Consider the following 70,070-nt stretch of genomic DNA (forward strand, 5'->3'; position numbering starts at 1 on the left):
TAAGGTGATTATTGATTGCACTAATCAAACTCAAAGGGGATAAAGCCCCTGATCTGAATGGATTACATCCATGTATTTTAAAAGATTCGCAGGGAGGGACATTACTGCTCAAATTTAATAATTCATTAAAAAGGTTCAGTTCTAAAAGACTGGCAGCTCAGTAATGTAATTCCTATAATTAAAATGGTGGCCAGAACATGCCCAGGAAATTATGAAACAATTAGCTGCACATTGGTAAATAATCGAATCCTGAGTAAAGGAGGGAACTTTTAAAATCTGGAAAAGATAAACATAACAATGAATAGTCAATATGGATTTCAAATGGGAAAATCTTGTCTGACCAAAGTTATGTGTCTTGCTGCTTGTGCGTGTGCTGCTTATCATTAGGTCTAAGCAACCTTCCTCCCCAATGTGGTTCCTGAGAATTCCATTGATTTGAATGGTACGATTTGAGTCAGAGAGTTTTTCCAGGAGTGAAAGAGGCGCTTTGACCCATCGGGTCTCCACCAGCCATCAAGCACCTATTTACTCTAATCCCATTTTCCAGCACTTAGTCCGTAGCCTTCCATGCAATGGCATTTCAAATGCTCATCTAAATACTTCTTAAATGTTGTGAAGTTTACATTCTCTACCACACTTTCAGACAGTGAGTTCCAGATTCCCACCACCCTCTGGGTGAAGAAGTTTTTCTTCGCATCTCCTATAAACCTCCTGCCATTACCTGAAATCTATGCACCTGCTTATTGACCCCTCCGGTAAGGGGAAAGTTCCCTTCTATGCCCACTGGTTATTGACCCTTCCACTCAGAGGAAAGATTCCTTCCTATTCATCCCATCTATTCACCACTAATTCACTCAATAATTTTATATACCTCAATCAGGTCCCCCTCAGCCTTCTCTGCTCCAAGGAAAACAATCCCAGCCGATCCAGTCTCTCTTGCTTGCTGAAATACTCCAGCCCAGGCCATCCTGGTGAATCTACTCTGCATCCTCTCAATTGCAATCACTTCCTTCCAGAACTGCACACACTACTCCAGCTGTGGTTTAACCAGCATTTTTTACAGCCCCATCATAACCTCCCTGCTCTTATAGTCTATGCCTCAGTTAATAAAGGCAAGTATTCCATATTGCTTTTTAATCCCCCTATCTACCTGTCCTCCTGTCTTCAAGGACCGATGGATATGCCCACCAAGGTCCCTCTGATCCTCTAGGGTCCGACCATTAATTGTTTATTCTCTTGCCTTGTTTGCAGATTCTTTACCCAGCGCGAAACTGCAGGCTGACGGTGTGCTGTGTAAAACCTGACATTCCACAGGCCCCACTTTCCTGGAACAACATGAAGAATCTGTTTAAATCCACAAATACAAAGCTCCAGTTTTCTCCTGGAGTTGAGACAAATCAACTTTCAAAATGATGCAGACTTTCAGCCAATGAGGGAGATCCGGGCTGAGCCCCGCCCCTCATTCACTCCGATTGGTTGGGGGACCAGCTGCTCCCGCTCTGTTCTCCAGTCCCGCCCCCTACTCCAAATGGCCCGGAGCTGCCGTCAATCACTCCCAGGGCATGGTGGGCTGGAGCATGCGCAGTGCCTGGAGTAGCTCCGGTTGAGACGGTTGTGCGGAAATTCTCAGTCCGATCTGCTACCGCCGGGTAAGTCATGAGGGAGGGATTGAGGCGGCGGATGTGTCCGGCGGCTTCATAAAAACTCCGTTCAGGCTCCAAGCCCCGAATACGAAGCTCGGATACAGCAGCTGAACCGGCGAAAGCTGCTCGGGATTTTCCCCAACACAGGCCTGGGTGGACGAAGTGTGGGGCAGTGCGCATGCGCACGGATCGAGCGCCCCTGCGTTGCCCCGCCTCCCATTCATTCTGGTTGGTTGGAGGACCAGCCGCTCTCTTTCGGTCCCTCAGCCACGCCTCCTCTCCCTATTGGTCCGAACCTGCCGTCAATCAGTCCCCGGGCATTGTGAGCTGGAGCAAACCCTTCACCATCATTGTCAGCTCCCTGGTTTGCAGCTGCGGGGCTTCTCCCTCCCGGGAACAGGCCCAGGTTAACGGGCACCATCCTGCTTCAGACACTGGAGGATGGGGGAGGGGGAAAAGAAATAAGAGCTTCCACTTTTTACTCAAATCAATGAGGACTCATCTCTGGCAAGGAAGGAAACCCTGGCAGGTGGGCGGGGAGGGTTCACAAACACCCGCTGGAGGCCCCAAGCCCCCAATAGGACCCATTGATTTTATTGTCAGTCTGCAGACAGGAGCTGGAGAACTGAACCCAGGCAGAGGAGAGGGAGGGAGAAACAGAGTGGAGGAAAGAAATGGTGCTGATGGTGAGATGGGTTTGGATTTCAGCCCAGGGAGGAGGGAGACTGTGTGGGATGGGGATTTACAGCTTTGGGGGAACAAGAGAGGAAAAAATGTTCCAGAGAAACTAGAATTGCCTGTTGTACACTATTGTAAACTCCTTTTACAGGGGGTTAGAATTGGAGAAGTTACACATCATAAACTTGTAGCGCACAAAGACTCCGTGAGACAAATAGAGTGAAGTCGATGAGGCTTTATTAAGCGTGTCTGTTCCCCCGCAGCTCAATAGTAGAATGGCCTGCGGGGGAGGACTCCGGCTTCTTATACTCCGCCTTCAGGACGGAGCTAGAGGTCAACGGCCAACCAGGACCCGGGATCTGTCAGCCAATGACATTAGGGCTTCCAGTCCCACATGACCCCTAATACATACTATCACAAAACTCAATCCTTGTCAAAAATGAACCCGGCGGGGTGATGCTTCGTATGGTGGTAAGGGTTTACAGGGCTGGTCCTGGGAGGAAAAAACAGTCACATGGCAATACAGTATTGTACAATTTTGTCCTGTTTCAACTATTTACAGAAGGTATCGGGAGAAAAGCAAAATGTTCTTGTGAAAAGTCCATACATTGATTTAGATCGACGCCACGAGTCGGTCGGGCGGTCTGGTCGTCCGTGTCGATCGCCGCGGCCCCGGTGGTGGTGGTGGTGGTGCTTGTACCGGTGTTGTCGTCTCCGGGATCCTTACGGTTTCCGCTTGGGCTTTATTCTTGGTCGGGCCTGAGGGGAGGGGAACCGATCCTCCTGGGAAGTGGGCGGTCGCGGGGTGCGGCGGTGGCAGGAAGGGGGGGGGGTTGGGTGAATGGTGTCGGGGGGGGGTGTGTGTTGCCGGCAGGCGCCAGATCCCGCAGGGAGACCGTGTCCTGTCGGCCGTCGGGGTACTCCACGTAAGCGTACTGCGGGTTCGCGTGGAGGAGGTGAACCCTTTCGACCAACGGGTCCGCCTTATGTGCCCGCACATGCTTTCGGAGCAAGATGGGTCCTGGGGCCGCCAGCCAGGTCGGCAGCGACGTTCCAGAGGAGGACCTCCTAGGGAAGACAAGGAGACGCTCATGAGGCGTTTGATTAGTGCTCGTACATAATAGCGACCGGATGGAGTGGAGAGCGTCCGGGAGGACCTCCTGCCACCGTGAAACTGGGAGGTCCCTGGACCGTAGGGCCAGTAGGACGGTCTTCCAGACCGTGCCGTTCTCCCTCTCTACTTGCCCGTTCCCCCGGGGTTGTAGCTGGTCGTCCTGCTCGAGGCTATGCCCTTGCTGAGCAGGAACTGGCGCAGCTCGTCACTCATGAAAGAGGACCCCCTGTCGCTGTGGACGTATGCGGGGCAACCGAACAGTGTGAAGATGGTGTTCAGGGCTTTAATGACTGTGGCCGCGGTCATGTCAGAGCAGGGAATGGCGAATGGGAAGCGGGAGTATTCGTCCACCACATTAAGAAAGTATGTGTTGCGGTCGGTGGAGGGGAGGGGCCCTTTGAAATCGAGACTAAGGCGTTCAAAGGGGCGGGAAGCCTTAATCAGGTGCGCACCATCCGGACTGAAAAATTGCGGTTTGCATTCCGCGCAAATGTGGCAGTCCCTTGTGACTGTACGGACATCCTCTAAAGAGTATGGGAGGTTGCGGGACTTGATAAAGTGGAAAAACCGAGTGACCCCCGGGTGGCAGAGGTCCTCATGGAGGGTTTGGATGCGGTTAATTTGTGCGTTGGCACATGTGCCGCAGGATAGGGCATCGGACGGCTCGTTCAGCTTTCCGGGACGATACAAAATCTCGTAGTTGAAGGTGGAGAGCTCGATCCTCCACCTTAAGATCTTGTCGTTTTTGATTTTGCCCCGCAGTGCATTATCGAACATGAAGGCTACCGACCGTTGGTCAGTGAGGAGAGTGAATCTCCTGCCGGCCAGGTAATGCCTCCAATGTCGCACAGCTTCCACTATGGCTTGGGCTTCCTTTTCCACTGAGGAGTGGCGGATTTCTGAGGCGTGGAGGGTCCGGGAGAAAAAGGCCACGGGTCTGCCCGCTTGGTTAAGGGTGGCTGCTAGAGCTACGTCTGAGGCGTCGCTCTCGACCTGGAAGGGGAGGGACTCGTCGATGGCGCGCATCGTGGCCTTTGCGATATCCGCTTTGATGCGGCTGAAGGCCTGGCAAGCCTCTGTCGACAGAGGGAAGGTAGTGGTCTGTATTAGGGGGCGGGCCTTGTCTGCGTACTGGGGGACCCACTGGGCGTAGTATGAAAAAAACTCCAGGGCTTTGGAGCAGTGCGGGAGGGGAAATTCCATGAGGGCGCGCATACGTTCGGGGTCGGGGCCTATTATCCCATTGCGCACTACGTAGCCCAGAATGGCTAGCCGATTGGTGCTAAAAACGCACTTGTCCTCGTTGTACGTGAGGTTCAAGGCTTTGGCAGTCTGGAGGAATTTTTGGAGGTTGGCGTCGTGGTCCTGCTGGTCGTGGCCGCAGATGGTTACATTGTCGAGATACGGGAACGTGGCCCGCAACCCATGTTGATCAACCATTCGGTCCATCTCCCGTTGGAAGACCGAGACCCCGTTTGTGACGCCAAATGGGACCCTTAGGAAATGGTATAATTGCCCGTCTGCCTCGAAGGCTGTGTACTTGCGGTCACTTGGGCGGATGGGGTGCTGATGGTAGGCGGACTTGAGGTCCACGGTGGAGAAGACTTTATATTGGGCAATCCGATTGACCATGTCGGATATGCGGGGGCGAGGGTACGCGTCTAGTTGTGTGTACCTGTTGATGGTCTGGCTATAGTCTATGACCATCCTTTGTTTCTCCCCTGTCTTCACTACTACCACCTGCGCTCTCCAGGGACTATTGCTGGCCTGGATTATGCCCTCCTTTAGTAGCCGCTGGACTTCGGACCGAATGAAGGTCCGGTCCTGGGCGCTGTACCGTCTGCTCCTAGTGGCGACGGGTTTGCAATCCGGGGTGAGGTTCGCAAACAAGGACGGGGGTTGCACCTTGAGGGTTGCGAGGCCGCAGATAGTGAGTGGGGGTATTGGGCCGCCGAATTTGAACGTAAGGCTCTGTAGATTGCATTGGAAATCTAATCCCAGTAAGGTGGGGGCGCAGAGTTGGGGAAGGACGTTTAGTTTGTAGTTTTTGAACTCCCTCCCCTGCACCGTTAGGGTAACTATGCAGAATCCTTGGATCTGTACGGAGTGGGATCCTGCAGCTAGGGAAATCTTTTGTGCGCTGGTATAGGTGGTCAAGGAACAGCGTCTTACCGTGTCGGGGTGGATAAAGCTCTCCGTGCTCCCGGAGTCGACTAGGCATGGTGTCTCGTGGCCGTTTATTAGCACCGTTGTCGTCGTCGTCTGGAGTGTCCGGGGCCGAGCTTGATCGAGCGTAATTGAAGCGAGACGTGGTTGTAGTAGTGGAGTGGGGTCCGTTGTTGCCGTCCAAGATGGCGTCGGGGATGAACAAAATGGCCGCCCCCATACATCGCAGATGGCAGCGGGGGTGGACAAAATGGCCGCCCCCATACATCGCAGATGGCGGCGGGGGTGGACAAAATGGCCACCCCCACGCGTCGTAGAGGTTTGGGGTGGTCCAAGATGGCGGCGCCCTTCCTCCCCTCGTGGTGGCCGGGACCCAAAATGGCGGCGTCTGCAGGTCGCACATGGGGCGCTGGGGGGGTTGGGGAGCGTTAGGACCGCACGGGGCTCCCTCATCTCCGGGGACAGCGGTGGTCGGGACCCAAGTTGGTAGCGCCGGCGGGTCAGACGTGGGGCGCGGGGGGGGGTGTTAGGGGGGCGTTAGAGACGGCCAGAACTCCCTCTTCTCCGTGGGGAGTGGTGGTCGGGACCCAAAGTGGTAGCGCCGGCGGGTCATACATGGGGTGCGCGGGGGGGGGGGGGGGTTGGGGATCGTAAGCGGCGTGCAGGGCTCCCTGTTCTCCCGGGACCGCGGTGGTCGGGACCCAGAGCGGCTGCGCCTGCGGGTGGGGAGCGTAAACGGCTTGCAGGGCTCCCTGTTCTCCCGGGACAGCGGCGACCTCACGGGACCGGCACACAACCGCGAAATGGCCCTTTTTCCCGCAGCTCTTGCAGATCGCTGCGCGGGCCGGGCAGCGCTGCCGGGGGTGTTTCGCCTGGCCGCAGAAATAGCAGCGGGCGCCCCCGGTGCGACTTGGCGTTTGGACCGCGCAAGCCTGTGGGGTGTCCGGGGGGGGTGGGGGGTGGGTTTGTCGCGACGGGTACGTACGGAGCCCAATGGGCTGCCGCACGGTCGGGGCCGTAGGCGCGGGTATTACGCGCGGCCACGTCTAGGGAGGCTGCTAGGGCCCGGGCCTCTGAGAGTCCTAGCGACTCTCTTTCTAGAAGTCTTTGGCGGATTTGGGAGGAATTCATACCTGCCACAAAAGCATCGCGCATTAACATGTCCGTGTGTTCATTTGCGTTCACCGAAGGGCAGCTGCAGGTTCGTCCCAAAATCAGCAGCGCGGCGTAGAATTCGTCCACCGATTCTCCGGGACCTTGCCGTCTCGTCGCGAGCTGGTAGCGAGCGTAGATTTGGTTAACTGGGCCGACATAGAGACTTTTCAGTGCTGCAAACGCCGTCTGGAAATCCTCCGAGTCTTCGATGAGGGAGAAGATCTCCGTGCTCACCCTCGAGTGCAGGACCTGTAGTTTTTGGTCTTCTGTGACCCGGCCGGTGGCCGTTCTGAGGTAGGCCTCGAAACAAGTCTGCCAGTGCTTGAAGGCTGCTGCCGCGTTCACTGCGTGGGGGCTGATCCTCAGGCATTCCGGAATGATCCTGAGCTCCATAGTCCTTTTTTTTTTAGGCACGCTTAATAAATTGTAGCGCACAAAGACTCCGTGAGACGAATAGAGTGAAGTGGATGAGGCTTTATTAAGCATGTCTGTTCCCCCGCAGCTTGATAGTAGAATGGCCTGCGGGGGAGGACTCCGGCTTCTTATACTCCGCCTTCAGGGCGGAGCTAGAGCTCAACGGCCAACCAGGACCCGGGATCCGTCAGCCAATGACATTATGGCTTCCAGTCCCACATGACCCCTAATACATACTACCACAAAACTCAATCCAACAGAAAGGTTGATTTCTATCCTGCATTGACAGTGATGACTTTTGTAACATGAGATTACAGCTCTCAGGAAAGATTAAATGGAGAGGGGCCTTTTTTCTATTGAAAACAACCAATTAAGCGGTGGCCTGATAGAAATCTTTAAAATTATCAGTTCTTTAAAATTATCAGTACTTTTGAGAGGGGTCCAAAATCAGTGACCATTAATAAACAACAAGTCATAATTACAAGATAGTTACGAATAAATCCAAGGGGGCAATTTGGACAAATTTTTTATCACATGTTCAGAATGTGCAACTCATTACCATGGGAAGGAGTTGAGGAAACTGCTGAGATGTTTTCAAAAGGAAACGGGACAAGCACATGAGAGAAAATGGAATCGAAAATCAGCTGAAAGGCTGAGATTTGATAGGTGTGACAGTCGGAGATGTATAAGACCATAAGACATAGGAGTGGCAGTAAGGGCATTCGGCCCATCGAGTCCACTCCATCATTCAATCATGGCTGATTTCAACTCCATTTACCCGCTCTCTCTCCATAGCCCTTAATTCCTCGAGAAATCAAGAATTTATCAACTTCTGTCTTAAAGACACTAACGTCCCGGCCTCCACCGCCCTCTGTGGCAATGAATTCCACAGACCCACCACTCTCTGGCTGAAGAAATTTCTCCTCATCTCTGTTCTAAAGTGACTCCCTTTTATTCTAAGGCTGTGCCCCCGGGTCCTAGTCTCCCCTGCTAATGGAAACAACTTCTCTACATCCACCCTATCTAAGCCATTCATTATCTTGTAAGTGTCTATTAGATCTCCCCTCAATCTCTTAAACTCCAATGAATATAATCCCAGGATCCTCAGACGTTCATCGTATGTTAGGCCTACCATTCCTGGGATCATCCGTGTGAATCTCCGCTGAACCCGCTCCAGTGCCAGTATGTCCTTCCTGAGGTGTGGGGCCCGAGTAAGGACAGCAGCAGAATCTGTGACAGAATGGCCTGTTTGTGTCTTATATATTCACAGTAATTCAATGTAATCTCCTTTTACAGAATATTTGCAGATGTAAACATCATGTCGAGATCTGACAGTCACTTGATTCATCAGGACCGGCCTTTCAACGTGGAAGGAGAAATGTTTGTCTGTTTTGTCTTTTGGGAAAAAATTCAAAAATCACTGTGATTGGAAAAGCACCGAGACACAGACATCAAAGTAATTTTCCACAGTTAGCTGGAACTGAGCTTTAACCAATCACACAGCATGAAATTAAATTGCAGCATTTACATCAGGGAGACACCGTACTCAGGCTTCAACTGATGATCCAAGTTGGAGAGACAGAAGGACATTCGCACCAAAGGAATCAAGAAGCAGCAATTGGACATTCAGCCCCGTGAGCCTGTTCCACCATTTAATAACTTCACGGCTGATCTGACAGTGACTGCAAATCTGCATCCCACCTACACCTGGTAACCTGTCAATAACCATGGAGAAACCGTGGAAATGCGGGGACTGTGGGATGGGATGCTATTCTCCGTCTGAAATGCAAACTCATCGACGTATTCACACTGGGGAAAGGCCGTTCATCTGCTCTGTGTGTGGGAAGGGATTCACTCTGTCATCCCACCTCCTGACACACCAACTTGTTCATACTGATGAGAGACCGTTTAAATGTGCTGACTGTGAGAAGAGCTTTAAAAGCAGAAATTATTTACTGACACACCAACGCACTCACACTGGGGAGAGGCCGTTCACCTGCTCCGTGTGTGGGAAGGGATTCATTTGTGCATCTCACCTCCAGACACACCAACTTGTTCATACTGATCAGAGACCGTTTAAATGTGCTGACTGTGAGAAGAGCTTTAGAAGCAGAAATAATTTACTGACACATCAACGCACTCACACTGGGGAGAGGCCATTCACCTGTCTGGAATGTGGGAAGGGATTTAATGATTTGTCAAACCTCCGGACTCACCATCAGGTTCACTCTGACCAGAGACCGTTTAAATGTGCTGACTGTGAGAAGAGCTATAAAAGCAGAAATAATTTACTGATACATCAACGCACTCACACTGGGGAGAGGCCATTCACCTGCTCCGTGTGTGGGAAGAGATTCACATGTTCATCCGACCTTGTGATACACCAATTTGTTCACACTGATCAGAGACCTTTTAAATGTGCTGACTGTGAGAAGAGTTTTAAAAGTAAAAAGCATTTAATGTCACATCAACGGACTCACACTGGGGAGAGGCCGTTCACCTGCTCCGTGTGTGTGAGGAGATTCACATGTTCATCCGACCTTCTGAAACACCAGCGAGTTCACACTGGGGAGAGACCGTACACTTGCCCCATGTGTGAGAAGAAATTCACTCGGTCATCCGACCTGACTTCACACCAACTTGTTCACACTGATCAGAAACCTTTTAAATGTTCTGAATGTGAAAAGAGATTTAAAAGAAAAACAAGTCTGCGGAAACACCAGCGAGTTCACACTGAAACAGAATCATAGAATTTACAGTGCAGAAGGAGGGCATTTGGCCCATCGAGTGCACCGGCCCTTGCAAAGAGCACCTTACTTAAGCCAAGTTACCTCCAACCTAACCCATAACCCCACCTAACCTTTTTGGATACTAAGGTCAATTTATCATGGCCAATTCATCTAACCTGCACATCTTTGAACTGTGGGGGGAAACCGGAGCACCTGGAGGAAACCCACGAAGCCACTGGGACAACGCGCAGACACCGCACAGACAGTGACCCAAGCCGGGAATCAAACCCGGGACCCTGGAGCTGTGAAGCAAATGTGCTAACTGTTAAATCCCAAATTTCTTTACCCGTCAGTCTGGCCTCAATAAAAGTCGAGATGGATTTGCAGGTACAGCATTAGTTATTTTATTTAGCTTGCAAGCTTGATTCATTTCACAGAGGCATAAGACACACACATCTAGTCTCCTACACCCCGGAAAGCGAATGAACAAAGAGACAAAGGGATCTCTGCAAATCAATTCAAATGGTATCAAGTTTCACATACACGATTCCCATAGGTCATCCTATACCACTCCTGACCTAGTCAGACATTCTGATTGGCTCACTTCCAATCCCTTCCTCTGGCCCCTATTACCCAGCATCCTTTTCTCCCCCTATGGTGGACACACCTCCTCCTTGCTTTGCCATGCGGTCTGAAATCCTTTGTCTTAGTGAACTCACCAGAATGAGACTGGCCTGTCTCTACATTACAGTAACTAATATCCCTAAAGTAACTATTTTATATCACATTCGTCATAACCACTGTGCTACTGTGTCACCCAAACGTGGGAGCGGTACTTGGGAGAGGCTGTTCAACCGCTCCGTGTGTGGGAGGAGATTCACTCAGTCAAACAACCTGAACAGACATCAGCAAGTTCACAGGCAACAGCAGGGTTTAGATTCAGCTGTTGTTGCTACTGTTAGTCACATCCAGGACTGAATGATGCCTGGATGTCTGTTTTCAGTGGGGCTCCACAGTTTCCAGTATATATCAATGATTTAGACTTAAATGTATGCACCAGGATTACACAAAAGGTGCAGATATGTTTTAGACAATGAGGGAGAAAGCCATGGACTGGGTCAGGTGGACAGAAAAATGGTGAATGGAAATTTAGATACGGAGAGGTTCGAAACACACGACAGTTAATTCCCGATAAAAATAAGGTCACTGATTGGTGGGGAAGCTACAAATAATCCTTTTTAAAAAAAATAATAAATTCAGAGTACCCAGTTATTCTTATTTTTTTCCCAATTAAGGGGCAATTTAGCGTGGCCAATCCACCTAACCTGCCCATCTTTAGGTGGTGGGGGTGAAACCCATGCAGACACGTGGAGAATGTGCAAACTCCACACGGACAGTGACCAAGGGCCAGGATTCAAACCCGGCTCCTCAGCGCTGTAGTCCCACTGCTCCACGTGCTGTCCTAGCTACAAATAATTCAAATAACTTTATTGAACAGTTCTCAAATGGAAAGGCACTTGCCCACATTAAAACTAAGGATCTGCAATTGACCTTTGATCAAGCAAGTCATATTTAGGGCAAGATTATAAACAGACTGCATTCATTTAAAGTGATTATAAAAAGAAGCAATGCTGAGCAAAGCTAGGAGAGTGGGCAAAGAAGTGGCAGATGGAATACAATGTGGAAAAGTGTGAGGTTATGGACTTTCGAAGCAGGCATAAACTATTTTCTAAATGGGGAAATGCTGAGGAAATCACAAGCACAAAGGGAATTGGAAGTCCTTGTTCAAGATTCTCTTCAGGTTAACGTGCAGGTTCAGTCGGCAGTTAGGAAGGCAAATGCAATGTATTCATGTCAAGAGGGCGAGAATACAAGTCCAGGGATGTAATTCTGAGGCTGTATAAGGATCTGATCAGACCCCATTTGGAATATTATGAGCAGTTTTGGGCCCCGTATCTAAGAAGGACGTGTTGGCCTTGGAAAAGGTCCAGAGGAGGTTTACAAGAATGATCCCTGGAATGAAGAATTTGTATGAGGAACGGTTGAGGACTCTGGGTCTGTACTTGTTGGAGTTTAGAAGGATATGGGGGAATCTTATTAAAACTTATGGGATACTGCAAGGCCTGGGTAGAGTGGACATGGAGAAGATGTTTCCACTAGTTGGAAAAAGTAGAAGCAGTGGACACAATCTCACACTAAAGGGCGATCCTTTAAAACAGAGTAAGAAGTCTTACAACACCAGGTTAAAGTCCAGCAGGTTTGTTTCGACTCACTAGCTTTAAGGGCACAGTTCCTTCCTCAGATGATGATGAGGAATTAAAACAGATGAGGAGGAATTTCTTCAGCCAGAGGGTGGTGAATCTGTGGAACTCTTTGCCACAGAATGCCGTGGAGGCCAAATCACTGAGAGTCTTTAAGATGGAGATAGATAGATTCTTGATTAATAAGCGGATCAGCGGTTATGGGGAGAAGGCAGGAGAATGGAGATGAGAAAAATATCAGCCATGATTGAATGGCGGAGCCGATCCGATGGGCCTAATTCTGTTCCTATGTCATATGATGTGAAGAAAAACATTCTGTGCTGCGTGTGGGATCATGAATGCACTGCTCGAAAATGTGGTGGAGGCAGATTCAATTGATGCCTTGAAAAGAGAATTGGACAACTATCTGTTACTATCAGATCAGCCATGACCTTATTAAATGGTGGAGCAGACTGGGCTGAATAGCCAACTCCAGCTCCTTGCTCATCTATTCGTATCTTTTGAGGAGAAAAATATCTACAGAGTTCAGGGCCAATGACAGGGGATTGTGACTGTTGCAGAAAGTTGGCACAGGTACAATTTGTTGAGTGCCTTTGTTTTGTGCTGTCACCTTTCTATGCCTCTGTGTTATGAGGGAAATGCAGAGCACCAATGCAGGAGAGGCAGATTACTCCCTCGATATGGATTGGACTTGTTTATTGTCACGTGTACCGAGGTACAGTGAAAAGTATTATTCTGCGAGCAGCTCAAACAGATCATTTTGTAAATGAAAAGAAAGTAAACTAAAAAGAAAATACATAATATGGCAACACAAGGTGCACAATGTAAATATATAGACAAAGGCATTGAGTGAAGCATACAGGAGTGTAGTATTAATCAGGTCAGTCCAGAAAAGGGTCATTTAGGAGTCTGGTAATAGCGGGGAAGAAGCTGTTTTCAATCTGTTTGTGCGTGTTCTCAGACTTTTGTATCTCCTGCCCGATCGAAGAAGTTGGAAGAGTGAATAAGCCGGGTGAGAGGGGTCTTTAATTATGCTGCCCGCTTTCCCCAGGCAGCGGGAGGTGTGGATAGAGCCAGTGGATGGGAGGCAGGTTTGTGTGATGGACTGGGCTGTGTTCACTACTCTCTGACGTTTCTTGCGATCTTGTGCCGAGCAGTTGCCATACCAGGCTGTGATGCAGCCAGATAGGATGCTTTCTATGGTGCATCTGTAAAAGTTGGTAAGAGTCAGTGTGGACATGCCAAATTTCCTTAGTTTCCTGAAGAAGTATAGGCGCTGTTGTGCTTTCTTGGTGGTAGCGTCGATGTGCGAGGACCAGGACAGATTTTTGGTGATGGAAACCCTGTGCCCCAGTGCAGGAGAGGCTGGTTGTTGGGCAGTGTGAGCTGAACATACATGGCTGGATAAAGATTAAGGCAGATGTCAAGACCCTTGGAGTGAAAACAAGTCTGGAGGGAGTGGGTCAAAAAACCTGGGGATTTGCATTTTGTATGAATCGTGAGTGACCCAGTCACAATTATGAACAGTAAACTAAATCTATCACTGGTTTGATGAGATGAGTCGATGGGCCGAGTGGCCTCCTTCTGCAATGTAAATTCTAAATTCTTTGATTTAACGTGTCCCAGGTGTTGTAAATACTGTACATACTGTAGATCAGTCTGCTTGCTGCCCATGTCTAAGTGATATCAGAATAATGTGCTTCTGTATTAAATAAAGTATCCAAAACTCTCATTGTGCTTCATGCCCAGCATCTTCCCTAACTGTGGATCTTCTGTTTTGCTAACTGGGAAATAGAATCTTCCTGTTTACTAATTGCTCTATGGCGGCTGTGTTACCCAGAATCCCCCACGCTGCAGAAAGTTCCCGATCAGTGAGTGTACGAGGCCAGTGCGCAGGTGCAGTGTGGGTGTGTGCTCTGAGCATGCTCAGTGTCAGTCATGGTGAGAGAGTGAGGAGGAGCTGGGTTGAACACAACAGTGAGCTGTATCCCTGTGAGAAGGGCATCTCCCAGTCTCTGTTTGACTCTCCTACAGCTTCCTATCATGGTTGAGTTGGACAAGGAACTCTCGTCATTTGAGCTGGAAAAGGCCATTGATTGCTGACCAAACAGCAAGGTGCCCAGCAAGGATGGAATTCCAGCTGAACTGCCCACACACGGAAAGTCCCATCGACTGTCACACCTTCCTGCCCTCCCCTTTTGGGCTGTGAGACTGGTCCACGGAACATGTGTGATGCAATAAAAACTGCAGTGACAGAGGAGACAGCATCAACTACAGGGACATCTCACTCCTTCGAGTCAGGGGAAGACCTTCACTTGGGTGATGTTTAAAAGATTCATCTACTTGCAGACTGAGTTTATCCAGAAGCACAGTGCGGTTTCTGTGCTGACAGATCTACAGTGAACATGATCTTCTCCACACACCAGCTACAAGGGAAGAAAACAATTGGGATTTGACCTAAAGCATTTGTGCTGAGAAAGTGAAATGTTCTAATTACTGAGTGAAAGTAAACCTTTCAGTGCGAATCACAATTTACTGGTACAAATGGAAAAGGCACTAAAATGTTTCAATCTCTGAATATAAACTTCAGCCTTGAAGTTATGTTTCGGAGCTCACAAGCTGTGGAAAGTTTGTGACTGTTTCCTCTTCCCTTTTGTAAACAAGCAGAGAAGTTAACCCTTTCCCCTGACAGCACGGCAATGATTTGAAATAACGACTTTGCCTTTTAAAGATTTGGGTTCATCCCATTTGTTGGGGTCATATTTCCGGCTGCGGGAATCATCGCGGGCGGGATGAAAATTTGCTGGAACATTTTTTAAATAATAATCTTTAGTCACAAGTAGGCTTACATTAACACAGCAATGAAGTTACTGTGAAAATCCCCTAGTCGCCACATTCCAGCGCCTGTCCGGGTACACAGAGGGAGAATTCAGAATGTCCAAATTACCGAACAGCACGTTTTTCGGGACTTGTGGGAGGAAACCGGAGCACCCGGAGGAAACACATACAGACACGGTGAGAACATGCAGACTCCGCACAGACAATGACGCAAGCCGGGAATCGAACTTGGACCCTGGTACTGTGAAGCAACAGTGCTAACCACTGTGCTACCGGGCCGCCCCTTTACAGGTCCTTTACCTTGGGCGGGACTTTCCGGTCTGGGCTTAGGGAGTTTGGTAAGGTGGAGGAGTGCGACCGGAAAATCCCACCTGTTATCTTTCAAAATAAAATTCTTGGGAATGGGAAATGAGGGAGTTATCTCCGAGCTGATTGGAAATACCTGGACCTGTGTCTCTGTATGTCCTACTTGGAATAAAAGAGAAAAGTCACACCATCAAACGGGAATTGGAATAACTCAGCCTGGGTATAGTTCAATAGAACAGATCAATCTATCAGGGGGAGATGATGGGCTGGGGTAAAGTCACTGGGCTAGTCGGCCAGGACAATGCTCTGGGGACATGGGTTCAAACCCCATCATAGTCACTGGAGGAATTTAAATTCAGTTAATGGAAGCTGGTCTGAGTTACCATCTGGTTCAGTAATGATTCTGGTGTCCTTACCTGGTCTGGCCGAACCCTCAGTGAGGTGCTGGACTCTGAAATGGTCTTCAGGCAATTAGGAATGGCCACATCTCATGAAAAAAATACTTTAAAAAATAATCTGACATCCAGGTACATTCCAGTACATGGAAATAGTCAATCTCTGGTGATGTTTGTACCTTTCCCTCTGCACTTTTTAAACTACAATCTTCTACACTTCCTGGGTCGGTATCCCTCTATTCCCATCCTATTCATGTATTTGTCAAGATGCCCCTTAAATGTTACTATCGTCCATGCTTCCACCACCTCCTCCGACAGTGAGTTCAAGGCACCCACTACCCTCTGTGTAAAAAACTTGCCTCGAACATCAACTCTAATCCTTACCCCTTGCACCTTAAACCTATGCCCCTTAGAAATTGACCCCTCTACCCTGGGGAAAAGCCTCTGACTATCCACTCTGTCTATGCCCCTCATAATTTTGTAGATCTCTATCAGGTCGCCTCTCAACCCCCGTCATTCCAGTGAGAACAAACCGAGTTTATTCAACCACTCCTCATAGTTAATGCCCTCCATACCAGGCAACATTCTGGTAAATCTCTTCTGCACCCTCTCTAAAGCCTCCACATCCTTCTGGTAGTGTGGCGACCAGAATTGAACACTATACTCCAAGTGTGACCTAACTAAGGTTCTATACAGCTGCAACATGACTTGCTAATTCTTATACTCAATGCCCCGGCCTTCTTGACTACCTTCTCCACCTGTGTTGCCCCTTTCAGTGACCTGTGGACCTGTACACCTAGATCTCTTTGACTTTCAATACTCTTGAGGGTTCTACCATTCACTGTATATTCCCTACCTGCATTAGACCTTCCAAAATACATTGCCTCATATTTGTCTGGATTAAACTCCATCTGCCATCTCTCCGCCCAAGTCTCCAAACAATCTAAATCCTGCTGTAGCCTCTGACAGTCCTCATCGCTATCCGCAATTCCACCAACCTTTGTGTCGTCTGCAAACTTACTAATCAGACCAGTTACATTTTCCTCCAAATCATTTATATATACTACAAACAGCAAAGGTCCCAGCATTGATCCCTGCGGAACACCACTAGTCACACCCCTCAAATTAGAAAAGCATCCTTCCATTGCTACTCTCTGCCTTCTATGACCTAGCCAGTTCTGTATCCACCTTGCCAGCTCACCCCTGATCCCGTGTGACTTCACCTTCTGTACGAGTCTACCACGAGGGACCTTGTCAAAGGCCTTACTGAAGTCCATATAGACAACATCCACTGCCCTACCTGCAGGGTAGGTCATCTTTGTGACCTCTTCGAAAAACTCAACAAGTTAGTGAGACACGACATCCCCTTCACAAAACCATGCTGCCTCTCACTAATATGTCCATTTGCTTCCAAATGGGAGTAGATCCTGCCTCGAAGAATTCTCTCCAGTAATTTCCCTACCACTGACGTAAGGCTCACCGGCCTGTAGTTCCCTGGATTATCCTTGCTACCCTTCTTAAACAGAGGAACATCATTGGCTATTCTCCAGACCTCCGGGATATCACCTGAAGACAGTGAGGATCCAAAGATCTCTGTCAAGGCCTCAGCAATTTCCTCTCTAGCCTCCTTCAGTATTCTGGTGTAGATCCCATCAGGCCCTGGGGACTTATCTGCCGTAATATTTTTCAAGACACCCAACACATCATCTTTTTGGATCTCAATGTGACTCAGGCTATCTACACACCCTTCTCCAGACTCAACATCCACCAATTCCTTCTCTTTGGTGAATACTGATGCAAAGTATTCATTTAGTACCTCGCCCATTTCCTCTGGCTCCACACATAGACTCCCTTGCCAATCCTTCAGTGGGCCAACCCTTTCCCTGGCTACCCTGCTGTTTATGTACGTGGAAAAAGCCTTGGGATTTTCCTTAACCCTATTTTCCAATGACTTTTCGTGACCCCTTCTAGCCCTCCTGACTCCTTGCTTAAGTGCTGAGTGAATCGCTTCCCACACACAGAGCAGTTGAACGGCCTCTCTCCAGTGTGACTGTGCTGGTGAATCAGCAGATCCATTTTGCCTTTGAAGCTCTTCTCACAGGCGGAACATTTAAAAGGTCTTGTGTCAGAGTGAACACGTTGGTGTGAAGTGAGGTGGGTAGACTGAGTGAATCCCTTCCCACACACAAGGTAGGTGAATGGTCTCTCCCAAGTGTGACCACGCTAGAAATAGCCCTTTAGTTCCAAAGGTGAAGTGGGGTTACGGGGAGAGAGAAGGGAAAGTGTGCCTGGGTGGGGTGTTCTTTTGTAGGGTTGGTGCAAACTCAATGGGCCGAATGGCCTCCTTCTGCACTGGAGGGATTCTATGATGCTGCAGACTTGTTGAGTTAATCTGGCATTTTCAGTTTTAATTCTAAATTACACACATTTTTAATTCATTAATTATATTTATTGAACCACTATACCATCAACTCCCAGGAGCAGTGTGTTGATGTTTCAGTTATTCTGGCCTTGGGTGACTGTGGAGTTTGCACATTCTCCCCGTGTCTGTGTGGGTCCCCTCCAGGTGTTGCAGTTTTCTCCCACAGTCCAAAGATGTGCAGGTTCGGTGGATTGGCCACACTAAATTGCCCCTTCGTGTCCAAAGGTTAGGCGGGGTTACGGGGATAGGGTGGAGGCATGGGCTTAGGTAGGGGGCCGGTTCCGAAGGCCGGTGCAAACTCGATGGGTCGAATGGCCTCCTTATGCACTGTAAATTCTATGATTCTGTAGGATTTTCTCTTTCAATCTGATCCGCTGGGTGTGTCTGGTGGCATTTTCCTGACGGTAGCACAATGGGTCGCACAGTTGCTTCACAGTGTCAGGGTTCCGAGTTCAATTCCCACTTGGGTCACTGTCTGTGCGGAGTCTGCACGTTCTCTCAGTGTCTGCATGGGTTACCTCCAGCTGCTCCGGTTTCCTCCCACAAGTCCCAAAAGACGTGCTTGTTAGGTGAATTGGACATTCTGAATTCTCCCTCTGTGTACCCGAACAGGCACCGGAGTGTGGTAACTAGGGGCTTTTCACAGTAACTTCATTGCAGTGTTAATGCAAGCCTACTTGTGACAATAATAAACATTATATGTTTGTGTATTTTAGGCAACAGGTGGAACCTCCTTGGTTCTCCCTGTTGTCCCCTCAGATATTCCATCTGTTTTTGGTTAATGTGTCTGAAGTCTGAGTTCTTCCAGTCCGTCTCCAATTCTCCTTCCTGTCTCGGGTATATTGGTCTAGGTAGCTTGGTGTTGCGATTTGTGTTGTTTAGTTGTCTGTCTGTCTGTCTCCAGCAGGTATTGTTGTCTCTCGATAATGACTGTGCTGCTACCCTTGCTTCTAGTCTTCTGAACATATCGGTGTTGGATCCAAGCTCCCGGATTGTCTGTCTTTCTCTCCGGGTAAGATTCTGTTTGTCTCTTGTATTTCACTGTGACAGGGCAGAGACCTGATTGAAGGGATTCAAACATGGGAGTTCTGGGAAAGATGGGCAAGGATTTGGGCGTGACAACATGTTCAAAGTGTTTGGAGAGGAGAGGGAAGTTGAAGATGGGGCAGTAATTTATAAGTATGGCAGGTCAAGGGTTTGTTTTATTGAGGAGGGGTTGATGATGACAGATTTGAAAGACAGAGGGACAGTACCAGAAGAGAGAGAAATGTTGACAATATCCATGGACACAGGGTAGTTGGCTGATCAGTAGCTCAGTGGGAATAAGGTCGATGGAGCGGGAGCTGGGTCGCATGGACAAGATGAGCTCTGAGAGGGCATGAGGGGAGATGGGAGAGAAACTAGAGAAAGATGTGGGTTCAGGGCTCGGGAAAGGATTAAATTTAGAGACAGTTTGGTCCGGTGGGCTCGTGGGAGGGAGGGAAGCAGCAGAGGCAGCTGATCGGATTTACTCAATCTCAGTCACAAAGATGCTCCACAAGCGCCTCACACTTCTTGTTGGAGGTGAGGATGGAAGAGACAGGGAAGAGCGAGAGTACTTCAAAAGAATCTAACTTTTGTCAGAGAGGTATTTAACACAAATCAACTTTATTTGACTTTTAGCCCCTGTAAATGGGCTGGAGTTTGTTATCAGCAGAAAGAGACCCAAATGAACATGGTTCAGTCCTGAATGTGAGGAACAGCAAAATCCAATCACTGTGGTTCCTTATGGCCACGTTGGTGTCTCAGCAGGTTGGATGACTGAGTGAATCCCTTCCCACACTGAGAGCAGGTGAATGGCCTCTCCCCAGTGTGAATTCGCTGGTGACTCAGCAGGGCAGATGACTGAGTGAATCCCTTCCCACACTTGGAGCAGGTGAATGGCCTCTCCCCAGTGTGAATTCGCTGGTGACTCAGCAGGGCAGATGACTGAGTGAATCCCTTCCCACACTTGGAGCAGGTGAATGGTCTCTCCCCAGTGTGAATTCGCTGATGTTCAGTGAGCTGAGTTGATCGCCTGAACCCAGTCCCGCAGTGAGAGCACCTAAACGGTCTCTCGTCAGTGTGAACATGTTGATGGCGCATCAATTCCCCAGAACCTTTATAGAACTTCCCGCAGTCTGAACATTGGAACGGTCTCTCATCAGTGTGAACTCGCTGGTGTGTCTGCAGGGCGGATGAGTGACTGAATCCCTTCCCACACTGAGAGCACGTGAATGGTCTCTCTCCAGCGTGAATACGTTGATGTTTCTGCAGGGTGGATGAATCACTGAATCCCTTCCCACACATGGAGCAGCTGAATGGCCTCTTCCCAGTGTGAACTCGCTGGTGTCTCCGCAGGTTGGCTGAAAAAGTAAATCCCTTCCCACACTTGGAGCAGGTGAATGGCCTCTCCCCAGTGTGAATACGTTGGTGTTTCCGCAGGGCGGATGACTCAGTGAATCCCTTCCCACACTTGGAGCAGGCGAATGGTCTCTCCCCACTGTGACTGCGTCGATGAGTTTCCAACTTGGATGGGGAAGTGAATCCTTTCCCACAGTCTGTACATTTCCACGGTTTCTTGTCAGTGTGACTGCATTTGTGGCTTGTGAGGCCTGATGATCGAGCAAATCCTCGTCCACACACACAACACGTGTACGGTTTCTCCCCACTGTGGACGATGCTTTTTCCTTCCATGTTCAAAGTACGATGATATTCAGGATATGATAAATTGAGGACTCTGTCAGATCCTGATGTGATGCTTGGTTTGAGTTTCCGGACCTTGAAGCCTCCCCTTCGAACACGCTGTGAAACTGATTGAAAACAATAAATAGGGAGTGAGAGAGAACCCACAAAAACACAAAGGCAGGTTGTAAAATTGAGCTGAATGAATCTGGTCATTTGTGGGGCCGGCACTGGGAAAAAGTGACCATGAAAACTGCTGGATTGTTGTAAAAACACAACTGGCCTCTTTGGGAGGAGCGAGAAAGAGGTGAAGAGGGATTTTGTATATCTACAAGACATATTAAGAGAGTAGATCTGAGCTTCATCAAGAGTAATATTAATACTGAAACTATGCTTCTGGTGGCACAGTGATTAGCACTGCTGCCACACAGCACCAGGGACGTGGGTTCAATTCCGGCCTTGGTGACTGTCTGTGTGGAGTTTGCACTTTCTCCCTGTGTCTGCGTGGGTTTCCACCCGGTGCTCAGGTTTCCTCCAACAGTCCAAAGAAGAGAAGGTAGGTGGATTGGCCTTGATAAATTGCCCCTCAGTGTCCAGGGATGTGCAGATAAGGTGGGGCTATGGGGTTACAGGGACAGTGCAGGGGTGTGGGCCTAGGCAGGGTGCCCTTTCAGAGGATAGGTGCAGAGTCGATGGGCTGAATGGCCCCCTTCTGCACTGTAGGAATTTTATGGTTCTAATTATATATTATGAATCTTTATAAAGCTCTTGTCACCACTCTTCATTGGATTGGATTTGTTTATTGTAACGTGTACCAAGGTGAAAAGTATTTTTCTGCGAGCAACTCTACAGATCATTAAGTACAGGAAAAGAAAAGAAAATACATAACAGGCAACTCAAGGTATACAATGTAACTACATCGACACCGGCATCGGGTGAAGCACACGGGGGTGTAGCGTTAATCAGGTCAGTTCATAAGAGGGTCGTTTAGGAGTCTGGTAACGGCGGGGAAGAAGCTGTTTTCGACAATGTTCAAGCGTGTTCATCTTCAGGAAGAATGTGAAGGTTAGAACATAGAACATAGAACAATACAGCGCAGTACAGGCCCTTCAGCCCACGATGTTGCACCGAAACAAAAGCGATCTAACCTACACTATGCCATTATCATCCATATGTTTATCCAATAAACTTTTAAATGCCCTCAATGTTGGCGAGTTCACTACTGTAGCAGGTAGGGCATTCCACGGCCTCACTACTCTTTGCGTAAAGAACCTACCTCTGACCTCTGTCCTATATCTATTACCCCTCAGTTTAAAGTTATGTCCCCTCGTGCCAGCCATATCCATCCGCGGGAGAAGGCTCTCACTGTCCACCCTATCCAACCCCCTGATCATTTTGTATGCCTCTATTAAGTCTCCTCTTAACCTTCTTCTTTCCAACGAAAACAACCTCAAGTCCGTCAGCCTTTCCTCATAAGATTTTCCCTCCATACCAGGCAACATCCTGGTAAATCTCCTCTGCACCCGCTCCAAAGCCTCCACGTCCTTCCTATAATGCGGTGACCAGAACTGTACGCAATACTCCAAATGCGGCCGGACCAGAGTTCTGTACAGCTGCAACATGACCTCCCGACTCCGGAACTCAATCCCTCTACCAATAAAGGCCAACACTCCATAGGCCTTCTTCACAACCCTATCAACCTGGGTGGCAACTTTCAGGGATCTATGTACATGGACACCTAGATCCCTCTGCTCAGCCACACTTTCAAGAACTTTACCATTAGCCAAATATTCCGCATTCCTGTTATTCCTTCCAAAGTGAATCACCTCACACTTCTCTACATTAAACTCCATTTGCCACCTCTCAGCCCAGCTCTGCAGCTTATCTATATCCCTCTGTAACCTGCTACATCCTTCCACACTATCGACAACACCACCGACTTTAGTATCATCTGCAAATTTACTCACCCACCCTTCTGTGCCTTCCTCTAGGTCATTGATAAAAATGACAAACAGCAACGGCCCCAGAACAGATCCTTGTGGTACTCCACTTGTGACTGTACTCCATTCTGAACATTTCCCATCAACCACCACCCTCTGTCTTCTTTCAGCTAGCCAATTTCTGATCCACATCTCTAAATCACCCTTAATCCCCAGCCTCCGTATTTTTTGCAATAGCCTACCGTGGGGAACCTTATCAAACGCTTTGCTGAAATCCATATACACCACATCAACTGCTCTACCCTCGTCTACCTGTTCAGTCACCTTCTCAAAGAACTCAATAAGGTTTGTGAGGCATGACCTACCCTTCACAAAGCCATGCTGACTATCCCTGATCATATCATTCCTATCTAGATGATTATAAATCTTGTCCCTTATAATCCCCTCCAAGACTTTACCCACTACAGACGTGAGGCTCACCGGTCTATAGTTGCCGGGGTTGTCTCTGCTCCCCTTTTTGAACAAAGGGACCACATTTGCTGTCCTCCAGTCCTCTGGCACTATTCCTGTAGCCAATGATGACATAAAAATCAAAGCCAAAGGTCCAGCAATCTCTTCCCTGGCCTCCCATAGAATCCTAGGATAAATCCCATCAGGTCCCGGGGACTTATCTATTTTCAGCCTGTCCAGAATTGCCAACACCTCTTCCCTACGTACCTCAATGCCATCTATTCTATTAGCCTGGGGCTCAGCATTCTCCTCCACAACATTATCTTTTTCCTGAGTGAATACTGACGAAAAATATTCATTTAGTATCTCGCCTATCTCTTCAGACTCCACACACAATTTCCCATCCCTGTCCTTGACTGGTCCTACTCTTTCCCTAGTCATTCGCTTATTCCTGACATACCTATAGAAAGCTTTTGGGTTTTCCTTGATCCTTCCTGCCAAATACTTCTCATGTCCCCTCCTTGCTCGTCTTAGCTCTCTCTTTAGATCCTTCCTCGCTACCTTGTAACTATCCATCGCCCCAACCGAAACTTCACACTTCATCTTCACATAGGCCTCCTTCTTCCTCTTAACAAGAGATTCCACTTCCCTGGTAAACCATGGTTCCCTCACTCGACGCCTTCCTCCCTGTCTGACCGGTACATACTTATCAAGAACACGCAGTAGCTGATCCTTGAACAAGCCCCACTTATCCAGTGTGCCCAACACTTGCAGCCTACTTCTCCACCTTATCCCCCCCAAGTCACGTCTAATGGCATCATAATTGCCCTTCCCCCAGCTATAACTCTTGCCCTGCGGTGTATACTTATCCCTTTCCATCATTAACGTAAACGTCACCGAATTGTGGTCACTGTCCCCAAAGTGCTCTCCTACCTCCAAATCCAACACCTGGCCTGGTTCATTACCCAAAACCAAATCCAACGTGGCCTCGCCTCTTGTTGGCCTGTCAACATATTGTTTCAGGAAACCCTCCTGCACACACTGTACAAAAAACGACCCATCTATTGTACTCGAACTATATCTTTTCCAGTCAATATTTGGAAAGTTAAAGTCTCCCATAATAACTACCCTGTTACTTTCGCTCATATCCAGAATCATCTTCGCCATCCTTTCCTCTACATCCCTAGAACTATTAGGAGGCCTATAAAAAACTCCCAACAGGGTGACCTCTCCTTTCCTGTTTCTAACTTCAGCCAATACTACCTCGGAAGAAGAGTCCCCATCTAGCATCCTCTCCGCCACCGTAATACTGCTCTTGACTAGCAGCGCCACACCTCCCCCTCTTTTGCCTCCTTCTCTGAGCTTACTAAAACACCTAAACCCCGGAACCTGCAACATCCATTCCTGTCCCTGCTCTATCCATGTCTCCGAAATGGCCACAACATCGAAGTCCCAGGTACCAACCCACGCTGCCAGTTCCCCTACCTTGTTTCGTATACTCCTGGCATTGAAGTAGACACACTTCAAACCACCTACCTGAACGCTGGCCCCCTCCTGCGACGTCAAATCTGTGCTCCTGACCTCTATACTCTCATTCTCCCTTACCCTAAAACTACAATCCAGGTTCCCATGCCCCTGCTGCATTAGTTTAAACCCCCCCAAAGAGCACTAACAAATCTCCCCCCCAGGATATTTGTGCCCCTCAGGTTCAGATGTAGACCATCCTGTCTGTAGAGGTCCCACCTTCCCCAGAAAGAGCCCCAGTTATCCAAAAATCTGAAACCCTCCCAGGTTCTTGAGAAGGTGCAGAGGAGATTCACCAGAATGGTTCCAATAAAGGAGGTTGAGGGGAGATTTGATTCAGGTCCACAAGATTATGCCAGGTTTCCATCAGGTGGACTAAGAAACTCTGTTTCTAGTCACTGATCGTACAAGCAGTCGGGACACAGATTTAAAGTTTTAGGTAAAGCCTGGATTGAACAATATAAGATCCTGAGGGGTCTTGACAGGGTGGATGTGGAGAGTAGAGGATGTAGAATCTGGAACAAGGGGGTCACTGTTGCAAAATAAGGGGTCACCTATTTCAGATGGGGATAAGGATTTTTTTTTCTCTTGAGGGTTGCAAGACAGGGATTGGCACAGTGGTTAGCACTGCTGCCTCACAGCACCAGGGACTCAGATTCAATACCGACCCTGGGTGACTGTGTGGAGTTTGCACGTTCTCCCCATGTCTGTGTGGGTTTCCTCTGGGTGCTCCAGTTTCCTCACACAGTTCAAAGATGTGCAAGCTCGGTGGATCGGCCATGCTAAATTGCCCCTTCGTCTCCAAGGATGTGCACGTTGGGTGGGGTTATGAGGATGGAGTGGGTGGGATGGGGGGTGGCCTGGGTGGAGTGCTCTTTCAGAGGGTTGGTGCAGACCTGATGGGCCGAATGGGCTCCTTCTGCACTGTAGGGATTCTATGACTTTGGAACTTCCGTCCTTCAAATGCAGTGGAAGTAGTGTCCTTGAATATTTTTTGAAAAATAAATTGAAGTGCCCAATTCATTTTTTCCAATTATTGGGCAATTTGGCGTGACCAATCCACCCAACCTGCACATCTTTGGGTTGTGGGGGTGAAACCCATTCAAACACGGGGAGAATGTGCAAACTCCACACAGACAGAGACCCAGAGCCTTGATCGAACCTTGGACCTCGGCGCCGTGAGGCAGCAGTGCTAACCACTACACCACCGTGCTGCTCGGTCTTTGAATATTTTTAAGGCAGAGATGGATAGATTCTTGATAAGCAAGAGGGTGAAAGGTATCGGGGTCGGCAGGAATGTGGAGGGAGGTTAACATTTTTGAATGACGGAGCAGGCTCAAGGGGCCGACTCCGGGTTTGTATGTAAGGAGCAGGCTCAAGGGGCCGACTCCTAGTTTGTGTGTAAGGAGCAGGCTCGAGGGTCCGACTCCCAGTTTGTGTGTAAGGAGCAGGCTCAAGGGGCCGACTCCTAGTTTGTGTGTAAGGAGCAGGCTCAAGGGGCCGACTCCTAGTTTGTATGTAAGGAGCAGGCTCAAGGGGCCGACTCCTAGTTTGTGTGTAAGGAGCAGGCTCAAGGGGCCGACTCCTAGTTTGTGTGTAAGGAGCAGGCTCGAGGGTCCGACTCCTAGGTTGTGTGTAAGGAGCAGGCTCGAGGGGCCGGCTCCTAGTTGTGTGTAAGGAGCAGGCTCGAGGGGCCGACTCCCAGTTTGTGTGTAAGGAGCAGGCTCGAGGGTCTGACTCCTAGTTTGTGTGTAAGGAGCAGGCTCAAGGGGCCAGCTCCTAGTTTGTGTGTAAGGAGCAGGCTCGAGCGGCCGACTCCTAGTTTGTGTGCAAGGAGCAGGCTCGAGGGGCCGGCTCCTAGTTTGTGTGTCAGGAGCAGGCTCGAGGGGCCGGCTCCTAGTTTGTATGTAAGGAGCAGACGTGAGGGGCCGGCTCCTAGTTTGTGTGTAGGCTCGAGGGGCCGACTCCTGGTTTGTATGTAACGAGCAATCTCGAGGGGCCGACTCCTGGTTTGTGTGTAAGGAGCAGGCTCGAGCGGCCGACTCCTGGTTTGTATGTAACGAGCAATCTCGAGGGGCCGACTCCTAGTTTGTGTGTAAGGAGCAGGCTCGAGGGCCGACTCCTAGTTTGTGTGTAAGGAGCAGTCTCGAGGGGCCGACTCCTAGTTTGTGTGTAAGGAGCAGGCTTGAGGGGCTGACTCCTGGGTTGTGTGTAAGGAGCAGGCTCGAGCAGCCGACTCCTAGTATGTATGTAACGAGCAATCTCGAGGCGCCGACTCCTAGTTTGTATGTAAGGAGCAGGCTCGAGGGGCCAACTATTTTTTTCAGAGACCCAAAAATTGTTTTTACTGTCCTAATGATTTTCCAGAGATCCAGGCATGAATCTCACCAAGGCTGAAGGTAAAATTTTAATTAATTGAAAGTCTACTGATGACCATGATGGCACTGCGAGCCTGGACAGGATGCCAACTCTCCCGGATTGACTGACTGGAGTCTCCAGGATTTGATTTTATTCATTTGTGGGAGTCACTGGCTGGGCCAACATTTATTGCCCATCTCTAATTTCCCTAGAAATGAGTGGCTTGCTCGGCCAATTGTCGATTGTTATAAAGACCCATCTGGTTCACTCATGTCCTTCAGTGAAGGAAATCTTCTATCCTTACCTGGTCTGGCCTACGTGTGATTCCAGATCCACAGTTAACTGGCTGACTCTTAAAATGCTCTCTGAGATGCACTCAGTTCAAGGGCAATTAGTGTTGGGCAGTGAATGCTGGCCCAGCCAGCGACACCCACATACCGTGAATGAATAGAAAAGAAAATCTGCCATCCTTACCTGGTCTGGCCGACATGAACATAGAGTGCAGAAGGTCTGCATCGACCCACTTAAGCCCTCACTTCTACCCTATCCCCGTAACCCAATAACCCCTCCTAACCTTTTTGGACACTAAGGGCAATTTAGCATAGATTATCATAGAATTTACAGTGCAGAAGGAGGCCATTCGGCCCATCGAGTCTGCACCGGCTCTTAGAAAGAGCACCCTACCCAAGGTCAACACCTCCACCCTATCCCCATAACCCAGTAACACGGGGAGGATGTGCAGACTCCGTACACACAGTGACCCAGCCGGGAATCGAACCTGGGACCCTGGCGCTGTGAAGCCACAGTGCTGGCCACTTGGTGCTGCTGTGTTGCCCAATCCATTCTTTTATTTCCTCTAGACCCAACTAACCTAACGCACCCTCGGATGACCTCCCACATTCAACCTCCCTGTAATATTGAGTGAATCCAAAACTCTTGCTTATTCACACCAAGACGTGGTCACCCATCACCCCTGGCTCACTGACCTATAAAATTTCCCGTTAAAGAAGCACCTTTTCCTCCAGAGTTGTGTCTCCCTATCTCTGTCATCTCATGCAGCCGCCGAGATGTTTGCTCTCATCTAATTCTGGACGCAGACTGAGATAGACAATTGTTAATCAGGAAGGGAATCAAGGTTATGGGGATAAGACGGGAAAGTGGAGTTGAGGAGATCAGATCAGCCACGATTTCATGCAATGGCAGGGCAGACTCAATGGGCCGAATGGCCTACTTCTGCTCTGCATCTTACATCTTATGGTCATGAGCATTTACAATATTAATCACTCTATGAATGGTGGCTGTTCTTTCAGTTGCCTGATAGCCAAGCTCTGGAAATTCTTCCTTCAACCTCCGCTGCTCACTCCTTTACTTGCCTATTTTAAAACCTACCTTGTACAAGCTTTTGTCCACCTGCTCTGATATCTCCCTGTGTGGCTCAGTGTCAAATGTTGCTTTGAATTGGGCGACACCTCGATGCCTTAGAAAGAAAAATGGATCAAATTGAAGCATGTTTCTCTCTTTCAAATCCTCGACATGTTGCATAATTACTCTTGGTGGCCGAGGGTGCACCAGGATGTCCCTCGCCACCTGAACCAGTGTCGCCTCTGCGTCCACATGAATCCAGCTCTGAGAACAGAAAGGTCCCAAAGGAGACTCTCCCCTGGCCACCGGGATCGAGGCCCCGCCCACACTATTGCGTCACATAACGGCGCATGCGCTTCACTCCCCACTGATTAGTGGCGGCCAGTGACCTGGGCCTGTTCATGGGGAAAAGCCTCGGCGTTCCAAACCCGGGGCCTCCGGTTCTTATTGAGGTTGTGAGACCTGCACTGGGTGTTTATGAAGCCTCCGCTCCCTCTCCAACCCCACTCCCGGCTCCATTCCTCCCTCCGGCCCACCGACTCTCACCCGTTCAGAAAATGGTCTCCCGCACGCACAGGGCCCCGAGCAAAGTGACACTACGCATGCTCCACATACAGCCCAGCATTGCGCCTGCGCAGCTCGCTCCTGTGGAGTGAATAGCGTACTTGCACACCCGAAGTGAATGCTGGGTATGTCAGCGCCATTGAACCGTGAAACTGCAGAGAAAATACATTTGTTACCCAACTGAGATGAATTGCTTTTCAAAAATTTCAGACTCATTGTTGTGAATAGATGATCGCTTATATATATATTTTTGAATGTTTCTAATTAAGGGGCAATTTAGAGTGTCCAATTCACCTACCCTACACATTTACTTGGGACGTAGGGTGTAAACCCATGCAGACATGGGTGTGACCCGCGGCCGGATTGAACACAGATTCTCGGAACCGTGAGACTGCAGTGCTGACTTCTATGCGGAGCTAAGCCGCACATGCGGCGGTTCCCGCTAAAACGGACTTTTGGGCTCTCCAGAGGAGCCCCAACGGAAATTTTTCGACGACTTCCAGTGTGGGAAGGTGATAGCAAGGTCCACCCCCCATAGTATATGGATTGGACCAGGAGCGGAGGAGTCAAAAAAGCGTTTTTGGAGCAGCGAAAAATGCAAGGGAGAAAAAACAAGATGGCGGCGGGCAGAGATCAAGCGCAGGGGTGCAGGAGCAGCTGGAGTTTCTCAAATGCTGATTTGAGGAGCTGAAGAAAGAGGTGCTGGTGCCAATGCTGATGGTGAAAGAGGGGTTAGTGGAGACCCAGAAGGCCCAAGGGGCGGCGATCCGGGAGGTGCGGGGAAAAAACACGGAGAACGAGGATGAGATCTTGGGCCTGGCGGTGAAGATGGAGGCACACGAGGCGCTGCACAAGAGGTGGGCAGAAAGATTCGAGGACCTGGAGAACAGGTCAAGGAGGAAGAATCTTCGGATTCTGGGTCTCCCTGAAGGAGTGGACGGGGCTGATGCCGGGGCATATGTCAGCACGATGCTCAACTCGCTGATGGGTACGGGGGCCTTTCCGAGTCCCCTGGAGCTAGAAGGGGCTCATCGGGTCCTGCCGAGGAGACCCAAGGCCAACGAGCCGCCAAGGGTGGTAGTGGTGAGATTTCACCGTTTCGTGGATAGAGAATGTGTCTTGCGATGGGCCAAGAAAGAGCGGAGCAGCAGGTGGGAGAATACGGAGATCCGAATCTATCAGGACTGGAGTGCAGAGGTGGCAAAGAAGAGAGCTGGTTTTAATCGGGCCAAGGCAGTGCTGCATAGGCAGGGGGTGAGGTTCGGAATGCTGCAGCCAGCGCGATTGTGGGTCACGTTTCAGGATCAACACCACTACTTCGAAACGCCTGAGGAGGCTTGGACCTTTATACAAACTGAAAAGTTAGACTCAAACTGAGGGTTTGTGGTTGTGGGGGCGGGTGTCAGTTGTATACAGGGTTTTAACTATGCGTAAGGAATGTTCCACGAGTTGGGTGATGGATGGGGATGGGGGAAGAGATCTGATGGGGAGACTGTGAGAGTGTGTGGGCGCCGGTGCTGGAGGGAGAGGAGGCCTGGGGATGGGGGAATTGAGATAAGGCCGCAACAGGAGCGGCGCCAGAGGGGGCGGGGCCGGCTCAGGACAGCGAGGGCTTTTTCCCGCGCTAGGGAAGGACGGAGGGGGGTGGAGGAGCGCACACTGATTGCTGGGGAGGGGGGATTCCCACACAGGGGGGTCAGTGGGACAGCGGGGGAGGCCGGGGTCAGCAGGAGTCAGCTGACTTACGGGAAAGTTATGGGGGGAGCAAAAGAGCTAGAGTGAGATCTAGCGGGGGAGGGGGGAGGAAAAAGGGTTGCTGCTGCATTGGCTGATGGGGAACTGGAAACAGAAGAGGTGGTCGGGGCAGGGGCCCCCGTCTGGGGGACTGGAGAGTGCAGGAGGCGCGGGCACGGGACTGGCCTAGAAAAGGAGATGGCTAGTCAGCAGGGGTGGCGTGGGGAGCCCCCCAATCCGGCTGATAACTTGGAATGTGAGGGGCCTGAATGGGCTGGTTAAGAGGGCCCGAGTGTTCGCGCACTTAAAGGTACTGAAAGTAGACACGGTCATGCTTCAGGAGACACATTTGAAGGTGGCAGACCAGGTCAGGTTAAGAAAGGGATGGGTAGGACAGGTATTCCATTCGGGGCTGGATGCGAAGAACAGAGGGGTGGCAATACTGCTGGGGAGGCGGGTGTCGTTTGAGGCCAAGAATATTGTAGTGGACAATGGAGGTCGATACGTGATGGTGAGCGGTAAGTTTCAGGGGGCGTGGGTGGTATTGCTAAACGTATACGCCCCGAAGTGGGATGATGCTGGATTTATGAAGCGCATGTTGGGGCGGATTCCGGATCTGGAGGCAGGAAGCTTGATAATGGGGGGGGGGGGGGGGGGGATTTCAACACAGTGTTGGACCCAGCATTAGATCGCTCCAGATCTAGGACGGGGAAGAGGCCGGCTGCGGCCAAGGTGCTTAGGGGGTTTATGGACCAGATGGGGGGAGTAGACCCATGGAGATTTGCTAGGCCCCTGGCCAGGGAATTTTCTTTTTTCTCTCACGTACACAGAGCCTACTCCAAGATAGATTTTTTTGTTTTGAGCAGGGCGCTGATCCCGAAAGTGGAGGGAACGGAGTACTCAGCCATAGCTATCTCAGACCATGCCCCACACTGGGTGGAGCTGGAGTTGGGAGAGGAGAGGGACCAACGCCCGCTGTGGCGTCTGGATGTGGGATTACTGGCGGATGAGGAGGGGTGCGGGGGTGCATTGAAAGGTATTTGGAGGCCAACGACAACGGGGAGGTAGGTGGGGATAGTATGGGAGGCGCTGAAGGCGGTGGTCAGGGGAAAGTTAATCGCCATCAGGGCTGACAGGGAAAAGAGAGAGGGCAGGGAAAGGGAGAGGTTAGTGGGGGAGATCCTAAGGGTAGACAGGAGATATGCAGAGGCCCCCGAGGAGCTATGTGCTATCATGGAGACCGTGTAAACTGTACAAAATGAAAAATCCAAAAACTAGATTGAATATAATAATAATCTTTATTATTGTCACATGTAGGCTTACAATAACACTGCAAGAAGTTACTGTGGAAAGCCCCTAGTCGCCATATTCGGGCGTTGTTTGTACACAGAGGGAGAATTGAGAATGTCCAAATTACCTTACAGCACATCTTTCGGGACTCGTGGGAGTAAACCGGAGCACCCGGAGGAAACCCACGCAGACACAGGGAGAACATGCAGACTCCGCACAGACACCCAAGCCAGAATCGAACCTGGGACCCTGGAGTTGTGAAGCTACAGTGCTAACCACTGTGCTACCCATATAAATACTGTGTTAGGTTTTTCCATTAGAAACAAGTTGTAGATGACCATCATCTCCTGGATTGTGCCCAGACTTAAATTCTCTTCCTGCTGTACGATCCTCCCCCAGATTGTCCTTTCTGAGTTCCTGCCGGGTGATGTTAAACACTAAGTTAAAGTCCAACAGGTTTGTTTCGATGTCACTAGCTTTCAGGGCGCTGCTCCTTCCTCAGGTGAATGAAGAGATATGTTCCAGAAACACATATATAGACAAATTCAAAGATGCCAAACAATGCTTGGAATGCGAGCATTAGCAGGTGATTAAATCTTTACAGATCCAGAGATGGGGTAACCCCAGGTTAAAGAGGTGTGAATTGCATCAAGCCAGGACAGTTGGTAGGATTTCGCAGGCCAGATGGTGGGGGATGAATGTAATGTGACATGAATCCCAGGTCCCGGTTGAGGCCGCACTCATGTGTGCGGAACTTGGCTATAAGTTTTTGCTCGGCGATTCTGCGTTGTTGCGCGTCCTGAAGGCCGCCTTGGAGAACGCTTACCCGGAGATCAGAGGCTGAATGCCCTTGACTGCTGAAGTGTTCGCCGACTGGAAGGGAACATTCCTGCCTGGTGATTGTTGCGCGATGTCCGTTCATTCGTTGTCGCAGCGTCTGCATGGTCTCGCCAATGTACCACGCTTCGGGACATCCTTTCCTGCAGCGTATGAGGTAGACAACGTTGGCCGAGTCGCACAAGTACGTACCACGTACGTACGTACGTATGTCTACCTCATACGCTGCAGGAAAGGATGTCCCGAAGCGTGGTACATTGGCGAGACCATGCAGACGCTGCGACAACGAATGAACGGACATCGCGCAACAATCACCAGGCAGGAATGTTCCCTTCCAGTCGGCGAACACTTCAGCAGTCAAGGGCATTCAGCCTCTGATCTCCGGGTAAGCGTTCTCCAAGACGGCCTTCAGGACGCGCAACAACGCAGAATCGCCGGGCAAAAACATATAGCCAAGTTCCGCACACACGAGTGCGGCCTCAACTGGGACCTGGGATTCATGTCACATTACATTCATCCCCCACCATCTGGCCTGCGAAATCCTACCAACTGTCCTGGCTTGATGCAATTCACACCTCTTTAACCTGGGGTTACCCCATCTCTGGATCTGTAAAGATTTAATCACCTGCTAATGCTCGCATTCCAAGCATTGTTTGGCATCTTTGAATTTGTCTATATATGTGTTTCTGGAACATACCTCTTCATTCACCTGAGGAAGGAGCAGCGCTCCGAAAGCTAGTGACATCGAAACAAACCTGTTGGACTTTAACCTGGTGTTGTAAGACTTCATACTGTGCTCACCCCAGTCCAACGCCGGCATCTCCACATCATGGTTAAACACTAAGGTAGCAAAGACAAAAATCTACAACAATGGGTTTAACACAAAGCCAATTTATTTGAGAAATAACAAGAGTACTAAGCACTTATAATTATTAACATCAGCAGAAACACCAAAAGTCAAAATGAACATGGTTTAGTCCGGGACGTGGTTAACAGCAGCAATAACAGCAGAATCCAACTCCTGCAGTCACTCGTGAACTCGCTGGTGTCTAACCAGGTTGTTTAACTGAGCAAATCCCTCCCCACACTTACAGCAGGTACACAACCTCTCACCAGTGTGAACTCGCTGGTGTCTCAGAAAGTTGGGTGAACAGGCGAATCCCTTCCCACATTCAGAGCAGGTGAACGGTCTCTCCCCAGTGTGTGCACATTGGTGTGTCAGCATTTCACATCTGCTTTTAAAGCTCTTCTCACAGTCAGAACATTTAAATGGTCTATTGCTAGTATGAACACGCAGTGAGGAGTGATGACCGAGTGAATTTCTTACCACAGATGGAACAGGTGAATGGCCTCTCCCCAGCATGAGCTTGCTTGTGTGTTCAAAGATCAGATGAATTTGTGAAACCTTTCTCACAGAGCAAGTGTACGGTCTTTCCCCAATGTGAAATCGCTTGTGTATCAGCAGGTGGGATGAGCGAGCATATCCCTTCCAACACTCGGATCAGATAAATGGTCTCTCCCCTGTGTAATCCCACTGGTGTGTCAGAAAGTCAGATGAATTAATGAATCCCTTCCCACACACAGAGCAAGTGAAGAGTCTTTCTCCAGTGTGATTGCATTGATGAATTTGCAGTGTGGATGGATAAGTGAATCCCTTCCCACAGTCCCTACATTTCCACGGTTTATCCATGCTGCAGTTGTCTCTCCAGGTTGGATGATCACTTTGAGTCTTGTTTACACACAGACCACATGTATAGTTTACCCCCACTGTAAATGGTGTGATGTTTGTTTCAGGCTGTATAACTGGTTAAAGCTCTTTCCACAGTCAGCTCACTGGGACACTCTCGCTCAGTGTGTGTGTGTATCTCAGTGCTTTTGCAGTCACTCCGTTCTTTCAAATCCTTTCCCACAGACAGAAATAACATTCTCGGCGGGGTTCGGTGTTGTCGGTGCTCGGTCGCTTTTCTCAGGAATATGCGGTGGGGACTCCGCTCCGGCTGAAGCTGCTAGACTCGTACCTGCTGTACATGGCGCTGAGCGGAATAGCTCAGTTTCTCTACTGCGCGCTGGTCGGTACCTTCCCCTTCAACTCCTTCCTGTCCGGATTCATCACCTGTGTGGGGGCCTTCGTGCTGGCAGTTTGCTTGCGAATACAGATCAACCCTCAGAACAAAGGAGACTTCATTGGCATCTCACCTGAACGAGCATTTGCAGACTTTCTCTTTGCCAGCACCATTCTTCATCTGGTGGTGATCAACTTCATAGGTTGAGTGTACACATTGTCGTGCAGCAGAAATAATGAGGGGAACTGGAACTCGTATTGCCCCATCGATGGATCTGTTTGAACTTTGTTTACACTTTGTTTCATTCCGTATATATGTATAAAAAATAAAACATCTTTTAAAAAAAAAAAAAAAAAAAAAAGAAATAACATTCTCCTTCCACATTCAAAGGCTGATGATAATCTGGGGGTCAGGCAGCACGGTAGCACAGTGGTTAGCACAGTTGCTTCACAGCTCCAGGGTCCCAGGTTCGATTCCCGGCTTGGGTCACTGCCTGTGTGGAGTCTGCACGTTCTCCCCATGTCTGCGTGGATTTCCTCTGGGTGCTCCGGTTTCCTCCCACAGTACAAAGATGTGCAGGTTAGGTGGATTGGCTATGCTAAATAGCTCTTGGTGTCCAAAAAAAGTTAGGTGGTGTTACTGGGTAACGGGAATAGGTTCGATATGTGGGCTTAAGTGGGGTGCTCTTTGCAAGGGCCGGTGCAGACTCGATGGGCTGAATGGCCTCCTTCTGCACTGTAAATTCTATGATTCTATGATAAGATTTCCTGTCTGCAAATCCTCCCTTTCAAATACCCTGGAAAATGAAACATAAATAGGTTATTTGGCTCAATGAGCTTCTCCAGGTGATTAAGCTTCTCCTATCTTCATCCAATTTCACCTGCCTCATCCAATCTCATCAGTTTATCCGTTTATCTTCATCACTCTAATTTTCTCATGTAGTTTCCATTTGAAAGAATCTTCAGCTTTTTGACACAACCACCTCCTGTGGTAGTGAGTTCCACATTCTAACCACTCTGAGGAAACACATTTCTGCTTATTTCCCTGTGGATTTGTCAGTACCTATCTTGTATTCATGTCTCTAGTTTAGGAACCTCCCACAAATTGAAACAGTCTCTCCACATCTATTCCTGCAATCCATTCATAAATTTTGAAGACCTCCATCAGGGGATTGCAAATTTTCCTTTTTCTAAATGAAAAACCCCAACTAGCCAATCTTCTCCAATCGTTTCAATCTCTATGCTTAAGCAAACCGTGACTGTTGGCCCAGGATAGAAATTCAAATGAGACAAACATGTCTCTTGGTTTGAGATTTCTGTGTGTAAATCCTCCCTTTCTAAACCCCTGTAAAAGAAGTTTCCAGAATCCATTTCTGTCAATCCAGGAGAGACATTCACAATATTCTCTCCTCCTGCTGACAGGACAGAGATCACCGCGCATGCGCTCTGTTGCACATTGTCCTTGTTAACCCGGGCCGGTCATTGAGAGGTTGAACAGGCCACTACAAAGGCAGCACCAGGAGCTTCCTATTCGGGTATTGGGTAATTCACAAAGTATTTACAATGTAGTCCTCATCTACCCACCGGCTCCGTCGCTCCCTCCCGCACCTTCGCCCCCTCTGACCTGGCGCAGGCCGAAACAATCAAGATTCTGGTCATCGCCATCACTGGCACTGCGCCTGCGCATTGGTCTCTTCTGTATGGATGGGGGATATTCTCCATCGCGGGGCATGTTGGGTATATATATCGCCATTGGCAGTCTCCATTCGTTTACACTGATATTTTACTGTATTGAGATGGAGACGTGGGCATGAGTGTCAATAACCAAAACTGTAGATAAAACGAAGTGCACGTTCCTCCCATTATTTACAGGAAAGAAGAGGATTGAGGATCAGTGAAGAATAGAGATCAAAAGAACATAAGAAATAGGAGCAGAATTGGGCCATTCGGCCCATCGAGTCTGCTCCGCCGTTCAATCCTGGCCTATATGTTCCTCAAATTCCAGTATAATTCAGAATATTCTCTCCTCCTGTGCTCTGGTCTCCTGTGCTGTGGATCGGGGATATTCGCCACAGCGGGGAATGCTGTGTAATAGTCCCGTCATTGAATGTCTCCATTAGTTTATAGTGATTTTTTATGCTGAATGGAGAGATTAAAAAACAAGTTAATGATCTTCCTGAGATTTGAGCCAGTGGGCCAGGATATAAAATGAATGAATTAGTACAGAATCTCAAGGGATCTACACCATAATTCCATCCTGGTTATTGTAACAGCAACAATATCAGAACGAACGACGATGAACAGATGTAAACTCATTAATGGTCAGTAAATGGGGGTTAACGAATGAAGCTTTTCCCTGTGCAAAATATTTGCACAGCCAATCATGAATCAATTCTTTTCGTTGTTGAAAATTGGAATGTTAACAATTGGAAATGGCGAGTGAATCTCTTTGGACATGTGGAATATCTGAATGGTCCCTCTCCAATGTTTCTGTGTTATTGTGTCAGTAAATGGATGACCCCGTGAATCCCCAATTAGCTGGTGAATAGTCTTTTTGCAGAGTGAGTGTAATAATAGGATAAGAGGAGAGGATTTGCAGTGAGACATCAGAAACAACATTTCAAGATCTGACAGCTGCTCCATTTATTGACACCTATCATCGGAATTTGAACATGGAGCGAAAATGCACCGTTCACCAGAGTGAGAAACCCTACACATGTTCATTGTGTGGCCGAGGCTTCAGCCATTCATCCGGCCTGTCGAGGCACAAGCGCAGCCACACCATGGGGAAACCGTGGAAATGTGGGGACTGTGAGAAGGAATTCAATTACCCATCGGAGCTGGAAACTCATCGCCGCAGTCACACTGGAGAGAGGCCATTCACCTGCTCAGTGTGTGGGAAGAGATTTACTGCATTATTCATCCTCCAGTCACACCAGCGAATTCACACACAAGAGAAGCCATTCAGCTGCTCGTTCTGTGGAACGAATTTCAGGCAGTCATTCACCCACACTGTACACCAGCGAGGTCACACCAGGGAGAAACCATTCATCTGCTCCCTGTGTGGGAATGGATTCACTCAGTCATCTCAGCTGCTGATACACCAGCGAATCCACACTGGCGGAAGGCCATTCACCTGTTCTGTGTGTGGGAAGAGATTTGCTCAGTCATCTGCCCTGCTGACACACCAGAGGGTTCACACTGGGAAGAGGGCATTTGGTTGCCCCGAGTGTGGGAAGGGATTCACTCAGTTAGCCAACCTGCTAACACATGAGCGAGTTCACAAGTGAAGTTGGATTCTGTTGTTAATGCTGCTGTTAATCACACTGAACAATGTTCATTCCGACAGTTCGAGTTTGTTTCTGCTGATGTTCAAGGTTATTCAGGGGAGATGGTGGTGTTGTTGTAATGTCACTAGATTAGTAATCCAGAGGCCCAGGTTAATTCTCTGAGGACATAGGTTCAAATTCCGACACATGCTCTTGCATGGACTCGATGGGCCAAATGGCCCCCTTCTGTGGCGTCACCATTCTGATTCTAAGACTGCATCTCTACATTCAGCAGCAGCTGAGATAATATAAATTCAGTTACAAAATCTGGAAAGCTAGTCTCAGTTAATGATGACAATGAACTCAGCATCGATTTTTTTTTTTTTTTAAACAAATTTGGTTCGCTAGTGTCCTTTCAGGAAAGCTGCCATCCTTATCTGATCTGGCCAACATGCAACTCCAGATCAACAGCAATGTGGTTGCCACTTAACTTCCCTCTGAAATGGGCCTCGAGGTCACTCAGTTCAAGGGGAATTAGGAATGGGCAACAAATGCTGGCCTTGCCAGTGATGCCCACATCCCCTTAAAGAATAAAGAAATAAAAGTTAATAACTGGACCAGAGTTTAATATTGGGGATCTACAACCAATTGCGTACTCGGGGCTGTGGTGCCCCTTTCACAACTGCTGTCTGATCTTTCCCCAGAATTCAGAAACGCTGATCAGGTAATTCCTGAATTGACTTTTGGTAAGAACTCTACATTTCAGTGTCTGAAATGTGCCACTGATTAGCATCTTCAATTAGAAAGTGCTGATTAACCCTTGCTGACAATTCTTACTAAGTTGTACATTACACACAGTGACACCTCCATTATCCAACAGTGAATGGGAATTGGTGGAGAATCGAGAGTCTCCAAATGCTATCCCTCCTGTCTGGTACATAAATCTCCTCAGCACGGGAATGGAATCGACCTCAAGAAATAACCATGTATTAATCTTTTAAATCTCAAGAAAGTCATTATATGTTATGGCAAAAGCTCACGCTCAATCTATCCTGAATAAAGCTTTCACAGCAGCTTGCTGGCTGACAATTATAGGACAAGCCTGTGATCTCTGCTCAGAACAAGACTCCAGCACGGGTTTTAAAACAAAACATTTATAACCCTGATTCAGTTGGATACATAAACCAATTGTCGTTGGTTTGTCTGAGTAAATGTTGCACCAGGCCTTTGAGAGAGAAATAATAATTTTAGACAGGAAAGTGATTTTGAAGTGATTGATTCTAATTTCAACCCAACAACACTCTGGTGACACCATGGACGAAAGGTTTTATATGGGGAGGTGATAGCGTAGTGATATTGTCCTCCAACTAGACCAGTAATCCACAGGCCCATGGTCATGTTTTGGGAAATTTCAAGCAAATGTATTTGAAGCTTTGGAGGATAATCAAATGTTCATTTTAAAAAGCGAGCTATAAAACAGTCAGGGTGGCCCTGGGTTTCGACCACACGAGCTGTCGAGAAATAAACTAAACATGAACAAAATTTCAGTTGTGCCTCCCGAATAATCCCCCCAAACTCTTGCCATTGCTGTTCCACTGTCTTCCATGCTAGGCTACCCTTCCAATCAACTCTGGCCAGCTCCTCTCTCATGTCTTTGTAGTTACCTTTATTCAATTGTAGTACCGTTACACCTGATTCCAGCTTCTCCCTCTCAAACTGCAGGGTAAATTCTATCATATTGTGGTCACTGCCCCCTAAGGGTTCCTTCACCTTAAGTTCCCTAATCAGGTCTGCCTCATTACACATCACCAAATCCAGAATTGCTTGTTCCCCAGTGGGCTCTACCACAAGTTGCTCCAAAAATTCCCTTTCTTGGGATCTGCTAACAACCTGATTTTCCCAGTCCACCTGCATGTTGAAGTCCCCCATGATTATTATGGTATTGCCAATACAGTTGCAGGAACCCACTTCTCGCTGGTAGTACAGCTGTGCACAAATACTTGCTCTCCTTGTACAATCGAGTGCCTTTTGGGATTACCTTCTCTTCAGGTTTGTGACTGCTGATTGTGTTCCACTATCTCAGACGTCTCGGGGGACATGTTGATCAGATGTCGTTCTCAGCTTCCTCTTCAGTAGTAGTAAAGCTGGGGAACTCTGAGTGGTCGTGTGTGTGGTGTTGCGAGACGTCACCAAAAACTGTTTAGACGGCAATTTAATGAACCTTGGTCCTTGAAGGTTTTCAGTGCATCTTCAAGGACTGGACAAACCAATTGCAGGGATTTTTGGTTTTCATTGCTGAGCACAACATCGAGGGCCGAAGGGCCTGTTCTGTGCTGTACTGTTCTATAAAACTAAGGAGCAAACACTGTTATTTGGATTTGGGATCATTTTGAAATGAGAAAACATCAGGCACTTTATAATGGGTCAAAATGGAGAAGAAACTAATAAAATCTGCGAATGCCTGGAACCAAATGGGAATGTTTGATTTCTGTTTTACCCATGCTGCTGCCTTGTTCTGCATTACAAGCCAGCGGGTTGCCCACTGTACTAAACCAGTCCCAGATGTGCATGTTAGGTGGATTGGCTATGCTGAATTGGCCCTAGGTGGGATTACGGGGATAGTGTGGGATTTGGGCCGAGGTGTGATTCTCTTTCAGAGGGGTGGTGTAGACTCGATGGGCCGAATGGCCTCCTGTAGGATTCTATGATCCTCCTAACCCTGACCATAGATTAAATCATAAATTATGTAATTTACGACTTTCTGGATCAAATTATCCAGGAAACTTTCTCCTTCCCCAGTCTAATTTCTATAGTTCAGGCGACAGCTCAACAACTCTGAGCTGATATTCCTGGTGCTGCATTTACTGCAGATGCCATTGCTGTGAATCATATTGATGCCCACCAGTTTCTTCATGCTAAAGCTGTGACACATCACTTCAATTTAAGGTTTGACCTGGAAGTTGTACAAATTCTGAGTATTGGCATCATTTTCTATTTTTATTTCATATTTATTGTATCCGCAGTATTTTGCTTTTCTTTAACCATGGAACTTCATATATGCAAATAGATTTATTCAATTTTTCTACCTGTTAACACTTGAGCTTTGAAAGTCCAAAGCAATTAATATACAGTCGCTGCTTCTTAGTGCGAAGGTGATGTTTTAATATTCTCTTTGTGAGAAAAGAGACACCTGTTCACATTGTCTGCTGAGGTTCAAATGAGTTGGCATCTGACCAACTCTGCTTTTAATCAAATCTAGGCTAGAACTATGGAGCAGATCCCATTCGCTCGGATGCTGTATCAGCTGACTTAATTGTTTTATATCTATCTCTGAAATCGTAATCGGCGATGGATGATTTTATATTGGACAATGGGGCTTGCCCATGGCGATGCGGTTACCCAGCATTCACCGAGAGGGTGACTATGCCCCAGCTTCAGTCCAGAAGACCATTGCGCAGGCGCAGTGTCTCTCTTACTGGAGTATGCGCAGTGTCTCTCTTACTGGAGTATGCGCAGTGCGGGTGTTGGAAGTGTTCGGATGGGATGTGCAGGAGCTGCAGGCAGAGATTAACTAATTAAGATAGCGGGTGAGTGAGGTTAAATGCAGCCGGCGTGTGAGGAGGGAGGCTTCATGAACACTTGGTGCAGGAATAGAAGGTTTCATAAACACCGGACGAAGGCCTCATCCGCAAATAAAAACATCGAGGCCCTTTGTTGGGACCGATGTTGCAGCCGCCATCTTTAGATAACAGCGAGCAATGCGGCCGCCATCTTTGTAGGGGGCAATGGGCAGCATAGCGCATGTGCTACGCCATCTTTATTTGGGGCATTTGCTATGAATTCCAGAAGTTAGTACCTGGCTTCCAATGTTTGTCTCTTGTTCGTTAAGTCGTAGAATCATTGAATGATTACATTACAGAAGATTCACCTGAGGAAGGTGCAGCGCTCCAAAAGCTAGTGATATCGAAACAAACCTGCTCGACTTTAACCTGGTGTTGTAAGACTTCTTACTATTACAGAAGAAGACTGCTTAGCCTTCCTGTTAGTGCCAGTTCTCTGCCAGAACAAAGCAGTTAGTCCCACTCCCCTGTGCTTTCACTCACAGGACCAGCTGCAAATATTCCTCATCCCGTTACCTGTGGAGAAGTTGATGACTGATCTTCTTGAACTGCTGCAGACGTTGCTCTCACAGTGTTGTTCGATAGGTAGTTACAGGTTATTCATGCAACAATGTTGAAGGAACAGCAATATTTGTCTCATACAATGTGTGTTTATATCGTATCATTCATGTCATGGAACATTCCAAGGTGTTTCATGGGAATTTTATAAAGCAACATTTGGCACAGAAGTATGTAGGGACACATGAGGACTGATTGTCAAAGGTTTGGCCAAGGATATAGAATTTACGGAATATTTTAAAGTAGGAAAGGAAGATAGAGGGGAGAGGATTAGGGAGGAAATTCCAGCGTTTATAGGCTTGGAAACTGGGGAATGGACACCAAGGATGGAGTGATTTCTTAAACTGGAGCCTTTGTAGGTCAGCGAGCACAGGGGCGGAACACGACTTGGTGTGACTAAGCACATAGGCAGCAAAGATTTTGATGACCTCCAGAATACAGGGAGGTTGAATGTGGGAGGCCGACTGGGAGTGCTTTAGGATTGTTAAATCTAGAGGTAATAAAAGAATGTGTGATGGTTTCAGCAGCAGAGTGGAATTGAGCAATTTAACTGAAGCAGAAATAGGTGGTCTTGGTGATGATGTGAATATCTGGTCGGAATCTCAGTTTGGGAATTGTTGTGAATAGTTTAGTTTGTCCTTAGAAAGTTCCCAGGGAGAAGAATGGGGTCATTGGCTCGGGAGTGTGGTTTATACTGGGAACTAAAGACAACAGCTTTGGTCTTCGCAATATTAAACTGGAGGAAATGTGTGCTCATGCAGTATTGGACATCAGACAGATCGGATGGTGTTTGACCTGATCGGGATCTTGGAGATGATGTTGTTCATATTCGCTTGCTAGACTGACCCTTCTATGTGGTGGATGTTGAGGGTTTGGGAGATTGTCAAATGGTGGTTCAGTTTAACATCTATAAAATATCTCTCCATTATACCCTGTCGTTCCCAACCACTTGTCTCTCTCCCACCTCTCAATCTTTTTCTCTCCCACTTCTCTCACATTTTTTCTCTCTCGTCACGTAGAATTGTCTATCCCAGAGGGTTGTGGATGCTCCATCATTGACTATACTTCAGGCTGAGATGGAGAGTTTTGATCTCTCAGGGGGTGAGGGGAGTTGAGGAGATGCAGAAAAGTGGAGTTAATAGACCAAAGCCATCTACGATCGTAGTAATTAACAGAGCAGACCCGATGGGCCGAATATTTTACTGCTGTTCCTATTTCTTATGATCCAATAGGGGTCCGAGTTTTGTGTAGGTCCAGACTGGGAGGCAGGTTCCCTTCCCTGAAGGACATTAATGAAACAGTTCGGTTTTTACAATAATCCAGCCATTTTCATGGTCATGTTTAGGTAGTGCTGGCCCCACAAATGACCAGATTGATTCAACTCAATTTCACAACCTGCCTTTGAATTTTTGTGGGCTCTCTCTCACTCCCTATTTTCTGTTTTAAGTCAATTTCACAGAGGATTAGAAGAAGAGGATTTGTGGGTGGAAAACTCAAACCAAACATCACATCAGGATCTGAATATCATCAGATGTTTTGAGAAATGTGTGGACTGTGTGGAGGAATTCGGGTCCCTGTCTCTGCTGGAAACTCATCGGTGCAGTAACAGAAGGGAGAGACCACTTCTCGTCCTGTGGGAAGGAATTCACTCGGTCATTCACCCTGCGAGTTCATACTGGAGAGAGACTTTTCAGATGCCCCAACTGCAAATCCTGTGGAAAGAGGTTAAATTCATCACCAGATCTCACTGCACACCAGCAAGTTCACACAGTGGAGAAACCATAAACCTGCTTCAAAGGTTCCTGGGAACTGATGTCCCATCAACGTGTTCACACTGATGAGAGACCGTTCAGGTGCTCTCACCGCGGGACTGGGTTCAGGCGATCGTCTGACCTCACTGTACATCAGCGAGTTCACACTGGAGAGAGACCGTTCAATTGCTCAAAGTGTGGGAAGAGATTCACTCGGTTATCCAGTCTGCAGACACACCAGCGAGTTCACACTGGGGAGAGGCCTTTCTCCTGCTCAGAGTGTGGGAAGGAATTCACTGAATCATCAGGACTGCTGCGACACCGGCGAGTTCACACAGGGGAGAGGCCATTCGCCTGCTCTGAATGTGGGAAAGGATTTACTCGGTCTCAGCACCTGCAGAGACACCAGCAGGTTCACACAGACACAAAACCGTTCAAATGCCCAGACTGTGAGAAGTGTTATAAAGGTTCCCTGGAGCTAATACGCCATCAACGTGTTCATACTGGGGAGAGACCTTTTAAATGTTCAGACTGTGGGAAGTGCTTTAAAAGTTCCTGGGAACTGATATCCCATCAACGTGTTCACACTGACGAGAGACCGTTCAGGTGCTCTGACTGTGGGACTGGGTTCAGGCGATCTTCTGAACTCACTGCACACCAGCGCGTTCACACTGGGGAGAAGCCGTTCACCTGCTCCAAGTGTGGGAAGAAATTCAAACACTCATTCATGCTGCTGACACACCAACGAGTTCACACTGGCGAGAGACCTTTTAAATGTCCAGACTGCGGCAAATGCTATAAAAGTGCTGGGAACCTGATGCTCCATCAGCGTTCTCACACCGACGAGAGGCCGTTCAGGTGCTCTGACTGTGGGACTGGGTTCAGACGAGCTTCTCAACTTACTGTTCACCAGCGGATTCACACTGGGGAGAGGCCATTCACCTGCACTGTGTGTGGGAAGGGATTTATTGATTCATCCACCCTGCAGAAACATAGGAGAGTCCACACTGGGGAGAGGCATTTCACCTGTTCCCAGTGTGGGAAGGGATTCACCCAGCCATCCACCCTGCTGAGTCACCAGCAAATTCACAAGTAGCCACAGTGACTGGATTTTGTTGTTAATCGCATCCAGGATTGAACCATGTTCATTGAATCTGTTTCTGCTGATGTTAATAAAGGCCAACCCGGATAGAATGATTAATTTTCTGTATAAAGGGGCAACACTGTGGTGCAGCGGTTAGCACTGCTGCCTCACGGCGCTGAGGTCCCAGGTTAGATCCTGGCTCTGGGTCACTGTCCGTGTGGAGTTTGCACCTTCTCCCCATGTTTGCGTGGGTTTCGCCCCCACAACCCAAAGATGTGCAGTATAGGTGGATTGGCCTCGCTAAATTGCCCCTAAATTGGAAAAAATGAATTGGGTACACTAAATTTATATTTTAAAATATTTCTCTATGAATAATAAATCAGCTTTATTTTCAACACACAGTGTGCTGAATATTTTAGTAACTCTCATTTTTTTCAAAAATGTATTTATTCAAAGTTTTTCAATAAGTTTACAAAACTCTCCAAAAGGGAAAATAATACAAATAAAAAAGGGCAACATGCCAACCAAACAGAACAACTTAACCTCTAAACGATTAACACCCAACTCAAAACAAAATAGGGCAAGCGCCCCTTTCAAAAAGGAAAATAAATCAGCCCCCCACCAGCCCCCCTCCCGGTTTGCTGCTGCTGCTGACCTCCATCTAACGCTCCGCGAGAAAGTCGAGGAACGGTTGCCACCGCCTGGAGAACCACTGCAAAGACCCTCGCAAGGCAAACTTTATCTTCTCCAACCTAAGAAACCCCGCCATGTCATTGACCCAAGCCTCCACACTTGGGGGCTTCTCGTCCCTCCACATTAACAAGAGCCTTGTCCGGACTACCAAGGAGGCAAAGGCCAGAACTCCGGCCTCTTTCGACTCCTGCACTCCCGGATCTTCCGATACCCCAAATATCGCTATCCCACAACTCGGCTCCAAGAACAGTCTCTTAACACTCGGGGCCCACACACAAATCCCATAATACTCTTGCTCACTCGCTTGAAAAAGGCCTTGGGGATGAGGATGGGCAGGCACTGAAACACGAACAAGAACCTAGGGAGGACCGTCATCTTGACAGACTGCACCCTACCCGTAGGGAGAGCGGTAGCATGTCCCACCTCTTAAAGTCCTCCTTCATCTAGTCCACCAACTGCGCCAGATTGAGCTTATGCAAGACCTCCCAACTCTTGGCCACCTGAATACCCAAATACCGAAAACTCCTCTCCACCATCTTGAGTGGCAGCTCCTCCAACCTCTTTTCCTGGCCCCGCGCATGCATCACAAAGAGCTCGCTCTTCCCAATATTAAGCTTTCTACCCCGAGAAGTCTCCAAACTCCCTGAGGGTCTGTATAACCTCCCCTATCCCCTCTACCGGGTCCGTAATAGACAAAAGCAAATCATCCACATATAGTGAGATGCGGTGCTCTAGATTCCCTCAGCGCCATGGCCAATGGCTCAATCGCCAAGACAAACAGCAGGGGGGACAGGGGCACCCCTGCCTCATTCCACGGTATAGTCTAAAGTACTCTCACCTCAACCGGTTCGTCGACACACTCACCATCGGGGCCAGGTATAACAATTTAACCCACCCTATGAACCCAAATCCAAACCTACCCAGCACCTCCCACAAGTACTCCCACTCCACCCGATCAAAGGCCTTCTCCGTATCCATAGCCGCCACCACTTCTGCCTGCCCCCCCCCACCCCGCCGCCTCCGAGGGCATCATAATCACATTCAGGAGCTTCTGCACATTTGCATTCAACTGCCTATCCTTCACAAATCCCGTCTGATCCTTAGGTATCACTCCCGGGAAATAATCCTCAATCCTAGTGGCCAGGACCTTCGCCAACAGCTTGGCATCCACATTGAGGAGTGAAATCGGCCTGTACGAACCACAATGCAGCAGGTCTTTGTCCCGCTTGAAAATAAGCCAGATCAGTGCTCGTGACATCATCGGGGGAAGAGTTCCTTTCTCTCTCGCCTCATTAAAAGTTCTCAACAGCAACGGGCCCAACAGTTCCGAGAACTTCCTATAGAATTCAATCGGGAACCCATCCGGTCCTGGGGCCTTGCCCGCCTACATACTCCCCAACCCCTTAACCAGCTCCTCCATCCCAATCGGGCCCCCAAACCCTCTACCTGCTCCTCCTCCACCCTTGAAACCTCAATTGGTCCCGGAACCGCCGCACCCACACACACACACCCCCGGCCCCCCTCCGGGGGCTCAGATTTATACAAGTTCTCACAGAAGTCCCTGAAGACCTCATTTATTTTAGCTGGACTCCACACCGTATTTCCTACCTTGTCCCTGATTCCCCCAATTTCCCTAGCCGCCTCCTTCCTCCGCAGCTAATGCACCAGCATCCGATTCGCCTTCTCCCCATACTCGTACACTGCTCCTTGTATTTTCCTCCACTGGGCCTCAGCTTTCCCCGTGGTCAGCAAGTCAAACTCCGTTTGAGGCTCCGGAACTCCTTCAGCAGTCCCTCAGGGGATTCCACGTATCTCCTATCCACCTTCAGTATCTCCCCCACCAATCCCTCCCTCTCCATCCTCTCCCTCTTTTCTCTGTGAGCCCTGATGGAGATCAGCTCCCCTCTAACCACTGCCTTCAACGCCTCCCAGACCACACTCACCGAGACTTCCCCATTGTCAGTGGCCTCCATATACCTCTGTATACACCCCTGGATCCGCCCACAGACCTCCTCATCCGCCAACAATCCCACATCCATGCGCCACAACGGGCGTGGCCCCTCTCTTCCCCAAACTCCAGCCCCACCCAGTGTGGGGCGTGATCCGAAATCGCGATGGCCGAATACTCCTTCCCTTCTACTCTCGGGATCAGCGCCCTGCTCACCACAAAAAAGTCTATCCGTGAATAAGCCTTGTGCACGTGAGAAAAGGAGAACTCCCTCGCCCCTGGCCTAGCAAATCTCCATGGATCCACTCCCCACATCTGATCCATAAACCCCCTCAGGACCTTGGCCGCAGCCGGTTTAGTAACTCTCATACAAGTTTGTTCCTTTTGTAGCTCTAGAATGAGAGGTCAGAGTCTTAGGATAAGAGGTAGCAAATTTAAAACAGAGTTGAGGAGAAACTACTTCTCCCAAAGGGTTGTGAAATGGAATTCGCTACCCCAGAGTGCAGTGCATGCTGGGACAGTGAGTAAATTTAAGGCGGAGTTGGACAGTTTTTAAATTGGTGATGGGTTTTGGAGAATGGGCAGCACGGTGGAGTTACGGCCAGGATAAGATCGGCCATGATTGAATGGTGGAGCAGACCCAATGGGCCAAATGGCTCAACTTGTGAAATAGGTGCTCTCCCTCTGCCCTGTCTCCTCCATGCTCACCTCCAACAAGTGTGAGGAGCTCCGAGAGCTTCTTTGTCACTAAGATTGAGACAGTCAATCAGCTGCCTCTGCTGATTCTCTCCCTTCCCACAGGGCCAAACTGTATCCTAAAGGTCCGGCTTGTGCAAGCCCTGAACTCGCATCATCGTCCAGTTTCTCTCCTCTCTTTTAGCTCCTTCTATATTCTCTTGTCCATGAGACCTGCCTTCTCCCTCGATCCCACTCTGACTAAACTGCTGACCGCCTACTTTCTCCAAGTTAGCTGAAACACCCTGGGATGTTTTATTACATTAATTGTGTTATATAAACACAGGTTGTTATTGTTTCACCACAGCCAGTTTGTGCAAACTAAGGTTCCACAAACAGCAAGCAGACCAGTGACTGATTAATCCAGTGTTTCTTTGGGTGTCAGTTGAAACACAAATGTTGGCCACACTGCATCAGGAGAACTCCCCTGTGGATATATGTGGAGGTGAAAGTTCTCGTATTTATTTCACAGCTTTCACACCCTCTGAACATCCCAAAGTGATTCACAGTCAGTGGGAGCATCAGAGTCAGCATGGATTTACAAAAGGCAATTCATGCTTGAGAAATCTGCTGGAATTCTTTGAGGATGCAACGAGTAGAGCTGATTAAGGGGAGCCAGTACATGTGGCTTATTTGGACTTTCAGAAGGCTTTCAACAAAGTCCATATGAGAGATTAGCGTGTAAGATTAAAACACATTGGACTGGGTACCGTATTGAGATGGACAGAAAACTGGTTGGCAGTCAGGGAACAAATAGGTCTTTTACCGAGTGGCAGGCAGTGACCAGTGGGGTTCCGCAGGCATTGGTCCTAGAACCCCAGCTATTCACGATATACATCAATGATTTAGGTGAGGGAACAAAATGTAATATCTCCAAATTTGCAGATGACACAAAGTTGGGTGGGAGGGTGAGCTGTCAGGAGGATGCAGAGATCCTTCAGTGTGATTTGGACGAGTGGGGAAATGAATGGCTGATTCGTATAATTTGGATAAATGTGAGGTTTGGTAGGAAAAACAGGAAGGTGAAATGAAAATAAAAATTGCTTATTGTCACAAGTAGGCTTCAAATGAAGTTACTGTGAAAAGCCCCTAGTCGCCACATTCCGGTGCCTGTTCGGGGAGGCTGGTACGGGAATATTATCTGTGTGGCTATAAATTAAGAGAGAAGAACGTGCAACGAGACCTGGGTATCCTCGTACACCAGTCACTGACAGTAAGCATTGCAGATACAGCAGGTAGTAAAGAAGCAAATAGTCTGTTGGACTTCTTAGCGAGAGGATTGATGTACAGGGGCACGGATATCTTGCCGCAATTGTACAGGGCCTTGCTCAGCCCAAGACCGCAAGAAACGTCAGAGTCGTGAAGACAGCCCAGTCCATCACACAAACCTGCCTCCCATTCATTGACTCTATATCTACACCTCCCGCTGCCTGGGGAAAGCGGGCAGCTTAATCAAAGACCCCTCCCACTTGGCTTACTCACTCTTCCAACTTCTTCCATTGGGCAGGAGTTACAAAAGTCTGAGAACAGACAAGAACCGATTCAAAAACAGCTTCTACCACGCTGTTACCAGACTCCTAAACGACCCTCTTATGGACTGACCTGATTAACACTACACCCCTGAATGCTTCACCCGATGCCGGTGTTATGTATTTACATTGAGTACCTTGTGGTGCCCTATTATGTATTTTCTTTTTCTTTTCATGTACTTAATGATCTGTCTGAGCTGCTCGCAGAAAAATACTTTTCCCTGTACCTCGGTACACGTGAGAAACAAATCCAATCCACAGACTGACCGTGTGCTGTGCCAAACCTGCCATCTGCACAACCAGACCCCACTTCTCCTGGAACAACATGAAGTGTCTGCTGCTTTCCAACTCGATGCCTTTCCCCTCACTATTATCCTGATAGTTCACAAATTCCTTGTGTGCCTCCAACACACCTATGGCCTCCATTTTAAATATTTACATTGGTCTTGCCAATAGCAATGGGACATCTGCTAGCACAGGGATCATTTCTGCGAGCAATACATTGATCTTGATGCCACTAATCCTTTTCCTCATGTGAGTTCCACTTTTTCATCTGATTATTTGTTAACATCATAGAAAACGTACATCATTTAACCTTCAACAGCATCTTCCAACCCCACGGCCTCTACCTTCCATAGAACCATAGAATTCCTACAGTGCAGGAGGAGGCCATTCAGCCCATCGTGTGTGCACCAACATTCTGAAGAGCACCCTCCTCCCACTCCCCCATCCCATACCTGTAACTCCCATTACCCCCTAACCAGCACATCTTTGGACACAAAGGGCAATTTAGCATAAACTCTACCACCTAAAGAACAAGGGCAGCAGGTACATGGGACCACGTCCGCCTGAAAGTTCTCCTAGTCACAAACAATCCTGATTTGGAATTATATCGCTGTTCTATCGCTGCCATTGGGTAAAAATCCTGGAACTCCCTTCCTAACAGCACTTTGGGTGTCCCCCCGCTTCATGGACTGCAGTGAACATACAAACATTGGAGCAGATGTAGGTCATTCAGCCCCTCAACCCTGCCCTGCCATTTAATAAGATCACGGGTGACCTGATAGTAACCTCAAATTTTCACTTCAAGAAGGCAGCCCCCATCACCCGAATGACAATTTGGGTTGGTCAATGAATGCTGGTCTAGCCAGTAATGTGCACATCCCATGAACAAATGTAAAACCCCATTAAAATTGACTCATCACATCCTCCTCCAGACAAACTACAAGAGATTGTCTTTAAGATCAGTTCCTCATCTATCATTCATGCTTTTCTGAATGCTGATTTGATTTATTATTGTCACATGTATTAGTTTACAGTGAAAAGTCTTGCATGCTATACAGAATTAGTATTAACAGTATTAAACTTCCTCTGTTCCGACGAAGGTTCCATGTCTCGAAACATTAACTCTGTTTCTTTCATGGTAGATGCTGGCAGAGCACCTGAGTTTTTCCAGCTTCCTTTGTTCTTGTTAACCTTCCTCACCTGTCCCAACCTTTCTGCCGGATAATTTATTGAAACCAGGGACTCTCCCAGTTCTAATGGTGACATGTGCTTTCTACCCAGTTAACCCTCCAACTCAGCCCTTAAATTGCCTGTGAATTATTCCATCCTGCTGCCACATTTCAGTAACAAATGTTGAAATGCTTGCTCCACACCCACAGGGTTTCATCTGTTTAAAGCCACAAACAGAAAGGTCCAGTTTTCTCCTGGAGTTTGAGACAAGTCTGCTTTCAAAATGCAGAGTTTCAGCCAATGAGGGAGATCCAGGCTCAGCCCTGCCCCTCATTCACTCTGATTAGTTGGAGGACCAGCCGCTCCCACCCGGTCCTCCAGCCCCGCCGCCTCTTCCTATTGGACCGGAGATGGCGTCAATCAGTCGGGAATTGCAATGTAGAGCATGCGCAGTGCGGCTACTTAGTTAGACACCACCGCGCAGGCGTACGGATGGAGTTTGGAGCATGCGCAAATCCAGTGTTGGCCTCGGGTTCGATCCCGGCCCCAGGTCACACTCCGTGTGGAGTTTGCACAGTCTCCCTCTTTTCTCCGTGGGTCTCACCCCCACAACCCAAAGATGTGCAGGGAAAGTGGATTGGTCACCCTAAATTGTCCCTTAATTGGAAAAAAATAATTGGTTACTCTAAATTTATTTTTAAAAATGACAGAGCATTTTAAGTTATCAAGACAGTGACATATCTTGCACAGAGAATCTGACTTTAAAACAATCAGGACAGAATTAAACACACTGGCATCTATCAGAGGGAGTAAAATTAAAGTGAAGAGAGATCTCAAATCTGGATTTGGAAAATATCCACAAGGTGGATGCAGGTGAAGAGGGACCGGGGAATCTTTGAAGTTTGTTCCTGAACCTTTGTTTCAACCAGGTGTGTTTACGATGCCAATAATTAAGAATTGTGAGAGATGGTGTGCGGGGGCGGGGGGGATGAATCTAGTCAATAATGATCGCAATTTACTGGAAAAGATTTTACATTTATTCTCGGTGGCAGCTCAAGGGTTTGTGTTGCTGATTCTGATCATTCCAGCAGCTTTAGAATATTATCTATGGAATGTAACAAGAAATTTGGAAAATAAGCTTGTAGTTTAGAAATAGCTGGGTTAATCAGAAATCAGATTGTGAGACGTCAATAAGGATGATCCCTCCTGAAGGTGGGGAGATCTGTAAGAAATCACTATCTTGTAACCTAATAAAATCTTCAGAAATGCATTGATTACAGGAATAGCTGTGTGTGTGTGTGTCTCTCTTGCTTAGAAATAAACATTCCTGGCTTGACAAACACAAGGAACTGTATCCCAGTATTACCTCATAGGGATGGAGTTAGGGAATGGAATTTATAGTGGTGACTGAAGATAATGGCTGTGACCAAGGTTAATGGGAGGAAGTTCTGGATGTGGGATAAGCAGTTTGATAATTTAGTAACAGTGGAGGAATGGAGAGGGATGGTGGTGAGGTCGAGCTGCGTGTTGTCAGTATCCATGTGAAAACTAACATGGTGCTTTTGGTTGATGTCACCTCGGGGCAGCTTATAGATAAGAAATAGGAGGGGCCGAGGACAGATCCTTTTTTAAGATGGGTGATGATGGTGGATTTAAAGGTGAGAGGGACAGTACCAGAAGAGAGAGACCCGTTGACATTATCAGGTAAAACAGGGAAGTTGGGTGATCAGTCGTTCAGTGAGAATAGGGTCAATACAGCAGAATGTGGGTCTCATGGACAAGATGAGCACTGAGAGGGCACGAGAGAAGATGGCGGAGAAACTGGAGAAAGGTGTGAGTTCAGGGCTCAGAAACAAAAGTCTGCCCGCGGTGGGTTAGTGGGAGGGAGGGAAGCAGCAGAGGCAGCTGGTCAGATTGTCTCAATCTCAGTGACAAAGAAGCTCCATCAGCTCCTCGCTTGTTGTTGGAGGTGAGGATTTCAGAGATGGGACAGGGAGAACACTTCAAAAGGAACTAATTCATGTTTGAGATAGGAAAAAGACTCAACACACTGCTTAATACAATGCTAAAAAGTTGGTTTATTTGGCTGTAAGCAAGATATAAACCCGATAATTGGACCCCAGAAAACATGGTTTTGTCCTGGATGTAATTAACAACCAAATTCCATCACTGTAGTTGCTTGTGACCTCGCTGGTGTCTCAGTAGATTGGATGACTGACTGAATCCCTTCCCACACTCGGAGCAGGTGAACGGCCTCTCCCCAGTGTGAGTGCGCTGGTGCAGAACAAGCTCAAATAATCGCCTGAATCCTGCCCCACAGTGAGAGCATCTGAATGGTCTCTCATCAGTGTGACCACGTTGATGGTGCATCAGAACCCCAGAATTTTTTTAGTCTTCCCACAGTCTGGGCATTTAAATGGTCTCTCCACAGTGTGAACTCGCTGGTGTATCACCAGGTTAGATGAATCTGTGAATCCCTTCCCACACTCAGAGCAGACAAATTGTCTTTCATTGGCGTGAAGCCGCTGGTGTGTTCGCAGTGAAGAAGACTGATTAAATCCTTTCCCACACTCGGAGCAGGTGAACGGCCTCTCCCCAGTGTGAGTGCGCTGGTGTATAGTGAGTGCAGCTGATCTCTTGAACCCAGTCCCACAGTGAGAGCATCTGAATGGTCTCTCGTCAGTGTGAACACGCTGATGGTATACCAGTTCCTGGAAATTTACATAGCCATTTCCACAGTCTGGGCATTTAAAATGTCTCTCATCAGTGTGAACTCGCTGATGATGTATCAGCAGGTTGGATGATTGAGTGAATCCCTTTCCACACACAGAGCAGGTGAATGGCCTCTCCCCACTGTGAACTCGGTGGTGACTCAGCAGGTCGGATGACTGAGTGAATCCCTTCCCACATGTGGAGCAGGTGAATGGCCTCTCCCCAGTGTGAGTCCGTCGATGAGTTTCCAGTGTAGACGGGTAAATGACTCCCTTCCCACAGTCTCCACATCTCCATGGTTTCTCCTCACTGTGAACTGTGCTTTTTATTTCCATCTTCAAAATACGATGATATTCAGGTTATGAAAAATTGAGCAACTGTCAGGACCTGATGTGATGTTTGGTTTCAGATTCCTGGCTGCAAATGCTTTCCTAATACCCTGAGAAATTAATTTAAACAGAGAAAAAGGAGTGAGAGAGAGCCCACAAAAACACAAAGGCATGTTGTGAAATTGAGCTGAATGAATCTGGTCATTTGTGGGGCCGGCACTAGGGAAAAGTGGCCATGAAAACTGCTGGATTGTTGTAAAAACTCTACTAGTTCACTAATGTCCTTCAGGGAAGAGAGTCAGTGGTCTGGGCCGATGCAAGACAACTCGCCTTTAGAGAGAGAGGTGGGAGCAGCATGAGGGAGTGGATTGTATATATCTAAAACTCAGCCAGAACTTTGACAGAATCTCCCAAACCATCAACCTCCACCACCTCGAAAGACCAGGGTGGCAGGCGTATGTGAACAGCATCATATTCAAGTTACAATCCAAGTCACACCATCCTGACTTGTCTGACATCCAGTACTAGGTTAACAGAAATGTCCTCCATTTAAATATGGAAAGATCTGAGTCACTGTCTTCAGTTCCCACGACAAACTCCACTCCCGACCCACTGACTCCATCACTTCACCATGAAAACAGTGCGAGGCTGACCCAGGCTGTTCATAACCATGGGAAAATACTTCACTAAAATAAAAGCAAAATACAGTCATAGAATTTACAGTGCAGAAGGAGGCCATTCAGCCCATCAAATCTGCACCAGCCCTTGGAAAGAGCACCCTACCTAAGCCAACACCGACACCCTATCCCTCTAACCCAGGAACCCCACTTAAACTTTTTGGACACTAAGGGCAATTTTGCACAGTCAATCCTGCATATCTTTGGAGTCTGGGAGCAGACATGGCGAGAAAATGCAAACTTCAGACAGACAGTGGCCCACGCCGGGAATCGAACCTGGGACCTTGGAGCAGTGAAGCAACTGTGCTAACCATTGTGCTACCAGATTCTAAAAATCTGAAATAAGAATAGAAAATGCTGAATAAACTCAATAGATTGGGCAGTATCTGTCCAGAAAGAAACAGAGTTAACGTTTCAGTCCATTTAACATCTTCAGAGCCGCCAGCTGAGTTTCAGACCACAATCTCTGCCAGCTCCTCGAAGGAGTTTCTGTCTCATTCACATCACTGGACTTGATCCTGTCTCAGATTTGTGAAACTCTCATCGACTCCTTTATTACCTCGAGACTTCACTATTCCTGCACACTCATGACCAGCCTCCGACATTCAACCTGTGATAAGCTTGAGTTTATCCCAATCTCTGCTGCCTCTGTCCTCTACACTAATTTCCATTCACTCACTCATCACCCTGTCCTCATTGATCAACACAGGCTCCTGGTTAAACAGCAAATCAATTTAAAATTCTCACCTTTCTTTTCAGATCTGGGGCTGGTTTAGCACAGGGCTAAATCGCTGGCTTTTAGAGCAGACCAAGGCAGGCCAGCAGCACGGTTCAATTCCCGTACCAGCCTCCCCGACAGGCACCGGATTGTAGCGACTAGGGGCTTTTCACAGTTACTTCATTTGAAGCCTACTTGTGACAATAAGCGATTTTCATTTCACTTCATCTCTCCATATTGCTCATCCCCGTTTCCAGTCACACACGTTTGAATATTTTTGCCACAGACTTACATTTTGTTTCCGATTAATCGAGTGACTCTGTCACATTTTGATCTGATGTTTGTTTTGTGTTTTCCGTCTTCAAATTCTGCTCTTCCAACGTCCTGTAAACAGAAGTCATCACACTGTCAGTCCAAGATCAAACATTGAGAAGAGACAAACATTTCTCTTGATTTGAGTTTTCTGTGTGCAAATCCTCCCCTTCTAAGCCCCTGTAAAAGAAGTTTGCAGAATCCATCCCTGTCAGTCCAGGAGAGAAATTCACAGCATTCTCTCCTCCTGCTGACAGGACAGGGAGCACCGCGCATGCGCCCTGCTGCAGATTATTCCATTTGGTTGAAATGGTTTCGGGCCTTTCGGCTGCCGCGGCCCCCATTTGGTGCGAACGCGGGACCGATCGGGTCTTATTTGGGTTTTGAGTCCTGCACTGGGTGTTTATGAAGCCTCAGCACCCACTCGGCCACCTCCATTACCCGGCCACAAGCGGCTGTTTCTGTCTAATCGCGGAAACCAAATGATCTCCCGGCGGCGGCTGCCGGAGTCCACACTGCGCATGCGGATGTCGGAGTCCACACTGCGCATGCGGCTACCGGAGTCCACACCATGCAACAATCGAAGTCACATTGCGCATGTCCAATAGTGGCGGATAGACAGAGTGGAGAATGTTAATTTATTCACATTCGGCTCTGGGGCCGCACTGGGTATTTGTAAACCCCGCCCCCCGACACTGACCTCTCACCTGACACCTCATAATGTTGAGGCAATGATTGACGGCAGCACCGGACCAATGGAAGGAGAAGGGGACGAGGCAGGGCGACGCAGGAATTGGGAGCAGGAGGCGGCCACTCAGCCCCTCGAGCCTGCTGCACCATTCAATACCATCATGGCTGATCAGATTGGAATATAATTCCACATTGCCGCCCACCACCGATAAAATACTACATCCGGCTGAAAAATATTCAGTGACTCTAGATTCTGACAAGAGGAATCATCCTCCACACATCCGGTTTTGTCAAGACCCTTCATAGTCGTTATTTTAATAAACAATTTTATTGAAGTATTTTTTGGCATTGTAACCAGTTACAGTGTACAGTAATGTGCAAATATCAACACAAAGCAGAAACATAGTGCAAAAGACCAATCCTCTCTCATAAATAGTACCCGCCTATTTATCCCTCGTTTCTACTCTAATCTAACCCTCCCCCCCACCCCCCTGCTGACATTTAATTCCCCGCGAAGAATTTGATGAATGGTTGTCACCTTCGGGTGAACCCTAATACAGATCCTCTTAAGGCAAACTTAATTTTTTCCAGCTCTAAAAAGCTCGACATGTCCGAGAGCCATGCTTCGGTCTTTGGGGGCTTGGAGTCCCTCCATGCCAGCAGTATACGTCGCCGGGCTACCAGGGAAGCAAAGGCCAAGACGTCGGCCTCCCCCTCTTCCTGGACCCCCGGATCTTCCAAGACCCCAAAAACTGCCACCACTGGACTCATCACCACCCTAGTTTTCAGTACCTGGGACATGGCATCCGCAAATCCCTCCCAGTATCTCCTAAGTTTTGAGCATGCCCAGAACATGTGGACATGATTCGCTGGCCCTCCCGCACACCTAGTGCATTTGTCCTCCACCCCAAAAAATGTACTCATTCGGGCCACCGTCATTTGGGCCCGGTGTACGACCTTGAACTGAATCAGGCTGAGCCTAGCACATGTTGCAGTTGAATTTATCCTACTCAGGGCTTCCGCCCATACCCCCCTCCTCCATCTCCTCGCCTTTGGGACCTGTCTACGTATGAAGTCACACACTTGCAAGTACCGAAAGTCATTCTCTCTTACTAGTCCGAATTTCTCGTCCAAGGCTCTCATGCTCGAGAAGCTCCCCCCAAAGAACATATCGCCCATTCTCCCCACCCCCGCCCGCCACCATGCCCGGAATCCACCGTCCATACTCCCAGGGGCGAATCAGTGGTTGTCGCATATTGGAGACCAGACCGATGCTCCCACCTTCCCTAGATGCTTCGTCCACTGGCTCCAGATCCGTAGGGCTGCCACCACTACCGGGCTGGTGGAGCACCTACCCGGCGGGAGCGATGGGAGGCCCTGGCCAGGGCTGCCAAACTGGTGCCCCTGCAGGAAGCTGCCTCTACTCACCCCCAAATAGACCCTGAACCCACCATCCAACTCCTTACCATGGTTATGTTGGCCGCCCAGTACCGTCTACACTGCCCCCACAAGTGATAGCGGGAGTGCATTCCATCTCCTGAACTTGCTCTTCACCTGTTCCACCACTCTAGTCAAATTTAGCTTATGCAGTCTGCCCCAGTCTCGTGCCACCAGTCTCCCTAAGTATCGGAAACTTTCCCCGACCATCCTAAATGGTGTCTCCTTCAACCTGTTCTCCTGGCCCCTCGCCTGCACTACAACCATCTCACTCTTAGCCATGTTCAGTTTGTACCCTGAAAACCTGCCAAATTCTCTCAATATTCCTACTATACTGTCTATCCCAGCCAGCGGGTCCGATACGTAGAGGAGCAGGTCGGCTGCGTACAGCGATACCCTGTTTTCCACCCCTCCCCTAATCATTCCCTTCCCCACCACCTCGCAGTTCTCATGGCAATCGCCAGAGGTTCTATGGCCAATGCAAACAGCAATGGGGAGAGTGGGCATCCCTGTCTGGTCCCTCGGTGTACTCTAAAGTACTCTGATGTTGTCCTATTCATCCTCACGCTAGCTTTTGGGGCCTGGTACAATAGTCTAACCCAGTCAACAAAGCCCTCCCCGAACCCAAACCGTCCGAGTACCACCCACAAATAGTCCCACTCCACCCGGTCAAAGGCCTTCTCGGCATCCATTGCCACCACTGCCTCTACCTCTCTGCCCTCCGGGGCATCATGATCACATTGAGTAGTCTTCTCAAGTTGGCTACCAGCTGCCTGCCTTTCACAAACCCTGTTTGGTCTTCCCCGATCACCTCCGGGACACAGTCCTCAATTCTAAACGCCAAGACCTTAGCCAGGAGCTTGGCGTCGACGTTGATCAGGGAGATTGGTCTGTATGACCCACACGCTTCCGGGTCTTTATCCCGTTTTAATATCAGCTAAATGGTAGCCTGTGACATCGTCGGGGGTAGAGTCGCTCGCCTCGTTAAATACCCGAGTCAGCACCGGCCTCACTATCTCTGAGAAGTTTTTTGTAGAACTCCACTGGGTATCCATCTGGCCTCAGGGATTTACCTGACTGCATGGCCTTCAAGCCCCCCAGCACTTCCTCTGCTCTGATCGTGGCCCCACATCCATCTACCAGCCCCCTACCCACTTTTGGGAAGGTCAGTCCGTCTAAGAAATGTTGCATCTCCTCCGGCTCCCCAGGGGGTTCCGAGGTTTAGAGCTTCCTGTAAAACTCTCGAAACACCTTGTTCAGTCCTGATGGGTCATCCACTCTGTTCCCCAAACCGTCCACTACCCTGCCTATTTCTCTGGCCGCCTCCTTCCTCCTGAGTTGCTGCGCAAGCATTCTACTAGCTTTGACCCTTCAGAGTCTTATATGATTCAATGAAGTCACCCCTCACTCTTCGAAACTGGAGAGGATACAAGCCTGGCCTGTCCAGCCTTTCCTCATAACTGGAGAGGACACAAGCCTGGCCCATCCATCCTTTCCTCATAACTGGAGAGGATACAAGCCTGGCCCATCCATCCTTTCCTCATAACAGGAGAGGATACAAGCCTGGCCCATCCATCCTTTCCTCATAACAGGAGAGGATACAAGCCTGGCCCATCCATCCTTTCCTCATAACTGGAGAGGATACAAGCCTGGCCTGTCCAGCCTTTCCTCATAACTGGAGAGGATACAAGCCTGGCCCATCCAGCCTTTCCTCATAAGGCCACAGGTCCATTCCAGGTATTAATCTCGTAAACTTTCTCTGAATGACGTCCAACAAACATTGGAATATAAAAGCAGGGATGTACTTCTGAAGCTTTATAACGCATTAGTTAGGCCCCATTTAGAATACTGTGACCAATTTTGGGCCCCACACCTCAGGAAGGACATACTGGCACTGGAGCGGGTCCAGCGGAGATTCACACGGATGATCCCAGGAATGGTAGGCCTAACATACGATGAACGTCTGAGGATCCTGGGATTATATTCATTGGAGTTTAGGAGGTTGAGGGGAGATCTAATAGAAACTTACAAGATAATGAATGGCTTATGGATGTAGGGATGTTGTTTCCATTAGCAGGGGAGACTAGGACCCGGGGGCCTTAGAATTAAAGGGAGTTACTTTAGAACAGAGGTGAGGAGAAATTTCTTCAGTCAGAGAGTGGTGGGTCTGTGGAATTCATTGCCACAGCGGGCGGTGGAGGCCGGGACGTTGAGTGTCTTTAAGACAGAAGTTGATAAAGTCTTGATTTCTCGAGGAATTAAGGGCTATGGAGAGAGAGCGGGTAAATGGAGTTGAAATCAGCCATGATTGAATGGTGGAGTGGACTCGATGGGCCGAATGGCCTTACTTCTGCTCCTATGTCTTATGGTCTTACAGCCTTTCTTAAATAAGGAGATCTGTCTGATGTGAAGTTTGCACATTCTCCCCGTGTCTGCGTGGGTCTCGCCCCCACAACCCAAAGATGTGAAGGGCAGGTGGATTGGCCACGCTAAATTGCCCCTCAATTGGATTTAAAAAAAAAATAAGACCAACACTGTACCCTGTGCTCCACGTGCAGTCTCACCAATGCCCTGTATAACTGAGGCATAACCTCCCCAGTTTGTATTCAATTCCCCGCACAATAAATATTCAATTAACATTCAAATGACATTTTATTAGCTTTCCTAACTACTTGCTGTACCTGCATGCTAGCCTTTTGTTATTAATGCACAATAACACCTCGGTCCCTCTGTATCTCAGAACTCTAAAAGTCTCTCACCATTTGGACAATCTGCCTGTTTTATTCTTCCCAACAAAATGTGCATTTTCACATTTTCCCACATGATACTCCATTTGCCAGGCCTTTGCCCACTTGCTTAACCTATCGATGTCCCTATGTGGCTGTATTGCATTCCTCACAATTTAGTGTCCCACCTTTTTTTGTGTTATCAGCAAATTTAGCAACAGAACCTTTAGTAACTTCATCCAAGTCATTTATATAAATTATAATAAGTTGAGTCTCCAGTACTGATCCCTGTGGCACACCACTCATCACATCTAACCAATCACAAAAATACCCATTTATGTCTACTCTTTGTTTCCCACTGGTTAGCCAATCTTCAGTCCATGCCAGTATGTTATCCCTTATATCCTGAGTTTTTATTTTCTATAATAACCTTTGATATAACTTATCAAATGCTTTCTGGAAATCTAAGGACAGTACATTCACCCGTTCCCCTTTATCCACAGTCATGTGACCCCATCAAGTAACTCTGATAAATTGGTTAAATGTGATTTTCCTTTCATAAAACCATGTTGACACTGCCTGATTGCCTTGACTTTTCTAAGAGATCTGACATTGCATCTTTAATAATAGCTTCAAACATGTTCCCTATGACTAATATTAGGCTAACTGGCCTGTAGTTTCCAGCCACCTGTTCCCCTCCCTTTGTGAATAAAGGAATTACATTTATTATTTTCCAATTTAATGGATCCTCCTCGAATCTAGTGAATTTTGGACAATGAAAAGAGTGTATCAACTCCCTCTTTAAGCTGCTTCTTTCAAGACCTGATGATGAAGTCCGCCAGGAACCGGGGTTTTGTTAGCTCGCAGACTCAAAACATTGCTCATTACCACTTCCCTGGTGAGTGTTCCTCCATCCCTTCAATTTCTTGATTTACGGATATTTCTGGAATGTTACGTGATTCCTCTATAGTGAAGACTGATGAAAATACCTGATCAATTCATTTGACATCTCCTTACTTTCCATTGTTAATTCTCCAGACTAGCTTTCTGGAGAATCAACACTCACTTGAATTATTTACTTCCACAAATATCCATAGAAACTCTTACTATCTGTCTTTATATTTCTCGCCAGCTTTCTCTGGTACTCTAATTATTCTCATCTTATTAATATTTTTGTGCTTTTATACTCTGCCAAATGTTCTGACCTGTCATCTGCCTTTGCACTGCTATATAATTTTTAAAAAACATTGATATTGTAATGTGATTGTCCCTTTAAGAAATGAGTTCTATTATCACATGGCTTCAGTGATGTCATTGTGTGGGTGGAGCTGGGCTGTGGCGCTGAGTTTTACTTTCGGTTTAGACAGTTGAAAGCTGAATTCAGACAAAGAAGGTTTATTTTGTCTCCCTCTGCATGTTAAAAGGTGTCCAGATCACTTGATAATTTAAAAGTGATAACTGTTCTCTGGAAAGAATTCAAACCTACTGTTTTGGGTAAAATAATTTTTCCTAGTTTAGTGGATATTGATATCAAATTGAAACAGTTGAAAGGGAAGTTATTAAGGGTTATATATAGAGAGAGAGAGAACTGTAGCTGTGTGGGGTATTTATGTTTGCAGTTGATAAAAATGCTTAGTGTGTGTGCTTATAAAATGTTAGCTGAATTTGTCGAATTATCTTTGTTTTGTTTGAAAGTGTTTAAGGCCTCTGTTGAATAACACCTGAAAAGTAGGCCCTTGTGCTCCTCGTAATCAAAATTGATAAACTATTGGAGGTCAGGTGAACTCCATGAAATAGTTTGGAGCCTTTTAAACCCTGGCCCATATCAATATTTCTTTAACTTTTTTAGTTAAAGACAGATGCTGGGTCCTCCCCTGGAATTTTCCATTCTCACGAAAATATATCTATTCTGTGTATAATGAAATATCTCTTTGAATGTCTGGCACAGAATCTCTATTTACCTGACACACAAGCTCATTTGCCAATTCATTTTAGCTAGCTCTGTTTTGATGCCCTAATGATTGCTCTTATTTCCCCCACAACCCAAAGATGTGCATGCTAGGTGGATTGGCCACGCTAAATTGCCCCTTAATTGGGAAAAAATAATTGGGTATCCTAAATTTTAAAAAAATGAATAAATAAATAAAAATAATTGCTCTTATTTAAGCTTAACTTACTCGTCTTGGACTCAATCTTCTTCCCCTCAAACTGCATGTCAGATTCAATCAAATTATGATCACTGTTACCTGGGGATGTCTTCACCATGAGGTTATCAATTCATCCTTGTTGCACAATACGATGTCTGGTATAAACTGCCCTCTGGATGGCTCCAAAATGTGCTGATTGTAGAAACTATCGCAAAATCATTCTGTGAACTCCTCACCTATGCTACCTTCGACCATCTGATTTTTCCAGTTTATAACTTTACTAAAATCCCCCTTGATTATCGCTGTACCTTTTCTGACAAACTTCCATTATCTCTTTCTTTTAACTCTGGTCTCCTGTGTAGTTACAATTAGGAGCCCTGCACACCACTCCCAGAAGTAAATTCTTGCCTTTACCATTTTTCATCTCAAACCAAACCATTCCTACATCCTGGTTTCCTGAACTTCGGTCATCCCTGTCTAATGTGCTAACACCATCAACAATTAACAGAGGCACTCTTCCATCTTTTCCAAGATTTCTGTCCTTCTTAAATTTCACATGCATTACAATATTCAGCTCATCACCACCTTTTGAAGGGAAATGAGGGATGGGCAATAAATGTTGGACTGGCCAGTGACACCCACATGCCATGAATGAATATAAAAAAATTCAGGTCCCAATCTATGTCTGCAATGGCCATCAGATCGTACTTACTTATTTCTATAGGTGCTGGCAATTCATCAGTTTTGTTTCAAATGCTACTTGTGTTTTGCTACAGAGCCTTTGGTTTTGTTCTTTTATTATATTTGTAGCGTTTATCTGATGTAATTTTAAATGTGTTCTTTCCGTCTCTTCCTGCCACAATCTGTTTATCATTTCCCATATTCTGACCTTTCTCTCTGGTCTTACTCTTTACTTTACCACATCATACAAAACAAATCAGAAAAGACACAACAATGGAACAGTCAGGAACAGGACATCAATCAGTTTCCTCCTATCTGACAGAAATCAAGGACTGGAACACTGTCATTAACACAAATCTAATTTAATTAATCTATATACAGAATATTAAACTCCAGCCGAGTCACAGGAATAATTAACAACAACTGAAACAAACTCCAACTGTCAGAATGAACATGGTTCAGTCCTGGATGTGATTAACAGCAGCAATATCAGAATCCAACCCCTGTAATCGCTTGTGAACTCGCTGGTGTTTCTGCAGGGTGAATGAATGAGTGAATCCCTTCCCACACACAGAGCAGATGAATAATGTCTCCCTGGTGTGACTGCGCTGGTGTTTGAGCCGGAGGGAATGCTGAGTGAATCCCTTCCCACACATGGTACAGGTGAACGGCCTCTCTCCAGTGTGACTGCGCTGGTGAATCAGCAGATCCATTTTGCCTTTAAAGCTCTTCTCACAGGTGGAACATTTAAAAGGTCTCGCGTCAGAGTGAACACGTTGGTGTGAGGTGAGTTGGGCAGACTGAGTGAATCCCTTCCCACATTCAGAGCAGATAAACTGTCTCACCCCAGTGTGAATGCGCTGGTGTCTCAGCCGGGTGGATGACTGAGCGAATCCCTTCCCACACACACAGCATGTGAATGGTCTCTCCCCAGTGTGAACCCGCTGATGATCCAACAGTTTGCATAACTGAGCGAATGTCACCCCACACTCAGGACAGGTGAATGGTTTCTCTCCAGTGTGACCTCGCTGGTGTGTCAGAAGATTGGATAACTGAGCGAATCTCTTCCCACAATCAGTGCACGTGAATGGTTTCTCCCCGCTGTGCATTCGCTGGTATGTCAAAAGGCTGGATAACTGAGTGAATCCCTTCCCACACTCGGAGCAAGTGAACGGCCTCTCCCCAGTGTGAACTCGCTGGTGCGTCAGAAGATTAAATTTGTTTTTAAAGCTCTTCTCACAATCGGAACATTTAAAAGGTCTCATGTCAGAGTGAACAAGTTGGTGTGCAGTCAGATGTGTTAGTCGAGTGAATCCCTTTCCACACTCGGAACAGGTGAATGGTCTCTCCCCGGTGTGACTGCGGTGATGAGTTTCCAGCTCAGAAGGGAAACGGAATCCCTTCCCACAATCCCCACATTTCCACGGTTTCTCAATGGTGCCGGCGTCCTTCTGTCTCTCCATTTTGGATGATCAGTTGAAACTTCTTCCACACACAGAACACGTGTACAGTTTCTTCTCGCTGTGAGGGTGTGGTGTTTTTCAGGCTGTGCAACTGGTTAAAGCTCTTTCCTGTCAGTTCACTGCAGCACTCTCACTCGGGTGTGTGTGTGTCGCTGTGCTTTTCCAGTCACAATGATGTTTGAAATCCTTTCCCACAGACAGAACAGACAAACATTTCTCTTTCTACATTCAAAAGCTGATAACATTCAGATCCTGATGAATTGAGTGACTGTCAGATCTCAATGTGATAATTGATTTGAGTTTCCTTTCTGTCAATCCATGCCTTGTAACCCTGTAAAATCAGTTTACACATGTCAGAAATTCAGAACAGATAATTCTAGTTTCTGGGGAATAATTGTTTCTCTCATTTCCCAAAGCTGCAAATTCCAGTCCCATACATTTTGCCATTCCCATAAACTCACCACAATGGTTCAAGGTCATTAATACTGAGTACAGCTTTAAATTCCAGATTGTTCACTGAATTTAAATTCTACTATCTGCAATAACAAATCCATCAGTGTGAGAGCAGGATAGAAATTGCCCCCATTCTCTCCTCCTGCTCCAGGATCTGGGGCTGGTTTAGCACACTGGGCTAAATCGCTGCTTTTAAAGACGACCAAGGCAGGCCAGCAACACGGTTCAATTCCCGAACAGGCGCTGGAATGTGGTGACTAGGGGCTTCACAGTAACTTCATTGAAGCCTACTTGTGACAATAAGCGATTTTCATTTTAATTTCATGTTCAGGATCAGCAAAGTGAGTTAAAGATAATTTCTCCTGACCAAATCCATTGCTGCATTTCCTTCCGGAAGCCACATTTGTCCACTGGGGCCCGGCACCGGGAGAAAGCGGCAGCTGCCGTTGTGTTGGGTGTTGAGGCGGTGCCGCTAGTTTGTTATTGGGGGTGTTGAGGCCTCCACTCCCACCCACTGCCCCTAACGCTGCCTCCGCTTATCCGCCTTCTTCCCGCCTGAAGATGAGACAAACAAGCTTCTGTCCCTGGACATGAACCACACTGCGCATGCTCCACAACACAATACCCGGGGAGTGATTGACGGCAGCTCCGGACCAATAGAAAGAGGGGCGGGGCTGGCTAAGTGAGCGGACGAGGCTGGTCCTCCAACCAATCGGAGTGAGTGAGGGTGGGTGGGACTTCGTCTGAAGCATGCGCACTGCGGGTAATGGCGATGCCCAGAAGCTGTTATCTCGGATCCACAAAGGGTAAGATGAATATTGTGGAACGCGGGGAGCGATGATCTGCCTGGTGAGTGGAGAAGGTTTCTAAGCATGTTGTGCAAGTCCATACCCGTAAAGATCACTTCCTAGTTCCCCCGTTTCACGGAGCGGGGCCGCGAGGTTCCAGTGATCGGTTCGGGGTAACGACCGACATATTTATGCGGGACAATGTGCAGTAGAGCGCATGTGCGGCCGCCATGTTTGTAGGGGGCAACATTTTCAATGACTGGGAGAAGCTTATTCCACATTGCTCAGAATGGAGACAACCTGGCCAGCAAACTGCATTATCCTTTGTCCTGGTTACTTGACCTTCCATTACCCCGATTTGCACAGACCCAGATATCTATGATCAGAGTAGCAACAGAGAAGTAAAGAAACAGAACCAAATCCTGCTCCCTGAATCCCACTAACTCAACGGATGACTGACTCCATGTGCGGCTCTGTTCAGTCACATGAAGATCCATGTCGGAAACTCTCAACCCTAGGGGCAGCACGGTGGTGCAGTGCTAACACTGCCTGTGGCGCTAAGGAATTGGGTTCGATGCCGGCCCCGAGTCACTGTGGGTGAATCCTCCCGTGTCTGCCTGGGTGTCATCTCCACAACCCAAAGATGTGCAGGTGAGGTGGATTGGCCATGCAAAATTGCCCCTTAACTGTAAAAAAATAATTTGGTACTCTAAATTTATTTTTATAAAAGAAAATCTTTTCCTACGGACGGAACAGACAAACTTTTATTTTACCACATTCACAGGCCAATGATATTCAGGTCCTGCTGAATGGAGTGACTCTGTTAAAACTTGATGTGAAGTTTGATTGGAGTTTCCATCTGTAAATTCTCCCCTTGTAATATTCTGTAAAAAAGTTTATAAAATAAATCACTAGGGGCAGGCACGGTGGCTCAGTGGTTAACCGAGGACCCGGGTTTGATCCCGGCCCTGGGTCACTGTCCTTATGGAGTTTGAACATTCTCCCCGTGTCTGTGTGGGACTCACCCCCACAATTCAAAAAGATGTGCAAGGTAGGTGAATTGGCCATGCTAAAATTACACCTCAATTGGGATAAAAACAATTGGGTAATCTAAAAAAAAAAATTTCATTAAAAATAAACAAAAGCCAAAATGTGAAAAAAAAAATGTTTTACAAAATCCATTACCAAGTAAGTGTTGAGGAAATGGAGTTCGTAGCAGATAAGCAAAGACAATGTGATCATTTTTTGCAATGTTTAAATGCAGTAAATGTTTGCTCATCCAGTACAGGATGTCAGTACGGTGTGTGACTGGGAGAGGAATTTGTAGGTGATAGCATTCCCACACACATGTTGCCCTGGTCCTTTACAGTGAAGGAGGCTGAAGGTTTGAGAAATTTGTCAAACTTCTGGTCAAGTTGTAGATGTATAAAAACCCTTTCCTTCATTGCCTACCTCTCCCACCTCTCTCACTCTCTCTTCCCCTCTCCCTCCTCCTATAGTAGTCTGAATCTTGTGTTGGCCCAGGCCAGTTGGCAGGATTCCTTCTCTGAAGGACATTACTGAACCAGTTGGGGCAGTTTACATGGCCACTTTTTCCTAGTGCCTGCCCACAAATGACCAGATTAATTCAGCTCAATTTCACTCTCACACTCGCTCTTTTCTGTTTTCAGTCAATTTTACCGGAGGTTGGGCATTGGGAAACTCAACATCACATCAGAATCATCACGCCACCATGCTACCTCACAAACTGCAGCAGTTCAAGAAGGTCAAACATCATCTTCTCCACAGGTAACTGGGGATGGGGAATATTTGCTGCTGGTCTTGTTGGTGAAAGGACAGGGGAGTGGGAGGAGCTGATAGTCTCTTGCAGAGAGAGACAGGACGGGCTGAATGGCCTCAGTCTGTATTGTAACAATTCAATGATTTACTGATAAAGAAGCGACGCTGGAGACCAGGGAACAACCTCTGGAACCAATGACCAACCTGATACAAAGCGGCTCTTCATTGATCTGGGAGCTGCGGCCCCGCTCGGTGTAAACGGGGGGGAGGGGGATCCGCTCCATTTATTCCCGGGGTTTCTGGAGCCTCTCCGCCCACTCGCCGGACCCTCCGCCCCGCCATCACCCCCTTTACCCATTGTGGACCCGTCTGCCCATCACCTGCACTGTGCATGCTTCACTCACAGTCCAGTCCCACCCCTCATTCACTCCCATTGGCGGGAGGATCAGCGGCTCCCGCCCGCTCTATTCCTATTGGCCGGAGCCGCCGCCAATCACTTCCGGGCATTGTGACGGTTCGGGCTGTGCCCAGCGCATGCGCGGTTCAGGTTGTCGCTGACGGTGCGAGGAGCGGGAAAGAAACAATCGAGCGACTTTCAGGAATGGATCCGGTGGGTGGCTGGGGAACAATAGAAGCTGCGGAGTGAGCCGGGAGGCTTCATAAATACCCCGTGGAGGCTTCAACTCCCGAGGAAAATGTTAACGGTCCCGTCTTAAACTGCACCAAACAGAGTGAGAGCTGAGCGGTGACAGGCCCGGGTTACCAGCCACCATCTTTACAGAGGACAAGGTGCCGCAGGGCGCATGCGCTGCGAGCCTGGACCGGATGCCAACTCTCCCGGATTGACTGACTGGAGTCTCCAGGATTTTATTTTAATCATTTGTGGGAGTCACTGGCTGGGCCAACATTTATTGCCCATCTCTAATTTCCCTGGAACTGAGTGGCTTGCTCGGCCATCTCGGAGGGCATTTAAAGAGTCAACCACATTGCTGTGGTTTGGAATCGTGTCGGCCAGACCAGGTAAGGACGGCAGATTTTCTTTTCTGTTCATTCACGGGATGTGGGTGTCGCTGGCTGGGCCAGCATTCACTGCCCAGCACTAATTGCCCTTCAACTGAGTGCATCTCAGAGAGCATTTTAAGGGTCAACAAGCTGACTGTGGATCTGGAGTCACGTGTAGGCCAGACTAGGTAAGGATAGAAGATTTCCTTCACTGAAGGACATCAGTGAACAAGGTTTGCAACAATCGACAATCGTTTCATGGTCACCACTAGACTTTTAATGAATTCAAATTTTACTTTCTGCCTTGGTGAGATTCATGTCTGGGTGTCTGGGAAATCATTAGGAAGTAAAGATTTTTTTGAAATTTTCTTTCAACATTTCTGTTCAGCGGATATAAAAATATTGAAAATGGGATAAAGGTTGTTTGGCTGACAGTCAATCACTGTCCTGTAAGGTAATGAGTCCTTTTGCTTCCCAATTGGCCGAGGAAGGCAGTGTGTCACAAGGATGTATGTGTTGACCGATTAATGGCGGGAGGATGGGGGCAGGTCATGTGATCAAACCTCCAG

At 47.9% G+C, this 70,070-nt stretch overlaps 5 protein-coding genes, 1 long non-coding RNA gene and 1 pseudogene across 11 annotated transcripts; 4 read left to right on the forward strand and 3 right to left on the reverse strand.

Moving 5' to 3' along the window:
- The first annotated feature begins 1,255 nt into the window (after window positions 1–1,255).
- Window positions 1,256–19,062, forward strand: LOC140419192 (uncharacterized). Of its 2 annotated transcripts, XR_011945599.1 has the most exons (3): window positions 1,256–1,649; window positions 8,467–10,286; window positions 19,026–19,062. XR_011945599.1 is itself a non-coding variant. In XM_072502970.1 (2 exons), exon 2 carries the CDS (start codon window positions 8,898–8,900, stop codon window positions 9,918–9,920), a length of 1,023 nt encoding a protein of 340 aa, XP_072359071.1. In that variant the 5' UTR covers window positions 1,256–1,649; window positions 8,467–8,897; the 3' UTR covers window positions 9,921–10,289. The 2 variants fall into 2 exon arrangements, 1 of the variants encoding a protein (XP_072359071.1); XM_072502970.1 differs by lacking the exon at window positions 19,026–19,062 and having other exon boundaries at window positions 8,467–10,289.
- Window positions 19,063–19,751: 689 nt separating this feature from the next.
- Window positions 19,752–29,049, reverse strand: LOC140419196 (uncharacterized). 3 transcript variants are annotated; one of them, XM_072502983.1, is made up of 3 exons: window positions 29,005–29,049; window positions 28,486–28,573; window positions 19,752–20,952 (listed from the first exon to the last, which is right to left on the reverse strand). In XM_072502983.1, exon 3 carries the CDS (start codon window positions 20,834–20,836, stop codon window positions 19,874–19,876), a length of 963 nt encoding a protein of 320 aa, XP_072359084.1. In that variant the 5' UTR covers window positions 20,837–20,952; window positions 28,486–28,573; window positions 29,005–29,049; the 3' UTR covers window positions 19,752–19,873. The 3 variants fall into 3 exon arrangements, with proteins under 3 accessions (XP_072359084.1, XP_072359085.1, XP_072359083.1); XM_072502984.1 differs by lacking the exon at window positions 29,005–29,049 and adding an exon at window positions 28,848–28,987; XM_072502982.1 differs by lacking the exon at window positions 29,005–29,049 and having other exon boundaries at window positions 28,486–28,641.
- Window positions 29,050–34,805: 5,756 nt separating this feature from the next.
- Window positions 34,806–35,277, forward strand: LOC140417820 (dolichyl-diphosphooligosaccharide--protein glycosyltransferase subunit DAD1 pseudogene; annotated as a pseudogene).
- Window positions 35,278–37,570: 2,293 nt separating this feature from the next.
- Window positions 37,571–38,487, forward strand: LOC140419199 (uncharacterized). The gene has a single exon (XM_072502991.1). The coding sequence runs from the start codon at window positions 37,618–37,620 to the stop codon at window positions 38,233–38,235; it is 618 nt and encodes a 205-aa protein (XP_072359092.1). The 5' UTR covers window positions 37,571–37,617; the 3' UTR covers window positions 38,236–38,487.
- A 3,253-nt stretch (window positions 38,488–41,740) lies between these two features.
- Window positions 41,741–45,635, forward strand: LOC140419190 (uncharacterized). 2 transcript variants are annotated; one of them, XM_072502967.1, is made up of 2 exons: window positions 41,741–41,801; window positions 43,840–45,635. In XM_072502967.1, exon 2 carries the CDS (start codon window positions 44,205–44,207, stop codon window positions 45,237–45,239), a length of 1,035 nt encoding a protein of 344 aa, XP_072359068.1. In that variant the 5' UTR covers window positions 41,741–41,801; window positions 43,840–44,204; the 3' UTR covers window positions 45,240–45,635. The 2 variants fall into 2 exon arrangements, with proteins under 2 accessions (XP_072359068.1, XP_072359069.1); XM_072502968.1 differs by having other exon boundaries at window positions 41,747–42,419.
- Window positions 45,636–53,645: 8,010 nt separating this feature from the next.
- Window positions 53,646–56,851, reverse strand: LOC140419201 (uncharacterized). Of its 2 annotated transcripts, XR_011945601.1 has the most exons (3): window positions 56,777–56,851; window positions 56,316–56,407; window positions 53,646–54,738 (listed from the first exon to the last, which is right to left on the reverse strand). It is a non-coding gene; the product is annotated as an uncharacterized lncRNA (long non-coding RNA). The 2 variants fall into 2 exon arrangements; XR_011945600.1 differs by having other exon boundaries at window positions 56,316–56,845.
- Window positions 56,852–64,377: 7,526 nt separating this feature from the next.
- Window positions 64,378–66,549, reverse strand: LOC140419193 (uncharacterized). The gene is made up of 2 exons (XM_072502971.1): window positions 65,941–66,549; window positions 64,378–65,810 (listed from the first exon to the last, which is right to left on the reverse strand). The coding sequence occupies exon 2, from the start codon at window positions 65,477–65,479 to the stop codon at window positions 64,475–64,477; it is 1,005 nt and encodes a 334-aa protein (XP_072359072.1). The 5' UTR covers window positions 65,480–65,810; window positions 65,941–66,549; the 3' UTR covers window positions 64,378–64,474.
- Between the last annotated feature and the right edge of the window lie 3,521 nt (window positions 66,550–70,070).

Source organism: Scyliorhinus torazame, chromosome 5 (assembly GCF_047496885.1).
Source record: "Scyliorhinus torazame isolate Kashiwa2021f chromosome 5, sScyTor2.1, whole genome shotgun sequence".
Lineage (NCBI taxonomy): Eukaryota > Metazoa > Chordata > Chondrichthyes > Carcharhiniformes > Scyliorhinidae > Scyliorhinus > Scyliorhinus torazame.

Coding starts and splice junctions, on each gene's coding strand:
- LOC140419192 (XM_072502970.1), top strand. CDS start 8,898: ATGGAGAAACCGTGGAAATGCGGGGACTGTGGGATGGGATGCTATTCT.
- LOC140419196 (XM_072502983.1), bottom strand. CDS start 20,836: ATGGAAGGAAAAAGCATCGTCCACAGTGGGGAGAAACCGTACACGTGT.
- LOC140419199 (XM_072502991.1), top strand. CDS start 37,618: ATGGAGCGAAAATGCACCGTTCACCAGAGTGAGAAACCCTACACATGT.
- LOC140419190 (XM_072502967.1), top strand. CDS start 44,205: ATGTCCCATCAACGTGTTCACACTGATGAGAGACCGTTCAGGTGCTCT.
- LOC140419193 (XM_072502971.1), bottom strand. CDS start 65,479: ATGGAGAGACAGAAGGACGCCGGCACCATTGAGAAACCGTGGAAATGT.